Here is a 71,735-nt window from a genome sequence, read left to right on the forward strand (position 1 = left end):
TTAGCAGAGTGCTTCTAGTTCCCACTGACCCATGTGGACAGTGACTGTGGAGAGCTGCCCTGGCAAACTGAAAAAGGGAAATAAAATTTAAAAAGCCAAACAGGATTTCCGTAAAGACCATCTTGGAATCAGTAATCAAAGATGGATCACAAACTTATAGAAAATCAAATTTAAATATTTGTTACTATTTAATGATCATAATCTCATTTGAACATAGGTTTGATTTAGTGGAGTCAGTTGTTCCCATGCATCATTCTGTAAGTGTGAGAATGAACTAAGATTAGAAAATGTCAAAATATAAAGTGTCATTTATTTTTATTCATCACAGCATCCTAAACTTTGCTGAACTTTTTGAAATATAAAAGGAACTCGATGAGTGTTGACTGTCATAACTGAAGAAAAGTTAAACTGGGCTGACCCAGTTAAAACTAATTTTAACAGTTTAAACCAGTTAAACCAGGTTGCCTGGGTCAGACTTGTTACTGCATGTTGTAACCAAACATACCACACCCTGCATCATGTGATTGGCTCTTGGTCGCTCTGTAAGAATATTTCTTTAGTGCCTCCCTTCACAGATGTGTCTGTATCAGGATGGGTCTAAACAACATGGTGTAAATGCAGTTGCTGGTGAGCCTCATTTCCTGTAGGAGGTGAACAAGAGCAGAGATCTGTTTCCCTTCAGAGCACAGAGGTTGTTTCTGTTCAGAGGAAGTGAAACTGTCTGACAGTCACTGAGAGACGGTGAAACGGCACAGCACATGAATCAAATGGATCAAACAAAATTCTGCTGTTCAGTCTGTTTGGATCTACTGAAGGATCCGGTGGCTATTCCCTGTGGACACAGCTACTGCATGAACTGTATTAAAAGCTTCTGGGATGAAGAGGAAAAGAAGAAAATCTACAGCTGCCCTCAGTGCAGACAGACTTTCACAGCGAGGCCTGTCCTGGTGAAAAACACCATGTTAGCAGATTTAGTGGAGGAGCTGAAGAAGACTGGACTCCAAGCTGCTCCTGCTGATCGCTGCTATGCTGGACCTGAAGATGTGGCCTGTGATTTCTGCACTGGAAGAAAAATGAAAGCCTTCAAGTCCTGTCTGGTGTGTTTGGTCTCTTACTGTGAGAAACACCTTCAGCCTCATTTTATATCCTCTGCATTTGAAACACACAAGCTGGTGGAGCCCTCCAAGAAGCTCCAGGAGAACATCTGCTCTCGTCATGATGAGGTGATGAAGATGTTCTGCCGTACTGATCAGCAGAGTATCTGTTATCTCTGCTCTGTGGATGAACATAAAGGCCACGACACAGTCTCAGCTGCAGCAGAAAGGACTGAGAGGCAGAGAGAGCTGGAGGTGAGTCGACAAAACATCCAGCAGAGAATCCAGGACAGAGAGAAAGATGTGAAGCTGCTTCAACAGGAGGTGGAGGCCATCAATCAGTCTGCTGATCAAACAGTGGAGCACAGTGAGAAGATCTTCACTGAGCTGATCCATCTCATCCAGAAAAGAAGCTCTGATGTGAAGCAGCAGATCAGATCCCAGCAGGAAACTGAAGTGAGTCGAGTCAAAGAGCTTGAGGAGAAGCTGGAGCAGGAGATCACTGAGCTGAAGAGGAAAGATGCTGAGCTGAAGCAGCTCTCACACACAGAGGATCACATCCAGTTTCTACACAACTACCCCTCACTGTCAGCACTCAGTGAGTCTACAGACTCATCCAGCATCAATATCCGTCCTCTGAGCTACTTTGAGGATGTGACAGCAGCTGTGTCAGAGGTCAGAGATAAACTACAGGACATTCTGAGAGAGGAACGGACAAACATCTCACTGACAGTCACTGAAGTGGATGTTTTACTGTCAGATCCACCAGAGCCAAAGACCAGAGCTGGATTCTTAAAATATTCATGTGAAATCACACTGGATCCAAACACAGCAAACACATGGCTGTTATTATCAGAGGGGAACAGAAAAGTAACAATAATGATTCAACAACAGTCTTATTCTGATCATCCAGACAGATTCACTGACAGGTCTCAGGTTCTGAGTAGAGAGAGTCTGACTGGACGTTGTTACTGGGAGGTGGAGTGGAGAGGGGAAGGAGGTTATGTAGCAGTCGCTTACAAGAATATCAGCAGAAAAGGAAGGGGTAATGAACGTTGGCTTGGACATAATGACAAATCTTGGTCATTAGAGTGTTACAACAACAGTTATACATTTTGGTACAACAACATTGAAACTCCTGTCTCAGGTCCTCATTCCTCCAGAGTAGGAGTGTACCTGGATCACAGAGCAGGTATTTTGTCCTTCTACAGCGTCTCTGAAACCATGACTCTCCTCCACAGAGTCCAGACCACATTCACTCAGCCGCTCTATGCTGGACTTTGGCTTTACTATGATTATGAAGCCACAGCTGAGTTGATTAAGCTCAAATAGACTGAAGTCTTTCATATTGTGGGTTTAAATCTGTGTTTTAGTTTCATTTTATTTTCTCTCCATCATTTCTGCACAGAAATCAGCTGTCAGTCAAACATTATGGGTGGTACCTCCACATCTTCTAGTTGTTCTCTTGATGTTTCTGAGTTTTTAAAGGAGATCTTTCCTGTGACTGTTTATGGAGGCTATCACTGCTCATCATCATTTTCATTTACTAAAATATTTCTCCACATGAAAATGCAAACTTCTCTATCCTCTAAATGTTTCTGGAATATTTGTATTGAAAAATGTCGACATTTCTCTTTATGAGTATGGCAGACCATGTGTGTGTGTTTGTGTTTGTTTTTGTCAAAATCATCAAACAAATGAGGAAAAACTGTGATTTTAATGAATGAATTCATATATTGTGTTGATGTTTTATTGTGTGAATAAACTGGAAGGTTTGACTATAAATCAAACTTTGAACAAAGTCTTTTCTTCTGTCTTCATTCCAGGATCTCACTCAAATCTGATGCAGAAAATATGAAACCAATCTGAGAGAATAACTGAAGCAGTTTTCCTCCTGAAGCATCACAAAGTTCAGAGTTCATGTTTAGAGCAGAAGATTCAGCAGTCGCTCTGTGACCTTTCAACTTTCTTCACTAAAACAGCTTCATTACAGAGAAACAAGTCACATTTTCTTCATGTTCTTAAGTCCTTTAAAATGTTTGTAATGGTCCTTGAATGCAGCATCAGTGTCGCAGGTTTAAAAGGTCACTTTCTGTTGTGTTGAAAGATTTCCTTCAGATATGGTCTTTAATCAGTAAAGCCAGTGATACAGCAGTGTCATTAGCTGTGTTATTGGCACCAGGCTGTGTTTATGTATGTGTTTAATTCTGTCTGAGGATGTCTTCAGCATGAAATGATCATTTGCTCAGCTGCTGTGTCTCAAACGACTCCTACAGTCTTTGCTTATGTGACCAACTTTTAAACAACCAAAACAAATTCCCCTTTCCTTGATAAAAGTCAACTTATCCCGATGCATTTTAGCTTTAAACTGCTTACAATTCTCTAGTAAATGATTGCTGTGTGAACAAAACAAACAACTATGCAGAACAGTGGAATTTGTTCTGCTTCCAGTTGATTGAGTTTTGAGGTATGATTACTTGTGATTCAGATGCAGAATTTGTACCAGAGTAATCTCTTTCTGCCGGAACAAATGTATCAGCACAAGGCGCTTCTTGTACGTGCCCTCTTTCAAAATAAGAGTTCATTCCATCAGAACGCTCAGAGCTACAAGCTGAGTTTATTTTTAAGACAGGAAGCTTTGCCTTAGTTGCTGCCAACTCTGTTTCCAAGGATAATTTCTCCTTTTCTTTTCTCAGTTTTTCCTCTTGCGCTTCAATAGAATGTTTTTCTTTAATGCAGCGAGTCGCTCCATGAGCGCTGCCTTGTCAGCCGCAGCTTTAATGCGTGCGGAAGATGTTGATGAAATTCGACTTTGCTGTGACAATGTTTTCGAAGGTGGCTTTACACTTGAGATATTAGAGACACTGTCTTCAGGATTTATTTCATCCAAACTTTCAACAGCTTGATCATTAAGAGCAGTATTGCTTTGTTCAGTATACGGCTCGCCTGCTTCCTGCAGCCAAACCTTTACTTTGTCCATAAAAACAGAGAATGCTGTCACCTTAGACTGAAAATGTGCGCTTTGCCTTTTCACTTCATCTTCTGGCAGTGGCAAACTTAAAAAGGATTCTTGCAAAGCGTTTGCATCTTGATAGCATTTAATAAACTTCCCAAATTCAGAAGACACTTCCTTAACGTTCTCATGTGAGGTCATTAAAGCTGAAGTTTTCCCCATGTACTTAGATGCTTGCTTACACATTGAACTCCGCTTTTCTTGGCATGTCTTTATATACAAATCCAAACCTTTTGGCGTAAATTTGATGCTTCTTTTCTCTGCTTGCATCTGAGTGTCATCCTCTTGTTGACTCTCTTGTTTACTCTTAATATCCGACATTTTTATTGTCCTCTTGGATTATTTCAAACATTATGAAGATGCACAGCACACTGAGAATCCATAGCATAAAGCGCAAACATGATTGCAGTGAACAAACATTTCCACAGAGGGCGTTGGCATGTTTCAATTAGTGATCCTATTATGCACAAATTTAGTACATCAAAACTCAGTTCATCAGTCTTTGTAGTGAAATAATGTCTTTAAACTCCAATAGCTTCACCGTTTTCCTTTACGGCTTAAACAATATTGTCACTCACCAGCTTTGATGAACGAGTGACATGTTGATCCAGGCTTCAACATCAAATCCGTCTGGAGTACTTACAGACGATCCAGTAACTTTTATTCGAGTTCGACGGTGATCCTTGAAATCCATATATCCAACATATCCATTAATGAAGGATTATTCCTTTGTCCACGGGCAGGTTTTTTACTTTTTGTAGTGGCAATTCCTTTTGTTTGACAAACCAAACATCCCACAATTAAAAGTCCACAAGCCACTGCTGCACTGAGATAATATTTCGTATGCAGGCAACAGAAGTCCACTGTCCAAACTTTAAAGTTGCATTTTTATGGTTTATTTTATCCACTTTGGCAAGCAATAACAAGATCCATTTTTAGTTACGTCCTGCTGCTTCTCCTGCTCTAGTAAAAAACCATAGGCTCACCCCAGTGCATGCTGGTCCTATACCAGTCTCTTTATTTATAGAAACAAAATGGCCCTACAGCTTTTACTGACTAATTTAACAAGGTAACATCAAACAAACAAAACATTGAAACAAATATTAACCTACAAATAAACTTGTAAATAAACCCGAAAATATAAGTAAACTAACAACAAACTTTAACTAATTTCAAAATAATAAAAAATAAGAACAAATAGCTCCAACAGAAGTTATTGCTGCAGACTGAAGGTTCTGTAAACTACTCAGTCATAGAATGATTACGATATTGAACTAAAACAAATGCCTGAATCCTAAATTATGGATATCCTATTGTGGTGATCTAAAATGTAACACTAAATGTGATTAAAACACTAAAACTCTGGACTCCGGGGCTGAACGACCGCGGGGATCACCAGCCCGAGGAAAACACAAAATACACATGACTCCGTGAGAAAGACAATTCATTCTTGAATGAAGACGTTGATCAGACACATTTAAAATGTAGCCAATTGTGTTTATTATTAAATTATTAAGGAAATAGAAAAGGGGGGAGGGGTGGGGGGTAAAGAAGAGGGTAAAGGAAAGGGATAGAAAGGAGGAAAGAGAGGAGAGAGAACCCCAACTATGCCCTCTGAGCAAGCACTGGGTGCGACAGTGGATAGGAACAACTCCCTTTAAAGGAAGAAACCTATGACAGAACCAGGCTCTAGAGGGGCCAGTCAACTGTCGGGACTGGTTGGGGGGTGAGGGTGAAAGAGAGAAGGGGGGGGGGGGCAGGTGTTAGGAGTTAAGGTGAAAATTACGATGCAACGGTGGAGGAGGAAGACAGGGTGACATCAGCAGAAGGAAAAGTAGAAAACGTAGAAAAAGCAGGAGTGCTCTTTCTCCAGAAGAAGCGGAAGCGTTTTTTCTTCTTCTCCGTGATCTTTTCCACGAGCACTCTTTTCTCTAGGATGAGGGTTCGTAACTCATCAATTGTTTGTGTGTTTTCCTTCTCAAGTTTCCTGCATGTTGTCTCCACTTCTTCTAATTTGGCTTGTTTTTCTTCGAGCCTTTCTTTCAGTTCTTTACATTTGGCCTCCTGCATAAGCTTTGCCTCGTGCATCTCTGTATAACTGTGTTGTAATTTGTTGTGTGCGTCTTGTAGCTGCTGACTTCTCTCGAGTTCTTGAAGTGTACACTGCAGGTCTTTGGTTGTTTTCTCTACTTGCTGCTTTAACATCTGCACCTCAGTGTTTTTGCACTTCAAGTTCTTGGAAAGTTTCTCCAGTTCTGTGTTTTTTCTCAGCATGTCACTGAGCTTACTCTGCATCTCTGAGCATTGTTTTTGCACTTTTTTCTTTTCCCCCTCCAGCTCAGTTGTTTTGGAGTTCAGTTTGTTATAACGGTCTTGCAGTTGTTGGTTTTTCCTCTCAAAGTCCTGGAGAATTTGTTTATCTTCTTTCTGCTTTATTTCCCATTGTTCTTTGTCTTGTAGGAAATCCTTATTTCTTTGCACTGTTTTATCAAGCTTTATTTTCAGCGCGGTGTAGTTTTCCTCCACGCCTTCAAGCTTGGAGTCCGTTTCTTTCTGTTTAATTTCTAGTTGCTTTTTTTCTTGAAGCAACTCTTTATTTTTGTTCAGTGTTTTATCAAGCTTCGCCTGCAGTGCTTTGTACTTTCCCTCCATGCCTTGCAGTTTGCGCTGCTTTATGTCCATTTGTTCTTTTTCTTGGAGGAGTTCTTGATTTCTTCGCAGAGCTTCTTCAAGCTTTATTTGCAAGGCTTCCTTGTGTTTCTCGCTGTCCTGAAGCTTGCAATCCATATCTTCCTTTTTCATGGTCTGTTGCGCTTTCTTTCGAAGAAACTCAACCCTTCCTTTCAGCACTTTTTCATTTATCTCAGTGCCTTGGAGTTTTATGACCAGTTGTTTCTTCTCTTGGAGGAGTTCTTGATTTTTTTGCAGAGCTTCATCCAGCTTTACTTGCAGCTCCTGAATCTTTTTTTCCCTCTCTTTCTCGTTTTTCTTCTGTTGGAGGATTTCTTCTGTTGGTTTTTCTTGTACTTTATTGAGCTTTGCTTGGAGCTCAAAGATCCTTCCCCGCATGTCTAGGAGTTCCATTTCTTTCTCCTTTATAATATCTTCCTTATCGAGAAGCTGTCTGAACAGTTTATCTGCTTCAGCGGTCCTTCTCTCACAGTGCTCTCTCAGTAAGATAATCTCCGTTCGTTGTTTAAAAAAACTTTCCCAGATGTAATTGGTGTACTCTGGCTGGGGCGGGTGTCGCGTATTGTGATTGTTCATGAGATTTTCCTCATGCATTTCTTCCAAGCACATCTTCTGCAGTTGAGTATCGTCTTCTCGATTGCAAAGAGGAGCGCTGGGCTTTACGTTTTCTCTTTTTTTCTGCTTTCTTGGAGACATGTTGGAATCTGTTAACAGTGACTCTGAAAAGGATCCAAAAAGGGCTTCTCTGGCGAACGTTCGTTTGAATGCTGCAAACATAAATGCTGCGAATAACGGACTAAAAGTTCTTGCGTCTCACCCCTATTTATAGGTTTTAGGATCAAAGGATCGAAGGATCACAGTGGTGGTAAGATTCTAAATGTGTGTGACATCACAGTTCCGTAAGCCAATGAGGTTGTCACATGACATTTGTGAGAGGGCATTCCTTACTTGGACAAATTATCAATAAGCTTTCAATACCAGTAACAATGGTGACAGTATAATTGACAATTATGTGTCCAGTATGTTGGCTGATTTGCTTTTACTTTTTGCATATGAAAATAAAAGCTGGGCTGATTTTAACACCATTACAAGAAGTGTTGTTAATTATTCTTTTTGAATCCTAATCAGGTTACCACAAATTGTTTTTTAATTTAGTAGAACTTGAAATGTTTGTCAGTGGATAAACAATTCATAATGCAACGTCAGAAACATCAAGTTATTCTTAGTACTGCATACTTGCAATACATAAGTTGTCCTAACAGTCATGTAGGGCATCCGTAGTTCAGGGGGTCGGGAAGCTCATCTTGTAACTGGATGTAATATTAGCAGACGGTGGGTTTGATGTTGCAGAATCTATGGAGTTGTACCATGCTGAATTGAAGAGCCCAACTTTCACCAAAGGAAAGAACTAACTGGCCCCTAGATTGCCCAATCAAATCTCTTAATGCCACCAGCCCTCCCCTACCTTCACTGTGTGCTCAGCTTGTAGAAAAGAGTTGAGTGTGGAAGAAATGGCAAAAATGTTTTTTACTTTTTGTAGTGGCAATTCCTTTTGTTTGACAAACCAAACATCCCACAATTAAAAGTCCACAAGCCACTGCTGCACTGAGATAATATTTCGTACGCAGGCAACAGAAGTCCACTGTCCAAACTTTAAAGTTGCGTTTTTATGGTTTATTTTATCCAGTTTGGCAAGCAATAACAAGATCCATTTTTAGTTACGTCCTGCTGCTTCTCCTGCTCTAGTAAAAAACCATAGGCTCACCCCCAGTGCATGCTGGTCCTATACCAGTCTCTTTATTTATAGAAACAAAATGGCCCTACAGCTTTTACTGACTAATTTAACAAGGTAACATCAAACAAACAAAACATTGAAACAAATATTAACCTACAAATAAACTTGTAAATACACCCGAAAATATAAGTAAACTAACAACAAACTTGAACTAATTTCAAAATAATAAAAAATAAGAACAAATAGCTCCAACAGAAGTTATTGCTGCAGACTGAAGGTTCTGTAAACTACTCAGTCATAGAATGATTACGATATTGAACTAAAACAAATGCCTGAATCCTAAATTATGGATATCCTATTGTGGTGATCTAAAATGTAACACTAAATGTGATTAAAACACTAAAACTCTGGACTCCGGGGCTGAACGACCGCGGGGATCACCAGCCCGAGGAAAACACAAAATACACATGACTCCGTGAGAAAGACAATTCATTCTTGAATGAAGACGTTGATCAGACACATTTAAAATGTAGCCAATTGTGTTTATTATTAAATTATTAAGGAAATAGAAAAGGGGGGAGGGGTGGGGGGTAAAGAAGAGGGTAAAGGAAAGGGATAGAAAGGAGGAAAGAGAGGAGAGAGAACCCCAACTATGCCCTCTGAGCAAGCACTGGGTGCGACAGTGGATAGGAACAACTCCCTTTAAAGGAAGAAACCTATGACAGAACCAGGCTCTAGAGGGGCCAGTCAACTGTCGGGACTGGTTGGGGGGTGAGGGTGAAAGAGAGAAGGGGGGGGGGGGCAGGTGTTAGGAGTTAAGGTGAAAATTACGATGCAACGGTGGAGGAGGAAGACAGGGTGACATCAGCAGAAGGAAAAGTAGAAAACGTAGAAAAAGCAGGAGTGCTCTTTCTCCAGAAGAAGCGGAAGCGTTTTTTCTTCTTCTCCGTGATCTTTTCCACGAGCACTCTTTTCTCTAGGATGAGGGTTCGTAACTCATCAATTGTTTGTGTGTTTTCCTTCTCAAGTTTCCTGCATGTTGTCTCCACTTCTTCTAATTTGGCTTGTTTTTCTTCGAGCCTTTCTTTCAGTTCTTTACATTTGGCCTCCTGCATAAGCTTTGCCTCGTGCATCTCTGTATAACTGTGTTGTAATTTGTTGTGTGCGTCTTGTAGCTGCTGACTTCTCTCGAGTTCTTGAAGTGTACACTGCAGGTCTTTGGTTGTTTTCTCTACTTGCTGCTTTAACATCTGCACCTCAGTGTTTTTGCACTTCAAGTTCTTGGAAAGTTTCTCCAGTTCTGTGTTTTTTCTCAGCATGTCACTGAGCTTACTCTGCATCTCTGAGCATTGTTTTTGCACTTTTTTCTTTTCCCCCTCCAGCTCAGTTGTTTTGGAGTTCAGTTTGTTATAACGGTCTTGCAGTTGTTGGTTTTTCCTCTCAAAGTCCTGGAGAATTTGTTTATCTTCTTTCTGCTTTATTTCCCATTGTTCTTTGTCTTGTAGGAAATCCTTATTTCTTTGCACTGTTTTATCAAGCTTTATTTTCAGCGCGGTGTAGTTTTCCTCCACGCCTTCAAGCTTGGAGTCCGTTTCTTTCTGTTTAATTTCTAGTTGCTTTTTTTCTTGAAGCAACTCTTTATTTTTGTTCAGTGTTTTATCAAGCTTCGCCTGCAGTGCTTTGTACTTTCCCTCCATGCCTTGCAGTTTGCGCTGCTTTATGTCCATTTGTTCTTTTTCTTGGAGGAGTTCTTGATTTCTTCGCAGAGCTTCTTCAAGCTTTATTTGCAAGGCTTCCTTGTGTTTCTCGCTGTCCTGAAGCTTGCAATCCATATCTTCCTTTTTCATGGTCTGTTGCGCTTTCTTTCGAAGAAACTCAACCCTTCCTTTCAGCACTTTTTCATTTATCTCAGTGCCTTGGAGTTTTATGACCAGTTGTTTCTTCTCTTGGAGGAGTTCTTGATTTTTTTGCAGAGCTTCATCCAGCTTTACTTGCAGCTCCTGAATCTTTTTTTCCCTCTCTTTCTCGTTTTTCTTCTGTTGGAGGATTTCTTCTGTTGGTTTTTCTTGTACTTTATTGAGCTTTGCTTGGAGCTCAAAGATCCTTCCCCGCATGTCTAGGAGTTCCATTTCTTTCTCCTTTATAATATCTTCCTTATCGAGAAGCTGTCTGAACAGTTTATCTGCTTCAGCGGTCCTTCTCTCACAGTGCTCTCTCAGTAAGATAATCTCCGTTCGTTGTTTAAAAAAACTTTCCCAGATGTAATTGGTGTACTCTGGCTGGGGCGGGTGTCGCGTATTGTGATTGTTCATGAGATTTTCCTCATGCATTTCTTCCGAGCACATCTTCTGCAGTTGAGTATCGTCTTCTCGATTGCAAAGAGGAGCGCTGGGCTTTACGTTTTCTCTTTTTTTCTGCTTTCTTGGAGACATGTTGGAATCTGTTAACAGTGACTCTGAAAAGGATCCAAAAAGGGCTTCTCTGGCGAACGTTCGTTTGAATGCTGCAAACATAAATGCTGCGAATAACGGACTAAAAGTTCTTGCGTCTCACCCCTATTTATAGGTTTTAGGATCAAAGGATCGAAGGATCACAGTGGTGGTAAGATTCTAAATGTGTGTGACATCACAGTTCCGTAAGCCAATGAGGTTGTCACATGACATTTGTGAGAGGGCATTCCTTACTTGGACAAATTATCAATAAGCTTTCAATACCAGTAACAATGGTGACAGTATAATTGACAATTATGTGTCCAGTATGTTGGCTGATTTGCTTTTACTTTTTGCATATGAAAATAAAAGCTGGGCTGATTTTAACACCATTACAAGAAGTGTTGTTAATTATTCTTTTTGAATCCTAATCAGGTTACCACAAATTGTTTTTTAATTTAGTAGAACTTGAAATGTTTGTCAGTGGGTAAACAATTCATAATGCAACGTCAGAAACATCAAGTTATTCTTAGTACTGCATACTTGCAATACATAAGTTGTCCTAACAGTCATGTAGGGCATCCGTAGTTCAGGGGGTCGGGAAGCTCATCTTGTAACTGGATGTAATATTAGCAGACGGTGGGTTTGATGTTGCAGAATCTATGGAGTTGTACCATGCTGAATTGAAGAGCCCAACTTTCACCAAAGGAAAGAACTAACTGGCCCCTAGATTGCCCAATCAAATCTCTTAATGCCACCAGCCCTCCCCTACCTTCACTGTGTGCTCAGCTTGTAGAAAAGAGTTGAGTGTGGAAGAAATGGCAAAAATGTGGGGGCTGAAAAGCTAAGAGAGAAAAAGAAATTATATATAAATCAACATGTCAAATTAATGGACATGTTAGTTATTGGAGTTCTGGCTGCATTTTATATATCTATATTGTGTCCTTTTTATAATAAATAATAAAAATAACATTATTTATCCTCACTGTATGAACATTGTTGGAGTCCTTGAAGTCTCGTCATGTTGAAGTTACTCATGTGATGTGATGTTGTTATAATGATCCAGCTGGTGTGCAGCCATCATATTAGAGTTCTCTTTCTTCTTCTGATTTTATACAATTTTTCTGTGATGGTGTCACATTTACAGTGGTCGCAACAATTGCACCTATAGGACCCTGAAAAACTGGTGCACAGACTTCAGTCTAATAAGTGTCACCACTGTAACCACTGCATAATGCAAACCATGACACGAGTTTAGTCTTGGTGTGAAACTCATTTTGGTTCATAGACACCAATCTGACCTTAAGTGGAACAGACCCATAAAACTAATGCGTAATAAATCAATCAAAATTCTCCCATCATCATTCTTTGGTAGGAAGTCATAAATAGGAGTTAAATTCAGACTCGCACAGGCTCACCTCTGCACGACTGGCTTCTCCTGTAACCCTGCATGTTTCTAAGGTTTGTTTTCTTTCTTTTTTTTCTTGTTGTTCTTGTGCTTTTTGTCCTCAGGTGAGGTTTGAAGTGTCTGTGTGGTGCAGCTGGTCTGGTCTGTCCAGGCTGCACCACACAGACACTTCCAATCACCACACATCAAAGTACAAAGCGTATGACGTCATCACATTCTGTGTTAGGAAGTCACATTTAGGAGTTAAATTCATTGTTCATCATACTCAAGAAATCTTTCTGTTATCTTGATTAACTTATCCCAACATTGTCAATCAGACTAAGTGATCACATGATGCTAGTTATCAACTCTATAAGGTAAACCAGGGTTTCCCATTTTAGCTACTAGCCTGTTTACATGAAAGGGGTGGCGTTGGGGGCATCTGACCAATCACATACAGAGCAGCAGAACAGCTGACTTTACAAAGAAAGATAAAACTATAAACATGAAAAGGTTAAACACTTGTATTAATAAAGTTCAAATAGGAACTAAAAGTTCTTTTGCTGAGCTCTGTTGATGTTTACCAGTCTGGGAGAAAATACAAGCATAAATACAAAAATGGGCGTGGATATACTGGGAAAAGCATGTCGAATGATGAGCAGTGATACAGGAGACCAAGAGGAATTGCTCAGATAAGATTAAATGCTTTCATGGACGAGGACATGCTAGGGACAAGCGTTGCAGACAAAGGAAAAAAACAAGATTAATGTTTATAGAGGAATTCAAAATGTTGTGAAATTGTTCTGCAGACAAATGGGAAAAGTCAAAGAATGAAGTTGAATTTAAGAATCTAAACTGATTAGACTACTGATGCTCATCAATGGAAAGATCCTCCCACTATCCATGGCACAGCAGTCCAAAGGGATCTTTCAGGTACTTGTTGTAAAGCAGTTTTCCAGAGAACTGATTGGTAGCTAAGTGGTGATTTCATACTTGTTGATCCGTAATCTCAAACACAACCTGCTCTGAAGCAGCTTTGCTCTACAGTTTAAGTCACTATGGTGATATACTCCAGTAAGAAGTGAGCTACCTTCATAGTACCTCTGTACTCATACCTGTGTGTTTCTTTGGCATTGCTTGTAGATGTGTTTTAAAATGCAGCTGCAGTGCATTTTAAAACCTTAAGGAAGCTGTTATTGATATGGTGTAGATTAGCCAACAGATTTCTTTTTTCTTTTTACCTGATGGACACAATGCAGTGTAGTAGCCCTGCCCCTCGTTATGGTTTGTTCTTCATCATTCACTCACTGTGCGTCGATATGCTGGATGTCTCCACAAACAGTTCTCTGCATGCAGATGCAGTTTTTCTTCATTTGGAGCTTTGTGGGAGCTGAGTTCTGTTTACAGAGATGTTAGTGGTCCTGTATGTGACCTGTCACATTTTATTTATTAAACAGACCACCTTGCAGTGTAGCTTCCACGTTAGCTGAGGTTTGTTTTATTATTTGTTTTTGCTTGTTTTTTATTATTCTTGCTGATGATTTGTATTATCTAAATGTAAGGTTCATTCATATCAGTTTGCTTATTTAATTTAATACAGTTTTTTTTTGCCTTTGTCTTTGTCTCCATAACTGATAGTCTCTTATATCAGATTCTGCTCATAAGGTTACTTTAACATTTGAGGCCACGTTATGATTGGTTTAGGTGGCAGCACAAGCAGCTTCACTTGCATAATTTTTTTTTTTAAAATAACATCTGAAGTAATTTAATGAGGAATGAGTCATCCAGTTCAGCTCTGGTATTATGATAATATAATATGTGCTTCAGTCTTAAACAAGCACAGAATTTAATGAGCTGCTTCTTCCCGACTCCCTGATTTCTGCACAGCTGGATTATTGTACCAAAGAAACTGTTTCTGTAATATTTCTGTGAAATAAAGTAATCCACTAAAACCCAGTGAGTGTTGGTTAGCTAAGATTTGTTTTTGTTCTTGATGGAATCGAAACACTCAGAAACGTCATTAATATTCGCTTGTCCTGCTGCAGACTTTTCTATCCAATCTAACAGTGAGAGCGAGCATGTGGTGCCCCACCCACTGGCTACAGGCCACATATTTCTGCAGATAAAGGCACCACCGTATTTGCCTTTATTCCGATGAAATGTCCTCTAAAGGACGCCCACACAATTGATGAGAAGTCAGAGATCAGATGCCGATATTGTAATTCCATTAGAAAAAAGGCTGCACTTAAGTAGGGAAGATATGTGTAGGGTTTTTAAGGCCATTGCAGTCCCAAATGGAGGCAGATGGGGTATGTGAAGTTCAATATCTGTGGGCTGAGCACCCTGATACCACAACTCAAGAGTTCTGTTTCTGCGTTATCAAAGGTAGCCGGTCAGAATATTCTGGATAATCCTTCATAATTGATCAGAATTTGTCAAATAGACTTAACATGGTGTTAAGTCTGTCACATCGTTTATGAAAGTCAAAGGTTAAAGTGTGATTTTCATCAAGAAGAACTTGAAAAGAGAAACTACATGACTATGACTCGACATTAGGCACAGACAGGAATGCTCAAGCGGTATTAGCTGTTTGAAGGTACATTAGGAAAATGTTGAACGTAATGCACAACAAGCACCTTATTTCCTCCACAGAAGGTTGATAATTAACCTTTAACCTCCGTCACTGTGATGTGTGAATACTTCTGCTACTTTACGAACTATTGTAATCATAAAACACTTTTAAAATCTGTATACTCCAATGATTTAAAAACAATAATACAGCAAACATTTAAAACAAATCTCATGACCAAGGGCGCTGCTGGCTTCAGGACCATGCAATAATCCATGTGTGGTTTGTATTTGTATTATAATACAGTCTGTAAGAAAGCCTTTTGTTATATTATTGAGAATATTGATCAACTAATTGTGATGGTGATGGTGCTCATCCGTCTTTTATCACTCACTGCATTTTAACACAGTTTGCTCACCGTACATTCCAGTTTCTGGTCGCTGAAACCAGTCAGACCTGAGCTCCTGGGGGCCTCCCTCAGGTGAATGTTGTTTTTTAAACTTCGTACCACTTACAAAACTTCCCCAGCAGAACAGTTGGTTTCAGGTTTATTCCTGTAAAGAGTTTGTACATGATAGATAGTTGTTGTTTTTTTAAATATCAGACACATAATCGGGAAAACACAAAAGGGAAACATTTGTCTTCTTTCTTTTTCATTTTCCCAGCACTAGTTTATTACATCACAGCTTAAAACACTGATTCCAGTATTCAACTAGTTATACATCATTTCCATCCCTTCTTCTTACTGTGTTGAGCCATCAGAGATGCTTCATATTTCCATGTTTTACAGGATTGTCTGCCTGGAGTCTGTCGTCATTGTGCTTAAATAGTAGTTTTGACTTATCATGTAAATGTCAGGATAGGCAGCATCTTCTTTACAGTTTTTCTCAGTCGCTTTGGTGCGTTTCTCAGATCAGAATTGAAATTCTCATAACTATTAGTTCAACCTCCACAACACTCAGTCATTTGTGCACATCATAGTAGCAATTTCTCCTCTCTCTGAACAAACTGCAAATGATTTTGGACATGAATCAGTTGCTTCCATACATTTCCCTGCTGCTTTCTGACATTTGCATTTGTTTATGTCATGTCAGTCAAAAGTAATCATACCTATGGATGCTGAATAGTCGTTCCCAATAAAACTAATAGTCATACATCCATTGCTTGAGTCATCACACACAAAATTGTTGAACTAGTTATCACATGCCAAATATTGGCCATCTGTCAAGCAAATCCTATACCTTTCTGTATCATTTTTCTTGGAAATGTCTCCGAAATTGAACAATTGATCTCAGGTGAATTACAGCTGTCACTCATGAGGAGGCTCTACCAAATGGGTGATTTTATGTTTACATGTATTCTACAGTGAACAAGTGACTGTAGCATATTTTTCTTTTGCACAATTCTGTAGGATTACAAACACTTCTACACAATGGAAATGTGAAACGTACGTATTCAGTGTCTCAGTTACTCCCAAGACTCCCATAACATCTACAGTGACTTTACTGCACATTTCAGATGGCTGTACAGGTAGGCCATAGTGCTGTCGTCAGCATTTTCAGGTGTCACCAATTGTTTTTGCAATGGGAAACACTGAAATTATAAACTGTCATAGTGGAAACATGACAATGCCATTTGACTATCTTGTTCATAAAGATGGTGTCAAGACTTTTCATTTTGATGGCACTGACAGTTTCATTGACATGGATACTTGCTTTTGAGGTATGGATAATCAATTCTGTGCATGTGACGTGCTTTTGCAGGCTATCCACTAGGTTTTGCAGTTTGCACTAATTGTTTTGGGAAATGCACTAACTGCTGTGCAAATGTTAATGGTGTTCTGAGGAACGCACCAAAGCGACTGAGAAAAACTGTAACTAGTTCAAGCTGCCAAAATAAATCCAGAATTAAATTTTAATCCTTATAAAAGGCTGAAAATAATTGTTCTGAATCCAAAACAGTTAGATGTAGTTTGTTAATTTCCCTCGTTTTGTTATTACCCTAGAGTAGCTTTGGTGTATCTTTTCTCTCTCAGTTAATATTTATTATAAACCCCAGTGGCGGACTCCCTCAGGTGTCGGTGTGTTGGTGGTTCTTTGTGGGCGTCCGGGTACACACCGGCTCACTCCTTGGCGGCCGCTTATCGGGGCCTGGAACCTGGGGCTCGCTCGGGCCACTTCGGAGGTGGGGTGCCCTCGGCCTCTCGGCCTGGGGCTCGGTCACTCAGGCACAGCTGGCTGCCAGCGGAGCTCACGGGCGCGTCACTGCAACTCGCCCTGGCTTCTGCTCCACGGCTGCTGAGTGAGCCCTCACCTGGGACTCTCCTCAGCTCTTACTGGGACAGTGGCGCGGCTGCCCCTCTGTTGGTCTTCCTTGGTCTCTTGTGTTCTGGGGGCCTCTGGATGTCTGGAGTTTTCATCTCCTCCATACCTGCTTCATACCCTGGAGGACGGGGCTGTGGCTCCCCACACTCCCTAGCAGATCGTTACATGGAGAAACCTTTGGAATGCAAGCATGCTGATCCACACAGGTATGCACACAGGTGTACACACGGGTATTCACAGACGCGGACTACAGCTTTCTTGGCTGCTGCCTCAAAGCACATTGTGCGCTGTCTATCTTGCGTGCTGCACAATATCGTTTATTATTTAGTATCTACTGATATCTACTGCTTAATTAATGGATTAATGAAGTATTCTGAGTTTGATTTACCCATTAAGATTTTAAATGAAACGATAAACAAAGGCCAAGAAAACTGAGTTAAACTCCTGAGTCTACTATATATTTGCACCATGAAGAAATGAATTCTTTGCACCAGTAATAAATAATCAAATATATCAAATTATCATCAATATTTAAATAAATGAACCATCGCACCAAACAAAACAACAATTCAACAGACAGTTCTATAAAACTGTGGATGATTCAAAGTGCTGCTATAACTGCACAACAAAACTGCAGTGAGAAAAGCTTTGGATGTTCAGTTTAGTTATAATGACAGTTAAACAACTAAAATACTCGATTAAGTAGGTGAGAAAAAGTTACATTTACTGGATCAGTTTAAGACCAAAATACATTTGAATGAATTACTGACATGGACACTTTGTGAAAGATAGATGGATGGATGGATGGATGGATGGATGGATGGATGGATGGATGGATAGATAGATAGATAGATAGATAGATAGATAGATAGATAGATAGATAGATAGATAGATAGATAGATAGATAGATAGATAGATAGATAGATAGATAGATAGATAGATAGTTAGTCACGGCGGGGTGCGCCGATGTGTGTGGAAACAGGACCCAAAAGCAGATGATGACGAGGAATTGTAATGATTAACAGAAAAGTGAACCTTTATTGCGATGACGGCAGGGAATGAACCAAGAGACCAAAACAAACAGGCAAAACACTAAGAAACAAAATACTAAATAGTACTGAGACCAAAACCTAAACTATGACTGTGGTGGAGAATAACAAACAAAGACCATGACTAAGACTAATAATACATAACAGACGAAAACTAGAACTATGACTGAGGTGAGGTAAACAGACTAAGACCATGACTATAACTGTGACCCTGGTGAGATAAACAGACGAACCAACAATGGCATGAAGAAAACAAAAGGCTTAAATACAGACATGAGGTGATCAGGGGAAGTGGGGACACATGGGGGAACAGCTGACAGACATAAACCTAATGACAGGACCAGGAGAGGAAAGCTAAATACAATGAACAAAGAACACATGACATAGTCAAAATAAAACAGGAAATACTAAAACTAAACATGACAACACAACTTAACAGACCTAATATGTGAGGAATAAATACAAAACCCCAAAACATAGAAAACCCAGGAACAATAACTGCCTAAACTAAAGGCAGATAGGAAATAACACAAACTAAATCACATAACAAAATGAGACAAATACAAACATGAACTCAGAGCGCTGGGTCAGCAGACCCAGCCTGTGACATAGATAGATAGATAGATAGATAGATAGATAGATAGATAGATAGATAGATAGATAGATAGATAGATAGATAGATAGATAGATAGATAGAATTTTATTTCGAACATGCAAATATATAAAACAAAAACTTAAAAATCATCAAGATTTCATTTAAATATCTTTGTCTACAGAATGCTTGTGCTGGAAAAGGAGTAGGATAAAGTTTACACTTTTCTTGTTCCTACCCCCTTATTTCAAATTTCATTGCTTACAAATCCATATCCAGGATTCAACATTACTTGATCATATATGGTTAACTATGTACAAGTCTAACACATTGAACATACACAAATAAAAACCATTTTCAGCACGTAAACCAGAACAACAACAAACTACATTTTTACATAAACTAATCACCCTGTCTATAACACTCGCTTAATCTCTGAGCTTGTTTAATATCTATGTGACCAGCACCTTAATTAACACTTAAGGTTGGGTTACTCAGGCCTTGATCTATTGAAAAAAAAAAAAAAAAAAAAAAAAAAGATGAGGACACAATGAGACAACTTAGTCACTGAGAGGAAGATTTCCTATATTCATGGAATTTATTATTTTTGAACAATCGTGTGAATTTTTTGTATTGATGTACTTGTCTTGATTTCATCTGTACAGGTGTTCCACACACTAACTCCTCTGACTGTAATGCTCTGATATTTTACATTTGTCCTTACTACTGGCTTGCTGAACACAAGGATTCCTGTCAGGCCATGAGTATTTGGCCTTATTTGGAACAAGTTCTGAATGTTGTGGGGCAAAGATTTATTTGCTGCTTTGTACATTGTTTGCGCAGTTCTGAGGTCAACCAAATCTTTAAATTTGAGAATATTTAATTTGATAAAAAGTGGATTTGATGGTTCTCTTGAAGTAGCTTTATTTGTTATCCTTATTGCTCTTTTTTGCAGAATGTATATTGGATAAGTGTGTGTCTTATACCTGTTTCCCCACACTTCCACACAGTATGTCATGTACGGCAGTATAATAGAACAATAGAGAGTATATAATGATGTTTGATTTATGAGATACTTGACCTTATAGAGAATTGCCAGAGACTTCGATATTTTGCCTTTGGTATGAGTAATGTGGGGAATCCAGGATAGTTTGTGATGTATTATCACAATTACTAAACAGTTCAGGCAAACTTTTACTAAAACCTTGAATTAAACTTGAAAGTTTGCATTTCAAGCACATCTTGATGTTTTCATTGAAAATCCACAGTGACTGTGTACACAGGAAAGACTACAAAATAATGTTTGTTTGTTTGTTTTTGTAAACACTGTGGACCGATCTGCATTTGTTGTTGCTAAATTTAATTATTTGTTACTATTTAATGATCATAATCTCATTTGAACATAGGTTTGATTTAGTGGAGTCAGTTGTTCCCATGCATCATTCTGTAAGTGTGAGAATGAACTAAGATTAGAAAATGTCAAAATATAAAGTGTCATTTATTTTTATTCATCACAGCATCCTAAACTTTGCTGAACTTTTTGAAGATATGAAATGAACTCACTGAGAGTTGACTGTCATAATTCAAGAAAAGTTGGGCTGTCCCAGTTGAAACTACTTTTAAACCAGTTAAACCAGTTTACCTGGGTCAGACAAACATACCACACCCTGCATCATGTGATTGGCTCTTGGTCGCTCTGTAAGAATATTTCTTTAGTGCCTCCCTTCACAGATGTGTCTGTATCAGGATGGGTCTAAACAACATGGTGTAAATGCAGTTGCTGGTGAGCCTCATTTCCTGTAGGAGGTGAACAAGAGCAGAGATCTGTTTCCCTTCAGAGCACAGAGGTAGTTTCTGTTCAGAGGAAGTGAAACTGTCTGACAGTCACTGAGAGACGGAGAAACGGCACAGCACATGAATCAAATGGACCAAACAAAATTCTGCTGTTCAGTCTGTTTGGATCTACTGAAGGATCCGGTGACTATTCCCTGTGGACACAGCTACTGCATGAACTGTATTAAAAGCTTCTGGGATGAAGAGGAAAAGGAGAAAATCTACAGCTGCCCTCAGTGCAGACAGACTTTCACAGCGAGGCCTGTCCTGGTGAAAAACACCATGTTAGCAGATTTAGTGGAGGAGCTGAAGAAGACTGGACTCCAAGCTGCTCCTGCTGATCACTGCTATGCTGGACCTGAAGATGTGGCCTGTGATGTCTGCACTGGGAGAAAAATGAAAGCCTTCAAGTCCTGTTTTGTGTGTTTGGTCTCTTACTGTGAGAAACACCTTCAGCCTCATTATGATGTTGCTCAGTTAAAGAAACACAAGCTGGTGGAGCCCTCCAAGAAGCTCCAGGAGAACATCTATTCTCGTCATGATGAGGTGATGAAGATGTTCTGCCGTACTGATCAGCAGAGTATCTGTTATCTCTGCTCTGTGGATGAACATAAAGGCCACGACACAGTCTCAGCTGCAGCAGAAAGGACTGAGAGGCAGAGAGAGCTGGAGGTGAGTCGACAAAACATCCAGCAGAGAATCCAGGACAGAGAGAAAGATGTGAAGCTGCTTCAACAGGAGGTGGAGGCCATCAATCAGTCTGCTGATCAAACAGTGGAGCACAGTGAGAAGATCTTCACTGAGCTGATCCATCTCATCCAGAAAAGAAGCTCTGATGTGAAGCAGCAGATCAGATCCCAGCAGGAAACTGAAGTGAGTCGAGTCAAAGAGCTTGAGGAGAAGCTGGAGCAGGAGATCACTGAGCTGAAGAGGAAAGATGCTGAGCTGAAGCAGCTCTCACACACAGAGGATCACATCCAGTTTCTACACAACTACCCCTCACTGTCAGCACTCAGTGAGTCTACAGACTCATCCAGCATCAATATCCGTCCTCTGAGCTACTTTGAGGATGTGACAGCAGCTGTGTCAGAGGTCAGAGATAAACTACAGGACATTCTGAGAGAGGAATGGACAAACATCTCACTGACAGTCACTGAAGTGGATGTTTTACTGTCAGATCCACCAGAGCCAAAGACCAGAGATAGATTCTTAAAATATTCATGTGAAATCACACTGGATCCAAACACAGCACACAAAAAGCTGTTATTATCAGAGAGGAACAGAAAAGTAACAGCAGTGTATCAACAACAGTCTTATTCTCATCATCCAGACAGATTCACTGGATGGCGGCAGGTCCTGAGTAGAGAGAGTCTGACTGGTCGTTGTTACTGGGAGGTGGAGTGGAGAGGGGGAGGAGTTTATGTAGCAGTCGCATACAAGAATATCAGCAGAAAAGGAGATGAATGTAGATTAGGATATAATGACAAATCTTGGTCATTACATTGTGACAACAACAGTTATACATTTTTGTACAACAACATCCAAACTCGTGTCTCAGGTCCTCGTTCCTCCAGAGTAGGAGTGTACCTGGATCACAGAGCAGGTATTTTGTCCTTCTACAGCGTCTCTGAAACCATGACTCTCCTCCACAGAGTCCAGACCACATTCACTCAGCCGCTCTATGCTGGACTGATGGTTTACTATAATCTTGATGATTATGGAGCCACTGCTGAGTTGATTAAGCTCAAATAGACTGAAGTCTTTCATATTGTGGGTTTAAATCTGTATTTTAGTTTCATTTTATTTTCTCTCCATCATTTCTGCACAGAGATCAGCTGTCAGTCAAACATTATGGGTGGTACCTCCACATCTTCTAGTTGTTCTCTTGATGTTTCTGAGTTTTTAAAGGAGATCTTTCCTGTGACTGTTTATGGAGGCTATCACTGCTCATCATCATTTTGATTTACTAAAATATTTCTCCACATGAAAATGTAAACTTCTCTATCCTCTAAATGTTTCTGGAATATTTGTATTGAAAAATGTCGACATTTCTCTTCATGAGTATGGCAGACCATGTGTGTTTGTGTTTGTTTTTGTCTAAATCATCAAACAAATGAGGAAAAACTGTGATTTTAATGAATGAATTCATATATTGTGTTGATGTTTTATTGTGTGAATAAACTGGAAGGTTTGACTATAAATCAAACTTTGAACAAAGTCTTTTCTTCTGTCTTCATTCCAGGATCTCACTCAAATCTGATGTAGAAAATATGAAACTAATCTGAGAGAATAACTGAAGCAGTTTTCCTCCTGAAGCATCACAAAGTTCAGAGTTCATGTTTAGAGCAGAAGATTCAGCAGTCGCTCTGTGACCTTTCAACTTTCTTCACTAAAACAGCTTCATTACAGAGAAACAAGTCACATTTTCTTCATGTTCTTAAGTCCTTTCAGATGTTTTTAATGGTCCTTGAATGCAGCATCAGTGTCGCAGGTTTAAAAGGTCACTTTCTGTTGTGTTCAAAGATTTCCTTCAGATATGGTCTTTAATCAGTAAAGCCAGTGATACAGCAGTGTCATTAGCTGTGTTATTGGCACCAGGCTGTGTTTATGTATGTGTTTAATTCTGTCTGAGGATGTCTTCAGCATGAAATGATCATTTGCTCAGCTGCTGTGTCTCATCTCTTATCAGACATTGGTTGGAATGTCATTGGTCATAGCAGATGGCCCCGCCCCTCCCTAAGCCTGGTTCTGCCGGAGGTTTCTTCGTATTAAAAGGGAGTTTTTCCTTCCCACTGTTCCCTAAGTGCTTGCTCATAGGACGTCATATGATTGTTGGGTTTTTTTCGCTGTATGTATTATTGTAGGGTTTGCCTTACAATATAAAGCACCTTGAGGCGACTTTTGTTGTGATTTGACGCTATATAAATAAAGTTTAATTGAATGGATACAGTCAAACTGCACGATGCAAATAAAATGACTAAAATCATCTTTCTTGTGGTTTATTGACTTCAGACCAGCAGACAAAGCCGACAGATTCTAAAGTTGGGGAGAAATCTAGATTGTGTACTAAAAAGTTTTCTTGTTATCAATAGACATTTGGAATGACAGTGTTATGACGTGGACCGAAAACGCAGACAAAGGAGAAAATCAAAGTAAAAAAAAAAAATGTAAAAAAGGTGAACCGTTTCTTTTGGGCTGAAGTCAAAAATGGAAAACAATTAAGGCAAAACGTCCTGGGACAAACTAAACTACAAACTAAACTGGGAGCAGCTAAATTACTATGATGACTGAAACATGAAACTGAACAGGAACATGAAGAAAAAAAACATGAGCATGAACCTGAGAAGTAGAAATAAAACGCTGTGACCAGACGTGACTTGACATGGAGAAAACACACAACCTGACAAAGAACAGGGGAAGGCAGAGGACATGAATACACAGAAGGGTAATGAGGGAAGTGGAAACACAGCTGACACAAATGTACCTGAACGCCACAGGATAAGTACAACTAAACACACTGATTATGGAACAGAATCCACAATAAAACAGGAAACATTGAGACATGAACTGGGACACGCAAGCTTGACACGAGACAGAGGGAGCGAGACACAAAGGGAACCTATAGACGAGGAGATAACACATGGAAAAAAACAGAAAGAGACTCAAACAAGGAGACGGAGGAGAAACATAAACTAGGTGAAATCTCAACTAAACCCTAACTAATACTAAACACCAGAACCTAACATATTTACAATGTAACATAAAGCAAACTCAACTCAGTTGTTGGTTGTTCTAAAGTAAAGCTCACAGTCTTAAGTGTTGATATTCAACACAAAGAAAAGCTCACGTGTTTGAATTTACTTACAATTAGTTTTTATAAATTCTGACCGTAAACAATTTTTACAGGTTTGATATTCTTGGACACTCGATATCAGGTGAAGCGATTTAATAAAAATTTTAAAATTTGTAATTTTATATGTCCCAATGAGTCATTTGCACTAAACAGTGACAGTATAACAGATTTGTCATTTAGATCCCAAATTTCTGAGAGAAATAGCTGAATTTAAAATATGGCAGACCTCAAATCAGACTTAATTGATAGAGATATATGCAAATGTGGTGGCACAAAGGTGGAAAACAGGTAAAGGCAACTAGATGGTGTTGACAGCGCCACCTGGAGAGGAAGTTACACCCCAGGAGAGGTTACAAGAGCCAGTGCAAACGTAACAGTTACAAAAGGCACACGGGCTCGTTATTAATCCTTTCATGGATGATGGGGGCGATCGTGGCCCCCAGTTCGCCTTGTAATCGGAAGGTTGCCGGTTCGAGCAAACCTTCCGATTCCGTTCAGTCGTTGTGTCCTTGGGCAAGACACTTCACCCGTTGCCTACTGGTGGTGGTCAGAGGGCCCGGTGGCGGCAGTGTCCGGCAGCCTCGCCTCTGTCAGTGCGCCCCAGGGTGGCTGTGGCTACAATGTAGATGCCATCACCAGTGTGTGAATGTGTGTGTGAATGGGTGGATGACTGAATGTAGTGTAAAGCGCGTTGGGGTCCTTAGGAACTAGTAAAGCGCTATACAAATACAGGCCATTTACCATGGATGAATTATGACAACCTCACTCAGGATTGTTTTCTTAAGTATTTTTATTCATCTTTAGTCATGAAAAAAAGATTTTTGAACTTGAGTTTTTTAAACGTCGTTTTCAAAGAGTTTTTTACATGTCCACTTAGGTGGACAACATATGTTTCAACTTGTGAATTTGACACTGTGTGTTGTGTTTATGTGCAAGTATATCATCAACACTGACACAAATACAAGAAAACAGCCTTTGAATAGCTGTCCACTGTAGTGACCACTATGTGTGAAAGGTCAGAGGTGAGGAAGGTCAGTTTCATAAAACAAAGTTTAGACAAAATAACTGCAAATGTAGAGCTGCAGAAAAGAAACTCCTTAGACAGCAGGGCTGTCAACACAGAACCGTGAATGAAAACACTTTATTAGCAAACATTAATTAAATGAACAGGCTTCACTGCAGTGATGGTGGAGACCGGCCACTTGAGGAGGCAACCTACAGCAAGTGAGAGCAGCTAAACAGATTCAGCACAAAGATGTAAACACAAAGCGTGGATCGTTCACCCGATGGCACGTACACAGACACATTGTCGGGGCTGAATGCTGACATCTCACATTTTCTGAAGCTGCAGGTTTTGTCACTCTCTGACCAAAATTCACTGAACGAGGAGCAAAGAAGATCAAAACTGCTTCACATTTGATGAACATCATCATAAAATCCCTCCTACCTTTGCTGTTTTGGTTCCACCAGGGTAAAATCTCACTTCCTGCACAGCTCTCTCTCTCTCAGTGTACTTCAAGAACAGTTTCCCATCTCAAATCTGTTCTCTGCATTATTCACTTGCTTATTATGCACCAGTCTACCGTTGTGTACAGCGCTGTCAGGTGCTGTTTTTATGAAATAACCTCTGACAAAAAAGCCTCATTTCGGTTGTTCAATACTGAAGAAATCTAAACTTTTTAAAATGATGCCAAATTGCAAAACGCTTAGCTGTGTCTCTAGTAAAACCTCTGTACCTTTGCTCTGCTTCACTTCAGCAGCATCACGTAATCTTCATATGCTGAGTCAAAATTGGATCGAAATGGTGATTGAATCGAATCGGGACCTTGTGAATTGGAATCAAAATGATCGTAGAAATCAAAATCGATACCCAGCCCAAGATATAACCCCACATACAGCTGAGCCACAAAGTGAACCAACTCATCTAATTACAACAACAGAGGACCAAATGCACCTAACCAGCCTGCACCAACCTGACATTTCTTCCCCCTAAGTTAAATGAATAGATGGAAGTTAAATGACTGCAAACATAAAAGCCACTAGTTCCCACACAACAGTTCCCCGACACTGTGTTAATTTGTTTAGTTTTTATCAACAGTTGTAACAGACTAAGCTACCTGAGACATTGCATTGAATTACTGTTTATATCTTAATTATTTCACCTGACTGATTTCACCTCAGATATCTTGTTTTTTCCTTTTGGTAGATCAAAGCAGCTCGTGCTGTTTCTTCTTTCTTTTTCATGCCAAAAAGAAGAAGAATGCTTCAAAGAAGTGGAGTTCATGGTCTCAGTGGATTGTTGTTTGGAGATGTGTAATATTAGTGCATGCTACAGTTTGTTATTCAAAATTGTTCACTTGTTATCTGTTTTGCTGACAAAGCATTCAAACTGAGCAGAATACAGAAAGAGCAGAGATTACAAAACAAATCAGGAAATGACTTCAAACTTACTGAGAGCAAGGCCTCTGTTACAAATCTGTCTCATACAAAAACATGCTGTACAGGTACAATATGGTAAGTGTTCACGGGAATCAACAGCTGGCTCTACCTGAACCACTTAAATATTTTATAAAGTCACTGAATCAACAGTTTCTAACGTTTGTTTTCTTAATTGCAGTTAAAGTGTGGCTGGTAAAGATGAAAACACATACAGAATGTAAACTGTCTGAGTTTGTGAACTTTATTAATAACAAATGACACAAAAACAAAGATAAACAACACAAACAGGTTCTTAATATTCATTAATAATTAGAAAACATCTAAACATCCTGGTCGTGGATTTTTACAGTCTTAGTTGTGCTCACTGTCATCTTCATAATCATCATGATCAACATATGACAGGGGGAGGTCCTGAGGTGGGCGGGGCTGTTTCTGGTGACGTCACCATGAATGGCAGGAACAGCGTTTGCCACATGTTGCTGAAACATCACAGTACACTGGTGTAGTTTCATTTCCAGCTGTTTAACATTTGACACGTCAACACTGAGGCGAACAAGAAGAAACAGTGTTGGGTCTAAAATAACTGGCAGGAAGTAACCAGTAACCAGTAGTTAGAAAGTGGATGGCATGTGTTTATAGTGACTGCGTTATGATAACTACAGTTAGGTAACTATAGTTACCAAAAGCAGAAGCACACAGACCAACAGGGATCAGATGATGAATGTTACAGGAACTCGCTCATCTGTGATCACTGAGTGCTGCTGCGTTCTTTTATTGGAGTTGGCTGGTTGGACAGTCGAATAGTGAAAATGACTTAAAGAGGTCTAGAATATTACCACTATTAAACATTAGAGCTCAAGTTTGGATCATTTAGATCTAAATTGATCAAACTAGCTCTTAATTTCAGCAATCCAGTGAACAGACAGGAGATTAGAGGACAGGTTGGTGTTATATATCAAAATTACAGCCAATGAGATGTTGCATGGTGGAGCATCTTCTGATATCATATATCATATCATGTCAATTCAGGTGTCAAAGTAATTTGACAAACTTGAAATTGCCAAAAGTTTCAAAAAGTGATAATTATAGTGAAGAAAATCTCTTTTTCATCCGTTTAACCAAACATTTTAAACCTCAGCTGTCTCAGTCCTTCTATAGCGTTCTGCAACTACGACTAACCTGAGGAGGCTTGGATTTGGTTGCAAGCGTCCCTGAACATCCTCCTCAGCAGCACACATGTGGGTACCATATAATATCACACTTCTTTCTGAGCTTTGCTTCCTCTAGACTAAAGATGGCATCCTGTGTCACACAGTCGTATCATCATCCACCTGGAGAAGAAACATTTACAGTAATCCTGGTTTTGTTTTCTGATCCTCTAAAAAGATTGAGGTCAGCAAAGCCCAGAGAACACAAGATACACAAGGTCAAACATTCAGACTCAAACAGCTTTCATCAATGAAGAGCACAAGGTTGGTCCAATTATACTAGATATCATCATACATCACATTACTGTGTATGAATAATAACCAAGAAACAAACTCAGAGACGCTGAGGATGTGGTCCCATCATCAGACTGTAAACAAACATCTACCAGACTTCTTTGTTGGAACAGGTAATGCCTAAAATAGGGCTGATTCTCCCATCAGGGATCTGTACAGTGTATTCACCTGTGGTATAAGCAGCAGTCACTGAAATAAGAATAAGAATAAGAATAACTTTATTTATCCCGAGGGAAATTCTTTTGTCATGTACATGCTCAAAGCAGCAAGAGAGACAGAGGAACAGATGAATAAGATATACAATATATACAATAAGAATAGTAGTGTACAGTAATATACAGTAGGATAGTGCAAGACATAGTATCAAATAACTCTAACGAAGTAATATATATAACTATATCCTGGAGAATAAATAACTGAACTATCAGTGCAGGCGATTCTATAAAGTGACATATTATTGTGCAATTGAATAAAGGGAGTAGCAGCGTATGATGGAGGGATGAAACAAATATTCAATAAGGTACTGTTGGGTAATATTGCACGGTCTGGAAGGGAACAGAATAACATTGGTAATAGTCTGAGGAGACGTCTCCAGTCTGACACACAGGACAGAACCAGCCTTTTTAACCACTTTGTTCAGCCTGTTGGCATCAGCTGTCTTCACCCCACTGCCCCAGCACACAGCTGCAAAGAACACAGCGCTCTCTACCACAGAGTGATAGAACATGGTCAGCATTTTCCTACAAGCATTAAAGGACCTGAGCCGCCTCAGTAGGAAAAGCCGAATCTGCCCTTTTTAAAGACAGCATTGGTGTTCTTGGTCCAGTCCAGTTTACAGTCCAAGTGTACCCCCAGGTACAGTACAGTAGTCCTCCACGATCTCTACATCAGCCCCCTCTGATGGTGACTGCGGTAGGAGGAGGAGGAGCATGCTTCCTGAAGTCCATGATCAGTTCTTTTGTCTTTGTGATGCTAAGTTGTAGGTGGTTTAGCTCACACCACTCGACAAAGCTGTCCACCACACTCCTGCACTCCTCCTCCTGACCATCCCTGATACAACCCACAATGGCAGAGTCATCCGAGAATTTCTGCAGATGACATGACTGAGACTTGTACCTGAAGTCAGGTGTGTAGAGCAGGCCCGGCCCTAACCAATCTGGCGCCCTAGGCAAGATTTTAGGTGGCGCCCCCCTACATCGGCAGTGTAGTGTATGTACTCACAAGAAACCGAATAGCTTTGTCTTTGACCTTTTTTTTTTTACTTAAAGAAAGCAAATTCACAATCAGAATAATTAACAAGATAAAAAAATATATGAATAAATAAATGAATACAAAAAATAAAAAATGAATATATGAAATACAATAAATTTTACATACACAAACACAATAAAACGTGTCAACAAGTTGGATAAAATAAATTAAAAATACAATATAAATAAGGCACTGCACAAAACAAGATATTAAATAAACCAGTATGACTTTAACAACTATATTACAAAAAAAGGGATCCTACAGAGTTCTCTAGTTGTGCTTTTTAATACTGCATTAACTAGAATGACTTACAAATTACTGTACACCACCCCCTCATCAACCTCACATCACCTGCTACAGCCTTACTCTCCTAGTCTTTCTTGCAGCAAAGTCATCTACAACATCATCATATGACAACTGATTTGAGACCACATGATTTATGCTTATGATGGAAAGTCCACTGAGACGTTCTTGCATCATAGTAGATCTCAGGTAGGTTTTAATGAGTTTGAGCTTAGAGAAGCTTCTTTCAGCAGCAGCCACTGTAACAGGAAGAGTGGCAAAGATTCTCAGAGCAACCCACATGTTGGGGTAAATTTCTGCCAGCTTCTTCTCATGCAGGAAGGTCAAGAGTTCCATGTTTGTCATGTTCTTTGATGGCAATGGTGGGAAATTCTGCATTTCCATTGCAAGTTCTGTGCCATTAATGTCCGGCTGGCTGTCATGGGTCAGAGTAGTACTCAGTGTTTGGCACTGCTGTAGCAGCTCTTCTTTTTGTAAGTTGTGGAAATTGAGGAGTACTCCAAACTTGTCATTCACCTCTCCAAGGTTCTGAAATCTCTCATCAAGTGAAGAGATGGCTGTATCCACTACCACATTAAAAAATGTAGTTTCCATTTTTTTAAGTGCATCTTAAAAAAAAAAAGTGCTCATATTAAAAAACAGCATTCCCTCTCATGTGATATTGCTTAATTAACATTAATGATGTGCACTTTAACAACTAGGCTTACAACTATAATATATACAGGGGTGGAAAAGTGACTATTACCTGCAGGGTAAACGTTGGCTAACCAGAAGGCAATAACAATGTAAACAAAAAACACCTGCTTAAAAGATGAATACAAATGAGGAATGGTGGGAAAGGTGGGAGTACTGGAATTACCTAACGTTACATTATTATTTTCCATAACAATTTAGCCCCCTCCACAATATTAACTGACGTTAAAACAGTTAACTAGCTATTTATTGATTAGAAATTAGCGAATCATGTAACATTAGCTTAATGCTAAAAATTTAGGTTACTATCACATTCAGACAAATAATTTCATGTAGGCTAACGTTACCTACCTCTGTCTTTTTCTCGTTTCTCCTCCTCTTCTTTTCTCTTTTTTCTTCCCTGGGCACCTGACAGTTTTGGCCGTTTTGACCTCTTGTGTTGATTTTTTGATGTGGTGACGTCCAAAAGGAACCATGATACGGGAAGGGAGGGGGCGCACCGTGCGGGGAGGGGGGGCGTATGTTGTAACAAATAATATTTATATTAAATAAGCTTTACTTTGCATTTTAATTAACGTGGGATTATTTTTTGTATTTAGAAATAATAGTACCAACTTTTTTTTTTTTTTTCAACATTTGTGGCACTGGCGTGGCGCCCCCTGATGGACGGCGCCCTTAGCATTTGCCTATACGGCCTATGCCACGGGCCGGCCCTGGTGTAGAGGGTGAAGAGGAAGAGAAATATTATTGTTTCACATAATAAGATCTACTTCATAAAAACCAGGGTGGGAGGATTTTAAATGACCTCTGAAAACTGACTCACCTCTGCGAGTGTGAGGCTGTTCCTCCAACCTCAAAAAAAATCTGACTCTCCAGTCACAAACAAAAAAAAATATCCAGCAGGGCGATGGTAAACGCTGACTGGGAGGATGCTGAAGGTTGCTGGTCACACACATTAGCAGAGTGCTTCTAGTTCCCACTGACCCATGTGGACAGTGACTGTGGAGAGCTGCCCTGGCAAACTGAAAAAGGGAAATAAAATTTAAAAAGCCAAACAGGATTTCCGTAAAGACCATCTTGGAATCAGTAATCAAAGATGGATCACAAACTTATAGAAAATCAAATTTAAATATTTGTTACTTTTTAATGATCATAATCTCATTTGAACATAGGTTTGATTTAGTGGAGTCAGTTGTTCCCATGCATCATTCTGTAAGTGTGAGAATGAACTAAGATTAGAAAATGTCAAAATATAAAGTTTGATTTATTTTTATTCATCACAGCATCCTAAACTTTGCTGAACTTTTTGAAATATAAAATGAACTCACTGAGTGTTGACTGTCACATTTCAAAGCACCAAGTAAAGATAAACTATTAAACTTTAAAGGGGTCAGACTTGTTACTGCATGCTGTAACCAAACATACCACACCCTGCATCATGTGATTGGCTCTTGGTCGCTCTGTAAGAATATTTCTTTAGTGCCTCCCTTCACAGATGTGTCTGTATCAGGATGGGTCTAAACAACATGGTGTAAATGCAGTTGCTGGTGAGCCTCATTTCCTGTAGGAGGTGAACAAGAGCAGAGATCTGTTTCCCTTCAGAGCACAGAGGTTGTTTCTGTTCAGAGGAAGTGAAACTGTCTGACAGTCACTGAGAGACGGTGAAACGGCACAGCACATGAAGCAAATGGATCAAACAAAATTCTGCTGTTCAGTCTGTTTGGATCTACTGAAGGATCCGGTGACTATTCCCTGTGGACACAGCTACTGCATGAACTGTATTAAAAGCTTCTGGGATGAAGAGGAAAATAAGAAAATCTACAGCTGCCCTCAGTGCAGACAGACTTTCACAGCGAGGCCTGTCCTGGTGAAAAGCACCATGTTAGCAGATTTAGTGGAGAAGCTGAAGAAGACTGGACTCCAAGCTGCTCCTGCTGATCACTGCTATGCTGGACCTGAAGATGTGGCCTGTGATTTCTGCACTGGCATGAAGCTAAAGGTTGTGAAATCCTGTCTGGGGTGTTTGGTCTCTTACTGTGAGAAACACCTTCAGCCTCATTATGATGTGGTTCAATTAAAGAAACACAAGCTGGTGGAGCCCTCCAAGAAGCTCCAGGAGAACATCTGCTCTCGTCACGATGAGGTGATGAAGATGTTCTGCCGTACTGATCAGCAGAGTATCTGTTATCTCTGCTCTGTGGATGAACATAAAGGCCACGACACAGTCTCAGCTGCAGCAGAAAGGACTGAGAGGCAGAGAGAGCTGGAGGTGAGTCGACAAAACATCCAGCAGAGAATCCAGGACAGAGAGAAAGATGTGAAGCTGCTTCAACAGGAGGTGGAGGCCATCAATCAGTCTGCTGATCAAACAGTGGAGCACAGTGAGAAGATCTTCACTGAGCTGATCCATCTCATCCAGAACAGAAGCTCTGATGTGAAGCAGCAGATCAGATCCCAGCAGGAAACTGAAGTGAGTCGAGTCAAAGAGCTTGAGGAGAAGCTGGAGCAGGAGATCACTGAGCTGAAGAGGAAAGATGCTGAGCTGAAGCAGCTCTCACACACAGAGGATCACATCCAGTTTCTACACAACTACCCCTCACTGTCAGCACTCAGTGAGTCTACAGACTCATCCAGCATCAATATCCGTCCTCTGAGCTACTTTGAGGATGTGACAGCAGCTGTGTCAGAGGTCAGAGATAAACTACAGGACATTCTGAGAGAGGAATGGACAAACATCTCACTGACAGTCACTGAAGTGGATGTTTTACTGTCAGATCCAGCAGAGCCAAAGACCAGAGCTGGATTCTTAAAATATTCATGTGAAATCACACTGGATCCAAACACAGCAAACACATGGCTGTTATTATCAGAGGGGAACAGAAAAGTAACAGTAATGAATCAACAACAGTCTTATTCTGATCATCCAGACAGATTCACTGGATTGTGGCAGGTCCTGAGTAGAGAGAGTCTGACTGGACGTTGTTACTGGGAGGTGGAGTGGAGAGGGGAAGAAGGTTATGTAGCAGTCGCATACAAGAATATCAGCAGAACAGGGAATAGTAATGAATGTAAATTTGGACGTAATGACAAATCTTGGGCATTAAATTGTGACAACAACAGTTTTACATTTTGGTACAACAACATCCAAACTCGTGTCTCAGGTCCTCGTTCCTCCAGAGTAGGAGTGTACCTGGATCACAGAGCAGGTATTTTGTCCTTCTACAGCGTCTCTGAAACCATGACTCTCCTCCACAGAGTCCAGACCACATTCACTCAGCCGCTCTATGCTGGACTTTGGCTTTGGCGAATTGGAGACACAGCTGAGTTGACTAAAGTGAAATAGACTGAAGTCTTTCATATTGTGGGTTTAAATCTGTGTTTTAGTTTCATTTTATTTTCTCTCCATCATTTCTGCACAGAGATCAGCTGTCAGTCAAACATTATGGGTGGTACCTCCACATCTTCTAGTTGTTCTCTTGATGTTTCTGAGTTTTTAAAGGAGATCTTTCCTGTGACTGTTTATGGAGGCTATCACTGCTCATCATCATTTTCATTTACTAAAATATTTCTCCACATGAAAATGTAAACTTCTCTATCCTCTAAATGTTTCTGGAATATTTGTATTGAAAAATGTCGACATTTCTCTTTATGAGTATGGCAGACCATGTGTGTGTGTTTGTGTTTGTTTTTGTCAAAATCATCAAACAAATGAGGAAAAACTGTGATTTTAATGAATGAATTCATATATTGTGTTGATGTTTTATTGTGTGAATAAACTGGAAGGTTTGACTATAAATCAAACTTTGAACAAAGTCTTTTCTTCTGTCTTCATTCCAGGATCTCACTCAAATCTGATGCAGAAAATATGAAACTAATCTGAGAGAATAACTGAAGCAGTTTTCCTCCTGAAGCATCACAAAGTTCAGAGTTCATGTTTAGAGCAGAAGATTCAGCAGTCGCTCTGTGACCTTTCAACTTTCTTCACTAAAACAGCTTCATTACAGAGAAACAAGTCACATTTTCTTCATGTTCTTAAGTCCTTTCAGATGTTTGTAATGGTCCTTGAATGCAGCATCAGTGTCGCAGGTTTAAAAGGTCACTTTCTGTTGTGTTCAAAGATTTCCTTCAGATATGGTCTTTAATCAGTAAAGCCAGTGATACAGCAGTGTCATTAGCTGTGTTATTGGCACCAGGCTGTGTTTATGTATGTATTTAATTCTGTCTGAGGATGTCTTCAGCATGAAATGATCATTTGCTCAGCTGCTGTGTCTCATCTCTTATCAGACATTGGTTGGAACAGAGTTTTGTTGCTGACCATCTGACAAGAGGGTGAAGAAAAGCTTCAGGCTTCATTTGGACACTACGTTGGACAGAAGTCTCCACAAAAATGACTCAGAAACACAAATATTATTAATGAAAGTCCAAATGTCAAAAAGGGGTCATACATGATCCTGAGAAATGTCCTTGAACATTTGAACATGAGTCAGAGGGTTGTCAGGTTTCTACACTGCATCGTGGCATCAAGCCTGAGATGTCTGTGGAAACAAGTATGGAGGACACAAATGCACAGACGCAGTCGAGCTGTTTACTGCTGATGAGGAAGGAAAATAGTCTGTTGGATATTAAAGCAGCATTTATTAGAGTAAGAACAGATACTTGTGTCCTTCATTTGATCCCCGTCAATTTACAGAAGACTTAAGGACCCTTTGACTTCTAACATACAGCTGCATGTTTACAATTTTATTATTTATTTATTTCTAGCAAAGCGAGACTTTACTGATTAAAGACATATAATCAGACATATTACTGTTACTTTCTGAAAAAGACTCACATAAAGCAGATTTATCACAAGCAAACATCAAGACACATCCTTCATGGCTTAAAGTTGCAGTGGGACTCTTTCGCCATCTGGTGGTTGTACAATTTTCTCTCGTCTCTTATTTGTTGTGTGATCAGGACACTTCTGGAGAAGATGAGCCTGCAGGGGAAAGTCACCCCCTGCAGGCCAGACGGAAATGAGATATCTTAAAAATACAAAGTATGTATGTGTGATATCAAGAAGATAATTCTTAAGAACACAAGTTAATAAATGCAATTACTAAGAGTTGTTGTGTTGTATTGATTTGCTTCCTGTCCCAATTCCCTCTCTCCCTGAGGACACTCCAGGGCCATCTATGCACACAAATCAGTTACAGGATCAAATGAATAATAGAAAATAAACAGAAATAGAAAATGTTCTTCTATAAGTTTCACAGAGATTTGGTTTACATATTTTATATAATATAGTAAATGTGCACGAATGACCAGCAATCATTCAGTCACTGCGACATTTCTGGGTCCATTTTAAAGTTGTCACGCTTTCCGGAAAAACACAGAAGTGAGTGCAGACTTTACTGAAGGCTAGAAGACTGTCCAATTTCACAGCAGCTCACTTCCGGCCTACCCGGCCTTCGAAGGACCCGCCCTATGTGGACCGGGTAGGTCGGGTCCTTCGGAGCATGATACCCCTGAATTTGGACACAGCCCCAGAGAACATGACTGGGGAAACATGGATAACATGACAGGAAGAGGAACAGAAGGAAACATGAGGGAAGCAAGAACTCACAACAAAGACAATCACAGCCACACAGAGGGAGACACAGAGGGCAAAGACACAAGGGGGGAAATACTAACTAATACACATCTAAACAGGGACAACCTCGGCACTAGAGAATCCACTTAACCAAAGACGACTTAAACATGAAACATAATACAAAATGACATCAAAACACAAGAAAACTGAAAACGCTGGGTCAATGATCCAGGATCGTGACAGGTTTGAGGCCTCAGTGTTGTCACTGCAGTAGATCAAGCAGTCAATATAATAATCCTGACATGTTTGTATAGTTGCATGTAGATCAAGTGTAAGCATACCACAGGTTATTATTTATTTATTATTTGCTACTACATATGTCATATTAGGTAAACTGACATAAGATTTGTTGCCAAGAAGCATTTTTACAAAAAAGAAATAAATGACCAGACACAACTTTCCTTACATTTCATACAAAGTTTAGATGGTTTTCCACGTTTTTGTTTGTTTGTTTCAGAAATACTAGAACATGGATTCTCCTTTATTGAGCTATTTCACTGCTAACTTCTAAATCCTCTCACCTCCAGAAACCCTGGATGGATGGATGTTAAGACATTATTACTTTATTGCAACAGCAGAGAGTCCAGCCAAACTGATCATTTCATCAGAGCACATTTTTAACTTTTCAGTGGTTGTTTGTTTTGGGGAACGGAGCAGCAGTTAGCCTGGGAAATAGCTAGCAACACTAGATTTAAGGAGATAGCAGCATAACTAAAGGCTGGTTTAGCATCACTGCCCTTTTTATTTAAAAATAAAGTTTTATACCCTATATCTTAAAAGTGGCGTTTGGCCTCAATTATGATCTCTGGACCTGAACTCCACGTAAGACTGAATGATGAATAAATCAACATAACACTGGATGAGAGAAATTAAGGCATGCACCCTGGCAAAATAAAAACACAATGAAAGTGAAAAAAAGTGAAAATGAAAAGTGTTGGTTGTTTGTAAACGGTGTGGTACTTGCATAGGTCCTGTCTACTCACAGCACTTTCTGCTACATGTCTCATGTACCCAGTCACACACGTTCATGCAGCACTTCTATCTGTGCCTGAGGGCTTTAGCCAACATTCACACACGCTGATGGACTTGGGGTTCAGTGTCTTGTCCAAGGATACTTTGGCATGTGGACTGGAGGAAACTGTGGACCAATCCACTGACCCTGTGACTGGTACCAATTGTACCACCTGAACCACAGCTGGGACAAGATCAAACCTGCTTAAAAGAAAACAGCAAGAGCAAAGAAATAAAGAACACTTGGGAAAGTCCGAATAGAGATAACATGTGTTCACTGCTTGAGCCGCAATCTACTAGCTAACCTGAGTGAAGGAAAAGATTTGTCACGATTAACCTCTAAAGTTGGCAGCTCCTTGTAATGAATCATTTGACATTTCCATTTACTGCCAGTCTTTAGTGACTGAAACACTAACATGTGAAATTGGCTGTCAGAATTCACAGTTATGTTCTGCAGCAGATTTTAATCAAACTTTATGCAGCCTGGCGGGTGTTCATCGGCCTTCCTGGTGATTTAATTGGCCAGCACCTTAGCGTGCAAGGTGAATACAGCATGAATCACACAGGCTGCCATAAACAAAGTTACGCCCAAGACACATATTTGAAATTAAAATCAGCTGAGGACCTCGGCGCTGCTGCATACACACCTCCACACCACGTTATACACCTGAACACCACAGGGCTAGTGATGGAAATTCCAGCTGTTTTTAGAGAACCGGCTCTTTTGGCTCCTAACCGGCGCATCAGGTTGTTTTGTTGCTTTAATTAATTTCTTATCAACAAAAATATGAAATTATGCACAAAAGGAATTACTAATGTAAAAAAGATTGTGGTTTTATTTATATATGTTTACATATAAATATATACGGTGGCCCCTAGAGACAAATCACGTACAAAGCTCAGCATTGTCCCTAGCATCCTGCAGCACTTCCGTTGTGTTTTGTACGTGTTTTGGAGTTTGTACGTACTGCTTTGTCTCTAGGGGCCACAAGGTGTAGGTCTATTAGGTGTTGATGCTGGAGTGAAAAATTCCTGATGGACAAAAATGGACAAGAAAAGGTCAAAGCCATCAGGTCCTCGGTTTAGAAAAAAACAGAAAAGGAGAAACAAGCAAAAGATACAGGTAAGCAGATGTGTCTTTAGATAACGGCAGATATTATGTATCCTGAAACAAGATAACATTCATTAGTAGGAATTGGGAAAATTTCCAAAAGATTAAAAGATTATTGAATCTTTTGGACTGTTCAGCATAATATTTATTCGATTTCACAGTCCTGTGGTCTCAGCCTCAGATACTTATCAAATCAAACAAAGCTCATAAAAAAACAAACAGATGGACGCTGAATGAATTATTAGATTAATTGGAAGAGGTGTTTTATTGATTTGTCTGCTACTCTCAGTGTATGATGAATTATAATGGCTGTTTGCCATTTACTCTCTTTCTCTCACTATATCAAATATTTATCTGGTTAAATTCAGTTAACCCTAACCCCAGTTTCCACAATAACATATGTTAATGTACAATCCTTAATTTGGTGTGTGTGTGTGTGTGTGTGTGTGTGTGTGTGTGTGTGTGTGTGTGTGTGTGTGTGTGTGTGTGTGAGATTTACATTGCTGTGCTTGAGAGTCACCATCTACCGCACATATACATGGCCAATAAACACAATTCTGATTCTGATTCTTATATTTCTGTTTTGCCTACGTCGTTGGGTTCAAAGGATCTCTTCACGTGTGTCTTGCTGGTGTCTGCTTACATCTGCTATTTGTCTGTTTGACTTGCTCCAGTCGCCACAGATGGCCCCATGCTGCATTGTGTTCTAGCACAAAGTGTGTTTGTGCTAGGATCAGTTATAACAACCATCATTCACCTGTGGAGTGTAAATTACTATTTGACTTGTGTATTTTTTATTTTCTTTGTTTTAAAAGCATGTGTGATGTTTTAAAATGCTTGGAGTAGATTTTAGTAGTTCTTCTTGTATGACTGTGAGCAATGAGCCTGGTGGTAAGTGTCCTATTACAGGTTTAAAAGTAGGATAAGCTAGTAGCCGTGGGGCCTTCATGCCAGTGGGTTGTTTTCCACATTCCTTTTGTTTTACACCACCTTGTGTATATAGGTGGTTGGTTTGTACGTGTGCCTTTTTTCTCCCCATGGTCCTCAGCTACTGGTAAGTCCAGCTCAATATTTGGTTGTTTTACTTCACATTCAAACTTTATACTGATTCATGCTGCACTTGTTTTAACTTCTGTTTTATTTGTATTTGTTTGTTTGTTTTTAACAAATATATTGAATAAAAGTATTTTGATATTGAAACCAGTCTGCATCAGTAGTGTATTCGAGCCTGCGTTATCATTTGTTTGGCTTGTTTGAAACTACAATCTTTATATTTCATAGCGGTGAAATTCCCCTAGGTTGCGGTGTTGCATTTTAATCATAACCCCCCCTGAAAAACCTCACCAGACATTATGTTTTTGAGACCTGGGTGGAGATTCAGTTCAATTCAGTTTTCACTTCCATCATACAATGTGAAATCCTTTGGTTCCTAACATAGCACTCAGTTCATATCAGCTCAGATATCCAGCATGAGTTTTTTTCCCTTTTCAGATCTGAAGTGTGTTCAAATGAAAGCCTTCAAGTCCGGTTATGATGAGGTGATAAAGATGTTCTGCTATAGGAAAATATCTGCAGATGTGTTTACATTTTTATGTTGAATATTCTTTTTAAGATTTGCTACAAAAACTGAGACAGGATTTAAATGGCTAGTTTTGATCTTTTTATCTATAATTTGTTAAATTTTTAATTCCTTCAAGTTTTTTGTAAACTTGAGTGTCCATTATGAATAATTGAATTATTTGCACTGGTAATAAATACAGTAAAATACATTCACGAATAACAAAAAGTTTTTCGTTTTCAATTTTTTTAAAAATATAACCCAACAATACAACAATGCACCAAAATTTTCAGGACTGTGGATGATACAAAGTGCTGCTGTAACTGTGACAGGGTGGAAAACTACCCTTATAGCCCCTTAGCAGTACCAAAAGACTCCATACAGGTGTTATTCATAAGTTGATTTTGTACTAAAAGAGTTGACAGTAAAAAAAAAAGGCACAAATTCTTAAGCCTGAAAACAATGTAAATACACTGCGAAATTGTTTTAAATTGGTTATTTTTCATGTTGCATTAATGGTTGTCATTTGATTCAAGAGAACTGCGATCTGTACATCAGTAATCGGCTAGTAAGTCTTTTCTGGGATCGATTGGTAATGGCTTCTTTCTCTACCAGGGGGCTTTCGCGCGCTCTCTCCTCATTACAAAACTACTGCAGAAGAGAAGCATCTCAAAATCACCCTCGTCATTCTTTCCTCCGTGTTTTAAGGTAATGGTGATCAAAACATGATATTTTATACTCTGTACGTTGTTGAGATATTTTATAGGTAGTCTTTCGTTATTTTGTGAGCTTCAGAAACATCTTATTATAGATTTTTAGTGGGTAGACCGCGGTTTTGAGCCTCAGTTGCACAATGGCCATTAAGCTAACGGCAGGAGCTACAAACGTTTCTATTGTTATCTATTTTGTACAGAAACATGTTCAGATACAAATAGTAAGCACTCAATTGTAATTTTTGGGTTATTAATTAGCTCTTTCTTCCACTGTGTGACATTGAGCAGTACGCAATGTGAATTACTTATGTTCATTTTTCATTGCATTAAACTACTGCATGAGAGAATCACTTGAAAATCACTCGTAATTTCCCCTCTGCTTTCAGGGGTGTAACATAACTGCGCAATACAGCTGCAGTGAGCAAAGCTGTGGATGTACAGTTAGGAAATTAAAATACTAAAACTAAGTAGGTGAAGCAAGCATGCAGTTAATGACTTTTTTACACCACAGTATACTTGGCATTAGGGCTGCCAAGATTAGTCGACTAGTCATTATTACGTCGTTTATCAAAATCGTAAACCACTAATTTAATAGTCGACGCGTCGTTTGAAGCTTTGTAAGATCCTGAAAGACAGGAATAAGCAGTAGGATTTAAGAGTGTCATAACGGACTGAAACAGAAGATGGAAGCAATGCATGTTCAAGGATGCCAGCTGCCGTTAAAGGCAAAAGAAGAAGCAGTCTCCGGCATCGTAGCTCTGTCCAAATTCAGGGGCGGCATTCTTCGGAGGCCGCATTTGTAGGCCGATTGCGTTACAGCGACGACGGCTGTCCATTTCGAAGACTCCGACAAATGCGTCGTCCTTTTCCCCGGATTTGGAGGATGGGTCATGCTAGTGCAGTAAGCTGTGCGTCCAATGGATGCATGATCTGATCAGTCAACTAATCGCAGAAATAATCGGTGACTAGTCGACGATCAAAATCATCATTTGTGGCAGCCCTACTTGGCACTGGTCATTTGTATAACAATTCTTACATAATGAGTGAAACATATGTTTGATTTATTGTAGACAGTTGTTCCCATGCTTATTTTGAGGAAAAAGTCAACACGTGAGATTAGTTGTTTCAAGAAAAACTGCCATGGCTGCTGTACCCTCTACAAAATGCCTTGTTTAGATGAGTTAAGAGGGTAACAAATTCATTCTGTTTAATCCACAAGGGCAGGGGTGTCAAAGTCCTGAAACTTTTACATGTGTCCCTGCTGCAACACACCTGAATAAAATGAGTAGGTCATTAGCAAGAGTCTTGACTACATGCTGAGGTGGGAACCCCTAAACCTCAACATTTTTAACTTAACATTCAGCAATTATTTCAACTCAAAACGTTCAGTTATCAGCATTCACACTGCAGTTTCTTCAGAAAATGCATTTTCTGGTTTTAAATAAATGAAAGTGTTTGGAGAAAAAAAATGTACTTCAACAATAAAAATGCTTTGATTGTGCCACGTTCATTCGTTCATGAGCTGCTATAACATAAATCTAATGGCTGAATTGTCACCTCAGTATGCAGTCAGGGCTCTTGCTAATTGATCTAATTTTATTAAGGTGTGTTGGAGCAGCGACACATGTAAAAGTTTCAGGACCTCAAGGACTGGAGTTTTGACACCTGTGCACAAGGGTGTAACCAGCGTTATCATGGAGCGCTTTATTATCTCAAAAGGTACTATACCAATAAAGTTTTACCTTACTTAAATCATCGCCACAAGCCATTTCATATAGACTAAGTTACTAGTTAACAAGGTTAGCTAGGTCAGTTTTAACTGCATATTGTAAATCAAACATAACAAACCCTAGCACTGATGAAATAAGCATTTATGACTTGTTGTTGCCTCCCTTCACAGATGTGTCTGTATCAGGATGGGTCTAAACAACATGGTGTAAATGCAGTTGCTGGTGAGCCTCATTTCCTGTAGGAGGTGAACAAGAGCAGAGATCTGTTTCCCTTCAGAGCACAGAGGTTGTTTCTGTTCAGAGAAAGTCAAACTGTCTGACAGTCACTGAGAGACGGTGAAACGGCACAGCACATGAATCAAATGGACCAAACAAAATTCTGCTGTTCAGTCTGTTTGGATCTACTACAGGATCCGGTGACTATTCCCTGTGGACACAGCTACTGCATGAACTGTATTAAAACCCACTGGGATGGAGAGGAAAACAGGAAAATCTACAGCTGCCCTCAGTGCCGGAGGACTTTCACAGCGAGGCCTGTCCTGATGAAAAACACCATGTTAGCAGATTTAGTGGAGGAGCTGAAGAAGACTGGACTCCAAGCTGCTCCTGCTGATCACTGCTATGCTGGACCTGAAGATGTGGCCTGTGATGTCTGCACTGGAAGAAAAATGAAAGCCTTCAAGTCCTGTTTATTCTGTCTGGCATCTTACTGTAAGGAACATCTTCAGCCTCATTATGATGTGGCTCCATTAAAGAAACACAAGCTGGTGGAGCCCTCCAAGAAGCTCCAGGAGAACATCTGCTCTCGTCATGATGAGGTGATGAAGATGTTCTGCCGTACTGATCAGCAGAGTATCTGTTATCTCTGCTCTGTGGATGAACATAAAGGCCACGACACAGTCTCAGCTGCAGCAGAAAGGACTGAGAGGCAGAGAGAGCTGGAGGTGAGTCGACAAAACATCCAGCAGAGAATCCAGGACAGAGAGAAAGATGTGAAGCTGCTTCAACATGATGTGGAGGCCATCAATCAGTCTGCTGATCAAACAGTGGAGCACAGTGAGAAGATCTTCACTGAGCTGATCCATCTCATCCAGAAAAGAAGCTCTGATGTGAAGCAGCAGATCAGATCCCAGCAGGAAACTGAAGTGAGTCGAGTCAAAGAGCTTCAGGAGAAGCTGGAGCAGGAGATCACTGAGCTGAAGAGGAAAGATGCTGAGCTGAAGCAGCTCTCACACACAGAGGATCACATCCAGTTTCTACACAACTACCCCTCACTGTCAGCACTCAGTGAGTCTACAGACTCATTCAGCATCAATATCCGTCCTCTGAGCTACTTTGAGGATGTGACAGCAGCTGTGTCAGAGGTCAGAGATAAACTACAGGACATTCTGAGAGAGCAATGGACAAACATCTCACTGACAGTCACTGAAGTGGATGTTTTACTGTCACAACCAGAGCCAAAGACCAGAGCTGGATTCTTAAAATATTCACGTGAAATCACACTGGATCCAAACACAGCAAACACATGGCTGTTATTATCAGAGGGGAACAGAAAAGCAACATTTATGAATCAACAACAGTCTTATTCTGCTCATCCAGAGAGATTCACTGGATGTTGTCAGGTCCTGAGTAGAGAGAGTCTGACTGGACGTTGTTACTGGGAGGTGGAGTGGAGAGGGAGAGGAGCTTATGTAGCAGTCGCATACAAGAATATCAGCAGAGCAGGGAATAGTAATGAATGTAAATTTGGACATAATGACAAATCTTGGTCATTAGATTGTGACAACAACAGTTATACATTTCGGTACAACAACATCCAAACTCCTGTCTCAGGTCCTCGTTCCTCCAGAGTAGGAGTGTACCTGGATCACAGAGCAGGTATTTTGTCCTTCTACAGCGTCTCTGAAACCATGACTCTCCTCCACAGAGTCCAGACCACATTCACTCAGCCGCTCTATGCTGGACTGTTGCCTTATTATTATGGAGACACTGCTGAGTTGATTAAGCTCAAATAGACTGAAGTCTTTCATATTGTGGGTTTAAATCTGTATTTTAGTTTCATTTTATTTTCTCTCCATCATTTCTGCACAGAGATCAGCTGTCAGTCAAACATTATGGGTGGTACCTCCACATCTTCTAGTTGTTCTCTTGATGTTTCTGAGTTTTTAAAGGAGATCTTTCCTGTGACTGTTTATGGAGGCTATCACTGCTCATCATCATTTTCATTTACTAAAATATTTCTCCACATGAAAATGTAAACTTCTCTATCCTCTAAATGTTTCTGGAATATTTGTATTGAAAAATGTCGACATTTCTCTTCATGAGTATGGCAGACCATGTGTGTGTGTTTGTGTTTGTTTTTGTCAAAATCATCAAACAAATGAGTAAAAACTGTGATTTTAATGAATGAATTCATATATTGTGTTGATGTTTTATTGTGTGAATAAACTGGAAGGTTTGACTATAAATCAAACTTTGAACAAAGTCTTTTCTTCTGTCTTCATTCCAGGATCTCACTCAAATCTGATGCAGAAAATATGAAACTAATCTGAGAGAATAACTGAAGCAGTTTTCCTCCTGAAGCATCACAAAGTTCAGAGTTCATGTTTAGAGCAGAAGATTCAGCAGTCGCTCTGTGACCTTTCAACTTTCTTCACTAAAACAGCTTCATTACAGAGAAACAAGTCACATTTTCTTCATGTTCTTAAGTCCTTTCAGATGTTTGTAATGGTCCTTGAATGCAGCATCAGTGTCGCAGGTTTAAAAGGTCACTTTCTGTTGTGTTCAAAGATTTCCTTCAGATATGGTCTTTAATCAGTAAAGCCAGTGATACAGCAGTGTCATTAGCTGTGTTATTGGCACCAGGCTGTGTTTATGTATGTATTTAATTCTGTCTGAGGATGTCTTCAGCATGAAATGATCATTTGCTCAGCTGCTGTGTCTCATCTCTTATCAGACATTGGTTGGAACAGAGTTTTGTTGCTGACCATCTGACAAGAGGGTGAAGAAAAGCTTCAGGCTTCATTTGGACACTACGTTGGACAGAAGTCTCCACAAAAATGACTCAGAAACACAAATATTATTAATGAAAGTCCAAATGTCAAAAAGGGGTCATACATGATCCTGAGAAATGTCCTTGAACATTTGAACATGAGTCAGAGGGTTGTCAGGTTTCTACACTGCATCGTGGCATCAAGCCTGAGATGTCTGTGGAAACAAGTATGGAGGACACAAATGCACAGACGCAGTCGAGCTGTTTACTGCTGATGAGGAAGGAAAATAGTCTGTTGGATATTAAAGCAGCATTTATTAGAGTAAGAACAGATACTTGTGTCCTTCATTTGATCCCCGTCAATTTACAGAAGACTTAAGGACCCTTTGACTTCTAACATACAGCTGCATGTTTACAATTTTATTATTTATTTATTTCTAGCAAAGCGAGACTTTACTGATTAAAGACATATAATCAGACATATTACTGTTACTCTCTGAAAAAGACTCACATAAAGCAGATTTATCACAAGCAAACATCAAGACACATCCTTCATGGCTTAAAGTTGCAGTGGGACTCTTTCGCCATCTGGTGGTTGTAACAGTTATGACAACTGTTCCTGCATATATGTCCCTCCTCAGTGTGAAGAAGACTGGACTCCAAGCTGCTCCTGCTGATCACTGCGTGTTCCTCCTGTGTCTAAAATCTATTTCCATTATGAATCAGGAAACTGTTTGCACCAATCATAAAGCCAATAAAATACGTCACACACTAAGAAATAACAAAAAGGAATTGTGCATTTCAAGGAGATTTTTCCCTCGTTTTTTGAAATCATAAGAATACAAACTAATGCAAGACTGTCATGTTTTCATAAGTTTGTAGAGACACTGTTCTGTTGTATTCTAGGACATCAGTCACTTTTTAAATGCATGCTACTCCTCTTCATCATCATCATCATCATCATCATCAGCACCCATGACCTCCTTTTAGTCTTTGTTTTGTTATTTTTCAGAGTTCAGGAGACGTTCTTATGGGATTTCCACAGTGTACAAGTACTGTTTAGAGCCTTTACCTAAAAGAAAAGAGTAAAGTACAAAGTAGATTTACTCACTGCAGGAAAATAATGCCTCAATCTGATATATTGTCTTATATGACAAACTGAAAGTGATGCATCAAAGTGTAAGCAGCATTTTCCTGTTACAGCTGGTCTAGATGGAACTGATCTGATCTCCTTTATGTACAGGTAGATATCCAGTGGGTTTGCTAAGGGTCACAGATGAGGGGCTGTGTGAGATGTTTAATGGGAAAGGAAATAAAACCATTGTTCCAGACCTGCAGCTAAGATACTCGAGTATCTTCAAATATGAAGCTGAGTATTACTTCCATACTTTCCTCCACTGCTGATGACCTTGTTACCTGCTGCTCCCTGTTAATGATCAGCCTCAGTTCTGATAGTAAACTGCTGGCTCTCGTTCTGTCAGGTTGTTGCTCAGTGACGTCTTGTTTTCATTTTCCTTCTTCTTCAAATGTGTCTTCCTTTAACTCTTTGCTTTTGTTTCTGCTTCAAACACCAAATGATACACGTGCTGCACCTCTGATGGTTTGTCAGAGAGCAGAACAATTTACATTACAGAGAATATTTTACAGTTGAACATAAACTTTAAATGCATCATGTGTTTCCCATTACTGGCTGACTTGTCCGTGTCTTTTGAAAGGTGATAGTTGTGTATCTTTAATCAGTTAATGCAATATGCTTGACTGAAAGAGCATCCAGCGGGTCAGATGGAGAATTTTTCATGCCGAATCTGACCCACGAGCCTTATGTTTGACACCCCTCATTTATACCTTTTCTCTAAAAGAACAGATTCAATTACAGTGTGGATTTGCTCACCACAGGAAAAATCATGCCTGGATGTGATAAATTGTGTCATATCTGACCTCTAAGCATCATTTTAACTGTCACAACTGGTGAAGATGGAGCTGAACTCACCAGCAGCATGTATAGTTAGATTTTTACTGGTTAGCAAATGTTGACAGATGAATATCAGCGGCTGTGAGATTTTTAATGGGAGTGAAAATAAATGTTACAGTTTCTGGAAACTTGACTTTGAGTTTCTAAAAATTCATTTACATCTGAAGTGACGCTGAGCAACAGCTGCTTTTTGTGAGAGGGGAAAAGAAGTTGTTGTTTTTTTATTTAAAACTTAACCTGAAGGTTGTGCCACAATTTCAGCTGCAAGAAGTGCAAAACAGCACATAAGTAGAAAAAATATTATTGATTAAAGTCCCTGAAAGCATAAAGGACAGTTTTACATGTACTTGGATACTTTCAGCTACTCTGCGTGACTTTTGTACCCTGCTGCTCCCTGTTAATGATCAAACTCTGACTGACAGTAAACTGTTGACTCTCGTTCTGTCACGTTGTTGATCAGTGACGTCTTGTTTTCAGATGTCTGCCTTTAACTTTTTGGTTTTGTTTACTGAGTAATATACCAGGTGTTGAAGCTCTGATGGTTTTTCAGAGAGTAAAAACTTTTATTGCAGAGAACATTTTAAAACTCAACATAAACTTAAAATGAATTATATGTAACACATTATTGGCTACTTTAACTGTGTTTTTAGGATCTCTATCTTCCTGTATTATCTGTACCTGAAGGACTGTGTATAAAGGACTTTGACTCTGTGATCAACCGTGGATGTGAAAGCCTTCAATTTCAGTCCGAAAGTCAGAAATTGTTTAATTCCAATGAAATATACATTTTATAAGTTGAGTCTTTTTTGTGCTATGCAACACAGTGCATGTACATATGTGTACAATTTGTGATGTCATCAGTCCTCTGTCAGTGTGTTTAGAATGACTGTTTTCTTTTCTAAATCACAGAGATGTTTCCTGATGCTGTGTGATGGCTGTGACTGACTGTGAGGATGGAAATAAACAGAAACACTGAGACAGTTTCTTGGTCAGTATATAAACAAACATATGGCAGATGAGACTGCTACATACATTTTTAATATGTGTTGTCATTTTTCAGTTGCGTTGTCCATTGTGATGACCATCTCACGCAGGTCCAGAGAGCAGATGTTGCTGCATTGCAGCAGCTTTTTGCAGATGTGTTCTCCCCCTGCCCGACCGTACAGCTCTCGCAGAGCACCATTTTATAACCCGCCCTGGTGTGACGCTGCGTTCACGGCCCTACTGGTTACCTGAACTTAAAAGACAAATTATTTAGAGAGAATTGGCTGAAATACTGATGCTGGGAGTAATAAAAGAGCCGCACAGTGAGTGGTATAGCCCCATAGTTCTTATAAGTGAAGACAGATGGGTCTGTTTGTTTCTGTCAACTACCACAAGGTGAATGAGTGTGTCTCAGTTTGATGCTTACCCAATGCCCCGACTCAAGAAACTCCTGGAACGGTTAGGCACTGCTCGCTTTCTCAAGACACTGGATTTAACCGAGGGCTACTGACAGATGCCTTTGTCTCCAGAGTCTAAGGAGAAAAGATCTTTCTCCACTCTGAATGGTTTGTACCAATTTATCACACTTTTGCTTGGCTTGCTGGGAGCCTAAGCCACTTTCCAATGACTCATGGACTGGGTGCTGAGTCCACGCATCTTTTATCGAAGATGGGGTTTTTATTTTGCATGGTTTTATTGGCAATCCTGACAGTTGTTTGGTGTCATTGACACTCACAAACAATTACGTACTCACGGGAGTTTCTTTTGAACCTTCTGTGGAACTGCCCATCTCTGGATTCTTTTTACCCTTCAGTGTTTTCCAGCCCCGGATCATCCTCTAATCACAGGAACACTTTTGAGGACTGAGGAAGCAAATATGATACAATCGTATTCCTTTGCCATCAACAATCCTGGCTAATGTGCAGTCTCTGAGGAGTAAATTGGATGAACTGAATTTGAATGTCGCACATTTACGTGACTACAGGGACACATGTCTGATGGCATTCACAGAGACTTGGCTCAGGGATTCTGATCCTAATTTAGCAATTTGAATCAGCTGAGTTGGATCAAGAACACATCTAAAACCTGTAGGACACCGGCACTCGAGGCCTGGAGTAGCCTACCCCTGCACTAAACCATAAACGTTGTTGCCATTGCACATTGCACTTTTTTGATGATAGAATTTGGACTGTTTCTTTGGGCTTTTGTGTGTGTATGTGTTGTGTTTGCTTGTTTTGTGTTGGCTTGTTTTGGTCTCTCTGTATGGACAGACTGCAAATCAGTTTCCCACTGGAGACAAAAAAGTTCCCGTTGACTAATGCCTTAAAAGATGGATTGCATCTTGGTGCAGTGATGCTGCAAGCTGAAGGTGAGCACTGGAAACTTATAGCCTACGCATCCAGATTCATGACAGAGAGTGAGTGTCATTTACACTCAAACTGAGAAGGAATGATTGGTATTTGGGTGCAGTTTGTTGTGTTATTTTTTCCTGCTCTTCTGTGCTGACTCAGTTTTAATTATGTATTAGCTGCCCTGGTGTATGATCGCCTGGCTTTGCTATCCATCCGATCCTCTATGATGCCTCACGATGTCTCGTCGTCCTCCGGCATTTTCCACCCTCCTCCATTAGCTGGATCCTCGTCAGGCGATTTCGGTGGTTCCTCTAGACCACGGAGAAGGAGAGGGAGAAGAGGAGGTATTCAGGTAAAGCTCAGGCTTTACTGGCGACGGGGTTTGGCTGGTAAGCGACGTCTCCTGTGCGTTGTCTCCTGTGTCCAGAAAAGCTCCATGGAAGGGGTCTTGTTTTCCACAGCCTTGTTTGGATACGCTGGGCTCGGCTCTTTGAGACCGTGCCACCTTAGGAGGGTTTATCCAGACTCTTCTTCGGGCTGGCATTTTCTTCCCTCGGTGAGTTGATTCTAGGAGCGTGACGGCTTGAACCCTTTGTATTTATGTCCCTTAACTCGAGCCTCTGCAAATAATGAGGCTTCTAGCTCACTGAATATGGCGCTTTTTAACGCTCGATCTCTGTCTAATAAATCATTCTTGTTGAATGGTTTTATATTATCTAAAAAACTGGATTTTTTATTCCTGACTGAGACCTGGCAGCGGGATGTAGACTACTCGTCACTTGTTGAACTCTGCCCGGATGGCTATACTTTTATTACCCGGCCTCGGTTATCTGGTCGGGGTGGTGGGCTTGCCGTGGCTTTCCAGGACCATTTCTCCTGCCACTCCGTTAAAATTGGACTTTTTCGCTCGTTTGAGCTGCAGCTGCTTAAAATTGGTAACAAGGATCCTTTCTACTGTGCTGTGGTGTATCGTCCACCTAATAGGTTCTAATAGATCTAACAGGTTATTTTTATCAGAGCTCAGTGACTTCTTATCCGCTACTATGAAGCTGTCTAGGGTGCTCATAGTTGGAGACTTGAACATACACGTTGATGATGACTCCGATCCATTCACCAGAGACTTTATGAACATTATGGATTCTTTTCATTTTGCTCAGCATGTGTTCGGTCCTACACACAGCAAAGGTCACACACTGGACCTTGTTTTTACTTTGGATTTAATATTGATTTCATTTGCTCTGAGAACATTTTTATTTCTGATCATTATTGTTTTTAACTTGTCTTTTAATGAGCCTTTGTCCCCCGTCAGACGGATGGTTAGCTCTCGCATCTTAAACTCCTCCACAGTGGAGAAATTTGTGGATGCTTTTAACTTACAGCTATCTCCTCAAAATGGTTTTGATTTCTCAACCAGTCTTTTTAATAATTATTGTCTTTCTATTTTAGATGAAATTTGTCCGGTTTAAGACGAGTGTTTCTGCCTCCAAATCTCCTCCTTGGCCAAATGACAGTATTCATTGTCTAAAACGTGATTGTCGTAAAGCGGAGCACAGGTGGAGGAAAACTCATCTAAATGTTCAACTCCTGTATCTAAAGGACCTTTTAGCTTCTTTTAATAATGCGATCAGAGATGCGAGAGCTGCCCATTTCTCACACTTGGTTACAAAGAGCAGAGGCAATCCTAAGGTGCTATTCAACACCATTAGTGACATTGTTTAGTGAAATTAGTGAAATTTTCTTTCTTGCTTGCAAAAGTTCATAACGTGAGAATGAATTTGATATTCAGTTGTACGTTTCTTTTATGCCCCAGGATTTATCTAAGCTTCAGCGTCTGAATAATTGTTTAGATTTGATCAAACGTTGGATGGCTGCAAATTTCCTCCAACTCAACGAGGGGAAAACCGAAGTCCTCGTATGCGCCCCTGATAGATTTTTATGGCAGATACTGAAAGCCCTTGGTCCTCTCTCACTCTATGTTAAATCTTCTATCAGGAATTTAGGTGTCACTTTTGACTCGACTCTCACATTGGATGGGCGTGTGAAATCTCTGGTTCGGTCTTGTTTTTATCACTTAAGAAATGTGGCTAAGCTAAGCCCGATTTTATCTCGCTCTGAACTGGAGATTGCTATACATGCAAGCAAAACGCTGCAGCTAGGATTTTGACAAAATCCTCCAAGTACTCACATGTGACACCGTTGTTATCTCAGCTTCCTGTTGAATTTAGAGTCCATTTTAAGATCCTGGTCTTGACTTACAGAGCTGTGCACGGACTGGCACCAGCCTACATCTCTGATCTGCTACAGCCCGATGTCCCCAGCAGGTCCCTGAGGTCATCTGATCAGGGCTTACTTGCTATAAAACAGACTAAGATGAGAACTAAGGGTGACAGAGCTTTTGCCACTGTGGCCCCGAGACTGTGGAACTCTCCCCCAAACATTAAGAACTGTGGACTCAGTAGCTGTTTTTAAAAAACAGCTCAAAACTCACCTTTTTAAAACTGCTTTTGGTTAATTTATTGCCTGTTTTATTTAGTTGTTTTTAAATCTTTTTATGACTTGTAATCTTATGTGCAGCACTTTGTGATTCTGCCATGAAAGATGCTATATAAATTATTTATTTTGGCTTAGAGAGGTTCCACAGCTTTGTATGTGGCTTACCCTCTTTCACTGCAGAAACAGATCATTGCCCACTAGTATCTATCATCAAGAAGAACTTGAATGAAATGACGCCAAGAATTTAGCGTCTGATAATGAGAATGCAGAGATATGACTTTCAGCTAGTTTACATGCCAGGAAAGCGCCTGATAATTGCAGATGCACTCTTACGAGCACCCGCAGGGGGCATGGTGAGTACAACAGAAGAAGACATTCAGACTCACATAAACATGGTCTCTGCCAAACTTCCTGTGCCAGACATGAAATCTAAGCAAATAACTGATGAGACTGCACAAGACACAGAACTGCAACATGTTATGGAAAGCACGTCAAATGGATGTTTGTTGGCTCGTGTCCACTCTTCTACCATATTAGAGGAGAACTGAGTGTAGTCAATGGACTGCTATTGAAGCAGGACAAAATCGTCATTCCACAGACAATGAAGCAAGAGATGCTGACCAGAATACATGAAGGCCATCTCGGAATTGAGAAATGCAAAAGAAGGGCAAGAGATACAGTCTTTTGGCCTGGAATGAACAGAGAGATAAAGAATATGATAAGAAGGTGTGAGACATGTCAGAAGTAACGCAATAAACAGACCAAAGGATCTATGGTTGTTGATGAAACACCAACAGCGCCAGGATGGATTTGTTTCATGTTAAAAACAACTAAATTTACAATATTTACAATGAACTTTTGACCTACTCAAAATTTAAAAAATATAAATAAATAAGACTATAAATAACCTTTCTGAGAATGTCCCAACACCAAGTGCAGCTATCAAACTTTAAGTAGGTTGCAGTTTTTACTGAACGTTGTAAATCGAACATAACAAACCCTGTTAGTGCCTCCCTTCACAGATGTGTCTGTATCAGGATGGGTCTAAACAACATGGTGTAAATGCAGTTGCTGGTGAGCCTCATTTCCTGTAGGAGGTGAGACACAGAGAAATGGACCTTCCCTGTCGAGCGCTGGGAGAAAAACTCCTGCTCATCCCTCACTTGGCGCTTCCCCGTTAACCCACTAGATGGCAGGTTTGCCATTAGAAGATCAGGAATAGACCCATTCATTGAAACGTTGATCCCATTACTTACAGAACAAACGACTCTGACCTGTCATATAACAAACTTATAAAAAACATGCCTCAGAAATACCCGTGAGACAGAATACGTACTATCAGACACTTGTATGGAGAAACCTTATGAATACCAGCGCTCACACACTCACGTGTGCACGCAGCTACTTACTGACTCACACTATCTTGGGTGGCTGCTGCCTCAACATATCAAGCATTATCGATTCTGTGTACTGCTTAAAAAGATTCAGCATTTATTATTTACTGTTACCCAGTGTTGGGAAAGTTACTTTGAAAAAATAATTAATTGTAGTTACTAGTTACTTCTTCAAAAAAGTAACTGAGTTAGTAACGGAGTTACAATATTCTAAAAATAATTAATTACTTGAAAAGTAACTATTGTGTTACTTTAAAAAAAAAGTTTAACCCTCTGGGGTCCAGGGTTTAATTGGCCATTTTTTACTACTTTTGATTTTCCCTCCACATTTTACCTTTAAAAACTTTTTGCTTTGCCTTGTTTGGTTTCATTCTTTTCAGCACAACCTCACATGTCTGAATTTACAGTTATGTTTTCGTTTTGACAAACCGTATGAGCACAATTGATCTAAAATCAGACAGAAAAGATAAAATCTGAGTAGAAAAGGTTTTATTTTTTTACTGTAACAACATGTTTATTGAATCATATTTCACAATTCATAACTTTCATGACATTAAATGCAATTGTCAATTTTAAAATCTTATGCACAAGTTTTGCAAACGACAAAGTTATTTGCAGCCATTTACATTTTACCTTTTTTTTAAAAATAACCATTTCAGACTATTTACAGAACAATCAGCTGTTCTGCATTCAGTAAGATGCCACACAAATTATTTGTGCCACTCCAAAAAAATCATTTCTGTCCACTATAAAGGAAACATCACAGCCTGATACCTGCAGGTCTGACAGCAGCAGGTGTATCACTCCTGTTTCTACCTGGAGACAGCAGTCGCCTCATTGTTCTGACACACAACACAAAACTATCCACAACACTACACACTACAACATTACTACAATCCAAACACGCTACACGTCACAAATCTCTCACATCTCAAAACTCTATCTCTCTCTCACTCCCTCTCACCGTCACTCTTAAATCTTCCCCCTCTTCCTAAACAACCAAACGTCATGTTGCCATATCATTTTTGATTGGTCGACATGATGCAATTTTACAGCAACACGACCAGGCTGTTTTTTGTTTGCTCATAAGCAGAGAGTGCTCGCTGCGCTGTCCTTAGACAGTAAACGTGACAAAACTATTCAGGAAAAAACAGGCGTATCTATTGTTTATCATGATTCTGGTTTTACGCGGCCTATCAACACAATTTAAAAACTGGTATGTATCACCTTGTTGCTTTGTCTTAAAGTGGTCATGTGATTGGCTTACCACAACTACTTTATTCTTCCTCAGTCAAACAGCAGCACCCATGTGATTGTTTTACCCCTTAGCTCCAGGTGTTTTTCTTTCCCTCTCCTTCTGTTAACTTTCTTTCTAACTTTTCTTCTTGTTTTCTTTCCCGTCCCTGAGTCCAGTCTGGCCTGATTACAATAATTTAGAATAAAAATAACTAATAAAGATCAAACAAACTATGACAATCAAGTGGACCAGTATAGCAAAAGGCCCACTTGGGAAAGTAAATCTGTTCGGCATTTTTCTCGTCCTTCAGACAATAATTCTGATTGCTACAGTGCCAGACAGGACAAAACAAAGTATTGATCATTTTGCGTGAACGTGAACCCAGATGCAGACACAATGCGAAGCACTCTCTTGATTTTCACAAACTTTATTTGCAAACAGGAAATACTTGGTCTGTGGCAAACAGGTCATCAACAATGAGACAGACTTGGGGAACGAGGGAGTTGCAGGGCGAAGGCACTGTGACACTGTGACCCTCTACAAAATGCCAGGTTTAGATAAGTTAGTGAAACAAACTGATCAGCCGTCTTATCCTGTCTTGTGATACAAAATACATCCTCTGTAATCCACAAGGGTGTAACCATGGTTATCCTTGAATCTGTGCATTGTCAGCCAAGATTGTTTTGTTTTTTTTCCTTTTGACCAGATGCAACTGGTTTCCTGTGCCAACAGCGTGTGGTGCTGTGGTAAAGAATAGAGAAGGCACACAGATAGAGCTGCTGTTATCTTCACAACAGGAAGGTTTATTCTTCCTCTGTGTCCCAAAACACTGCTCGATACCACCAGTGCGCTGTATGCCCTCTAGTGTTCGCATGTGTAATAGCATTACCTCAAACTGCTATAATTCAACAAGAATGTTTAAATGACAGGTTAACAAATACAAACATAATGAAAAATTTCTTGAAGGTGACTGTTTTTCTCTGATTATTTTCAATATTGTATTTTGAAAGAAGCTATTTTAAACTCTTCACATGTTCATCTGGCGAAAGAAAAATGATTTTCTTATAACTAAAATAGATCGTGAAGTACTCTTTCATTAACTCATCTATACAAAGCATTTTGTTGAGGGTACAGAAGCTGTGGTAGTTTATCTTGAACCAACAACTGTAATCTCCATATTTTTCAACGATTTCCTGGAAAAAAGATGTGAACTTTAACCTGAAAATAAGTAGTTTTATCTTAAGGAGGCTCTAATACTTTGTAATAAACAGACCACACCCTCACTCTTGTCACTGCCAGGATATTTCTTTAGCGCCTCCCTTCACAGATGTGTCTGTATCAGGATGGGTCTAAACAACATGGTGTAAATGCAGTTGCTGGTGAGCCTCATTTCCTGTAGGAGGTGAACAAGAGCAGAGATCTGTTTCCCTTCAGAGCACAGAGGTTGTTTCTGTTCAGAGGAAGTGAAACTGTCTGACAGTCACTGAGAGACGGTGAAACGGCACAGCACATGAATCAAATGGACCAAACAAAATTCTGCTGTTCAGTCTGTTTGGATCTACTGAAGGATCCGGTGACTATTCCCTGTGGACACAGCTACTGCATGAACTGTATTAAAAGCTTCTGGGATGAAGAGGAAAAGAAGAAAACCTACAGCTGCCCTCAGTGCAGACAGACTTTCACAGCGAGGCCTGTCCTGGTGAAAAACACCATGTTAGCAGATTTAGTGGAGGAGCTGAAGAAGACTGGACTCCAAGCTGCTCCTGCTGATCACTGCTATGCTGGACCTGAAGATGTGGCCTGTGATGTCTGCACTGGAAGAAAAATGAAAGCATTCAAGTCCTGTTTATTCTGTCTGGCATCTTATTGTGAGAAACACCTTCAGACTCATTATGATATACCTACATTTAAGAAACACAAGCTGGTGGAGCCCTCCAAGAAGCTCCAGGAGAACATCTGCTCTCGTCATGATGAGGTGATGAAGATGTTCTGCCGTACTGATCAGCAGAGTATCTGTTATCTCTGCCCTGTGGATGAACATAAAGGCCACGACACAGTCTCAGCTGCAGCAGAAAGGACTGAGAGGCAGAGAGAGCTGGAGGTGAGTCGACAAAACATCCAGCAGAGAATCCAGGACAGAGAGAAAGATGTGAAGCTGCTTCAACAGGAGGTGGAGGCCATCAATCAGTCTGCTGATCAAACAGTGGAGCACAGTGAGAAGATCTTCACTGAGCTGATCCATCTCATCCAGAAAAGAAGCTCTGATGTGAAGCAGCAGATCAGATCCCAGCAGGAAACTGAAGTGAGTCGAGTCAAAGAGCTTGAGGAGAAGCTGGAGCAGGAGATCACTGAGCTGAAGAGGAAAGATGCTGAGCTGAAGCAGCTCTCACACACAGAGGATCACATCCAGTTTCTACACAACTACCCCTCACTGTCAGCACTCAGTGAGTCTACAGACTCATCCAGCATCAATATCCGTCCTCTGAGCTACTTTGAGGATGTGACAGCAGCTGTGTCAGAGGTCAGAGATAAACTACAGGACATTCTGAGAGAGGAATGGACAAACATCTCACTGACAGTCACTGAAGTGGATGTTTTACTGTCAGATCCACCAGAGCCAAAGACCAGAGCTGGATTCTTAAAATATTCATGTGAAATCACACTGGATCCAAACACAGCAAACAAACTGCTGTTATTATCAGAGGGGAACAGAAAAGCTACAGTAATGAGTCAACAACAGTCTTATTCTGATCATCCAGACAGATTCACTGGACCGTGGCAGGTCCTGAGTAGAGAGAGTCTGACTGGACGTTGTTACTGGGAGGTGGAGTGGAGAGGGGGAGTTTATGTAGCAGTCGCATACAAGAATATCAGCAGAAAAGGAGATGGTAATGAATGTGTTTTTGGACGTAATGACAAATCTTGGGCATTAAATTGTAACAACAATAAGTTTACATTTCAGTACAACAACAGTTTTACATTTTGGTACAACAACATCCAAACTCGTGTCTCAGGTCCTCGTTCCTCCAGAGTAGGAGTGTACCTGGATCACAGAGCAGGTATTTTGTCCTTCTACAGCGTCTCTGAAACCATGACTCTCCTCCACAGAGTCCAGACCACATTCACTCAGCCGCTCTATGCTGGACTTTGGCTTTATAATTATGAAACCACTGCTGAGTTGATTAAAGTGAAATAGACTGAAGTCTTTCATATTGTGGGTTTAAATCTGTGTTTTAGTTTCATTTTATTTTCTCTCCATCATTTCTGCACAGAGATCAGCTGTCAGTCAAACATTATGGGTGGTACCTCCACATCTTCTAGTTGTTCTCTTGATGTTTCTGAGTTTTTAAAGGAGATCTTTCCTGTGACTGTTTATGGAGGCTATCACTGCTCATCATCATTTTGATTTACTAAAATATTTCTCCACATGAAAATGTAAACTTCTCTATCCTCTAAATGTTTCTGGAATATTTGTATTGAAAAATGTCGACATTTCTCTTCATGAGTATGGCCGACCATGTGTGTGTGTTTGTGTTTGTTTTTGTCAAAATCATCAAACAAATGAGGAAAAACTGTGATTTTAATGAATGAATTCATATATTGTGTTGATGTTTTATTGTGTGAATAAACTGGAAGGTTTGACTATAAATCAAACTTTGAACAAAGTCTTTTCTTCTGTCTTCATTCCAGGATCTCACTCAAATCTGATGCAGAAAATATGAAACTAATCTGAGAGAATAACTGAAGCAGTTTTCCTCCTGAAGCATCACAAAGTTCAGAGTTCATGTTTAGAGCAGAAGATTCAGCAGTCGCTCTGTGACCTTTCAACTTTCTTCACTAAAACAGCTTCGTTACAGAGAAACAAGTCACATTTTCTTCATGTTCTTAAGTCCTTTAAAATGTTTTTAATGGTCCTTGAATGCAGCATCAGTGTCGCAGGTTTAAAAGGTCACTTTCTGTTGTGTTCAAAGATTTCCTTCAGATATGGTCTTTAATCAGTAAAGCCAGTGATACAGCAGTGTCATTAGCTGTGTTATTGGCACCAGGCTGTGTTTATGTATGTGTTTAATTCTGTCTGAGGATGTCTTCAGCATGAAATGATCATTTGCTCAGCTGCTGTGTCTCAAACGACTCCTACAGTCTTTGCTTATGTGACCAACTTTTAAACAACCAAAACAAATTCCCCTTTCCTTGATAAAAGTCAACTTATCTCGATGCATTTTAGCTTTAAACTGCTTACAATTCTCTAGTAAATGATTGCTGTGTGAACAAAACAAACAACTATGCAGAACAGTGGAATTTGTTCTGCTTCCAGTTGATTGAGTTTTGACTCCTGGAACCGTACTGACATTAGTGGCAAAACTACTTCCCTTTTTTCTTTGCTTGGTGGAACTTGAAACTTTAAAGCTGCTTCCAGATTGTGAGTCTTGGATGTTGCCAAACACTGGATCTTATGCTACTTTCACCTGTTTTATTATGAAGGCAACCAGATCAGTGAACACTGCTCTGTGACCATTTTGTTCCTGCAGTTCATAGGCAACAACTCTCCATTTTCCCTCAATTTGTATGAAAGTTTCATAACAATCATTCTCTTGAAGTGTCTGTGTGGTGCAGCTGGTCTGGTCTGTCCAGGCTGCACCACACAGACACTTCCAATCACCACACATCAAAGTACAAAGCGTATGACGTCATCACATTCTGTGTTAGGAAGTCACATTTAGGAGTTAAATTCATTGTTCATCATACTGAAGATATCTTTCTGTTATCTTGATTAACTTATCCCAACATTGTCAATCAGACTAAGTGATCACATGACGCTAGTTATCAACTCTATAAGGTAAACCAGGGTTTCCCATTTTAGCTACTAGCCTGTTTACATGAAAGGGGTGGCGTTGGGGGCATCTGACCAATCACATACAGAGCAGCAGAACAGCTGACTTTACAAAGAAAGATAAAACTATAAACATGAAAAGGTTAAACACTTGTATTAATAAAGTTGAAATAGGAACTAAAAGTTCTTTTGCTGAGCTCTGTTGATGTTTACCAGTCTGGGAGAAAATACAAGCATAAATACAAAAATGGGCGTGGATATACTGGGAAAAGCATGTCGAATGATGAGCAGTGATACAGGAGACCAAGAGGAATTGCTCAGATAAGATTAAATGCTTTCATGGACGAGGACATGCTAGGGACAAGCGTTGCAGACAAAAGAAAAAAACGAGATTAATGTTTATAGAGGAATTCAAAATGTTGTGAAATTGTTCTGCAGACAAATGGGAAAAGTCAAAGAATGAAGTTGAATTTAAGAATGTAAACTGATTAGACTACTGATGCTCATCAATGGAAAGATCCTCCCACTATCCATGGCACAGCAGTCCAAAGGGATCTTTCAGGTACTTGTTGTAAAGCAGTTTTCCAGAGAACTGATTGGTAGCTAAGTGGTGATTTCATACTTGTTGATCCGTAATCTCAAACACAACCTGCTCTGAAGCAGCTTTGCTCTACAGTTTAAGTCACTATGGTGATATACTCCAGTAAGAAGTGAGCTACCTTCATAGTACCTCTGTACTCATACCTGTGTGTTTCTTTGGCATTGCTTGTAGATATGTTTTAAAATGCAGCTGCAGTGCATTTTAAAACCTTAAGGAAGCTGTTATTGATATGGTGTAGATTAGCCAACAGGTTTCTTTTTTTTTTACCTGATGGACACAATGCAGTGTAGTAGCCCTGCCCCTCGTTATGGTTTGTTCTTCATCATTCACTCAAGATTCGCAGAGTTTACATAAAAAGCCCTTTTTTGTCATGTACATCGTTATCAGGATGAGAAATGTCTTACATGAGGATATGAGATTTTGGTCATCGCACAGCCCTAACCCCAAATGTTTAATGGAATCCTACAACTTCTCATGTTTTTGTGTTGTATTAAAACTTGTGATTGTTATTTTAGATGGAATAAACTTACATAAAATATTCCTCTAGTAACAAAGAATATAACTGCCTCACTCAGGTCATTTTAGCCTCAGTCGTGTCAGGGTTAACTTTAACATTCAGAGTATTTGTCATGATGAGCTGTTTGTGTTTGTCAGGTGAACGGCGGCATTCAGAATCGGCTGGAACAAGAAGTCCTGCACTACGACTACCACGCCTCCTTCTTCGACATCTTTGTAAGGTTCTTTCTTTTGCTTTAAATGATCAACTTTATATCTTTTATTTTATGTGGGGGTTTTTTTTTCACTATTTTTTCCTTCCTTTTTGTTTCCCTCCTCCTTCTGTGCCACCTTCACCTTCCTCCCCTCCCTCAGCTGCTGGCAGTTTTCAGGTTTGCCGTCCTCATCCTGGCCTACGCTGTCTGCAAGCTTCGTCACTGGTGGGCCATCGCGGTAGGTTTTAAGGCTGTACGCCACAACAGTGCTTCTGTAATTACGCCAGCAGAGGGCGCTGCCCAGCAAGAGCTCACATTGTTGGGTGCACAGTGAAGTGTCTGGCAGGAGGATGCACTAATTCTTGTTTCTGTGCATTAAATATGTCATCAGGGGGCATCAGTGTTTGTTACAGGCTGATTCTGTGATTTTCCATTTCACTTCATTATATTCAGTATATTCAGAGAGTTAAAGACCATTAACATGAGGATGTTTTCAGGTCAAAGGGGTTCTGTTTAAAATATTAGCAAAAATAACAGCATGAGCATTTCTGATGTTTTCTGTCTTTGTGCAGATCACCACTGCAGTCAGCTGTGCTTTCCTGATTGCTAAAGTCATTTTGTCGAAGGTAAGAAAAAGCTTTACAATTCCTAACTGTCTGCACTCCTGGGTGTACACACACACACACACACACACACACACACACACACACACACACACACACACACACACACACACACACCTTAACAGCACCTCAGAAAACAGGGTGGTACTTAAAGCTTTGATCTAAGAAACCTGACAACATCTAATATTTTCATTATTTGTAACAAAAATGTTGCACTGACTTTAGTTTTTTACTTCTAATAATATCTTTATTTATTTTAGTATTGGTGTCAATGTCCACACACAAAAACCTCTTAGAGGACAGTTTGTTGTTGGAGTTAATTTTCCTCTGCAGTCTTTGCTCCATATTCCCCGATGGCGATGCAAACATGTATGAGGATTTAAGGAAGTGAAGCAAACTTCCTGTACAGGAAAACCTGTAATTGCTGCTGCTTAACAATAATAAATATTTGTTTTCGCAGCTTCTAAATTTTAAATGGTCAGATTTTGTATGCTTTGTGTAGAATTACGTATTCATATTGGGACGTGTGTGTTTCTTGTGTAGCTGCTGAGTCAGGGGGCCTTTGGGTACCTGCTGCCCATCATCTCCTTCGTTCTGGCCTGGATAGAAACGTGGCTGCTCGACTTCAAGGTCCTGCCTCAGGAGATCGAAGACGAAAACAGTGAGTCTCAATTGAGCTAATAATAAAAAAGGCACCTTCATTACTGTTGCAGTACTGCTGCTGTCACTGCTGTGATCTCTGTCAACAGATCGTTTACCTTACAGGCTCCTTTTAAAACCTTCCTTTAAGTTAGCAAAAGAATGTGAAAAAACAAGTACTATGACTCAAGAGCCTCTGAGTGGAGAATGAAAAAGAAACAAGAAAACGATAAAGAGCAGCAGCAGGCGCTCTGGTGATACACTGCCACCTGCTGGTGAACATTCAAAGCTACATACTGAGTAATTTTATTCAGTTGTTTTATTTAAAATAAAAGATCATGGGATAAGAAGTTAATATTATAATTATTTATTATACTGTTAGAGTAAAAAGTGTAATGCATCAGCTTCCTGTTGCTATTTCACAGGTAATTATTAATAATTATATGCTATGAACAAAATCTGCAAATGTGTTTACTCACCTGATAAATGAAAGTTATTTCACCACTGTTATGTTATTCTAACCTCATTGATGTCCTGCTGATGCAGTTATTCCTGCTTCCTTCATCCTTCTGTGTTTCAGGACATCAGTCCATCATAGATACAAGTAGGGCTCCTCTCCTGGGTCCAGGTCCTTTATCTGATGGGCAGTTCTACTCTCCGCCAGAGTCTTTGGCAGGTCTGTTTCCTCCCACTGACATCAGACAAACCCAAACACACCCGACACACTCGCTTCAGCTGTCGCTCCTTCAGACTGCTCAGTCTGATGATTCTGACTCTTCATTCCCATTTAAATGAGCGCACAGACACAAAATATGAAGATATACAGTTCATGTTATTGTCATTATTATTATTATTATTATTATTATTATTATTATTATTATTATTATTGTCATTATTATTATTATTATTATTATTGTGATTATTATTATTATTATTATAGTTTTTAGATTTCCAGCTTTGCACTTCACACCCAGCAATGAGTGGCGTAGCTCCTTCAGTATTTGTTTCACTGCACAGTGAAAGGAGCTTTTTCATCTGCAGACATCTTATTGCTTAGAAAATAATTCAATTACTCAGCTGCCTCTGCAGTGAGCCTTCCCTACAATGGGTGGGCCCATCCTTTGCAGACACAGACACTCTCCAGAGCAGAAGCAGAGCTGCAGTCGATAACACAAAATACAAAAATAATTCCCGTTTCTGTAAAATGTGAAGAATTAAAAGTGAAGGTTTATTCTCACACCAGCCTCCTGCAGCTGCTTTGAACCTGCAGCCTCCTGCAGACGATTAAGACAAGCGCGCCTCAGATGTTTCACACAGGTCAATAAACAAGAAAATTTAAAAATGATGAAACCTGACAAGACGGGAATTGTCAGGCTGGTTATCAGTGGCTGGATTTTCAAAATAAGAGCGAAGGGCATCATCTGCTATTAAGCAGTTGTAGATGCCATTAATGTCTTTAAGGATAATACATTTAGTTGGCATGAATACCTGAGCCGTCCGGGTTCAGAGGGGTCGTCTTCTAATCTGAAGGTTGGCAGTTAAAATCCTGGCTCCACCGTTCTTTTATCATCCTACATTTTCTGTGGTGTTTCTATAAAAACGCTGACCGATTTCCCTTTCGTGTTCAGACTCTGACGAGGAGCTGGATGATAAACACGAAGCTGAAAAAGGGCTCATTACACAAGTGACTTAACAGGTAAGAATACGTAATGACCGACGTCAGTCAGGATTCGTATCCACAGTATTAGTCTGATGTGCTGTTTTTTTCTCCACAGGATCTCCGATCCTGAACATGGAGGGATTTTTGGGTCCTCCAGCGTTGTGCTACTGAGGGGGAAACTTCTGCCTTACACCTTCAGCCATTTTAGTTTGTATTTGTTCATATCCACAAATGCAGCTCACGTTCTGATATCAGCCTTCTGCACGTACACCGCGACCGGGAAAGTGCCACTTAAAAGTTTCAGTGTCATGAACTCTGGTTACTGTATGAGTTTTGTTTCTCCACCTTTAAGGAACTCGAGACCTTACAAGAGATTTATCAGAAATAAATCATTACATCCTTATCAGTATCCATCCATCATTCAAAGCATTACATTCATTTTAAAACTTAAAAAATATATATTTACACTTTCAATTAAAAAACAGAGTGTTAATGTCTTATTTCCAGCATAATGTTTACTTATAATTCTGTGATCATTTTCTTGTGCTTCGGTTGAGTCACTGCAAAGGAAAATAAGCTCATGGATGCCACAGAAAGGATTGTTCAGCCAGTATTGAGCCTGCAGACCAGACTGTAGCAGGAAGAGAAAGTCAAACTCTTAGAGATGTTTATGATTACTTCAATGTCTTAAAAATGTGCATGAAAGAATATTAAGGTAACATATAGAGATGTGAACGATACTGTTTGTTTTGAAACGAGAGTGAAGGATTGTGTGTTAAAGAAAACGAGCCATAAACGTGCAGCATGTACACTCGGAGATTTGGGTTTAGTGCACTGAACAGAAGGGACGCTGCTCTCGAAAGCTGCTGTGACGGGCGGGGAAACGTTCTAATGCAAATGTACATATCTTCATGCATGCTTTGCAAGCTCAGTGGATGTTTATTCTTTTTTTCTTTTTTAAAGAAAAGCCCGTCTGTATAACAGAATCATTAAAATGTTAAAGGTTATGTGGTTTTGTTTAATTGTTTATGTCAAACGTCGACCTTAAAGAGATCAACAGAATAAGAACTTGGACATAAATTAGCCTTATGAATAAATAAAATGTGAAAATATCAGTTTGTTTCAGGTAATGTCAGCTGTTTATTAAAAAAATATTCCTTTAAAAAACCTTTTTCATCTCTATTTTTTCTTAAACCTAATTACTAGTCTTAATTAAGGTGAACAGACTCTGAATGGGGGACTTTTATTTTAATTGTGTGTAATATATTAATTACATTTATTGAATTAAATAAAGATTAACCCTTATTTTTAAAGAAGACATGCTACTGAATACATGGACTGTAGATAAAAGATGGAGGTGACCTTTTACTAGAGTTATTAGTTTTGAATTTTCTAGTTTTTATTTTTCATTCCATTTTGACTTTTTAAGGTCAGTTTAGTGTCAGTTAGTCTCCAGAGTGAATTTTCTTCTTTCAGTGTAGTTTTTAGTAGTTTCAGTTACTTTTAGGCTTTTAAATTATTATTGTTATATGGAGGCCAAATGTCAGAGGGAACATTTATGAAAATCAGCAGAGAGATCACTAAAAATAAAGATTTACCCCCTATTTTTAGTTTAGTTTTCCAAGTTCAAAGTCTTGAAATGTTTTATTTTTATCTCAGTTTGGGTTTAGATTAGATTAAATTTTAGTTTGTTTTTTGTTGCTAAGCATGCTGCATCCATAAATACAGCTCAACCTTTGTTTAATTTAATGTAGTTTTTATTCATTAAATAAGATCAAACTAATTTTTGGGGGAGGGACTTTTTATTTAGTAATTTTTGTGTCAATAACCAAACAAACAAGCAACATATTAACATTCTCTGACATAAGACCATTTAAGAGAGAGAGGGGGAAAAAAACAGACCACGATTAATCTAATGATATGTCGTAGGGGAGATTTATAGCTTTATATTACAATGTTCCAAAGTTCGTGTTCATTCACCCAAGTATCTGGCCACACATCCATCTCTAGTGGAAGATCTCCACCTTCAGTTGCAGGCTTGCTGTCATTCTTTCCATTGTATGAACTCTTTTCAGTCTCTGTTTCCATTGAGTTATGGATGGTGAGTTTGTTTGTTTCCATTTCACAGTTATCCTTTTCTTAGCTATCAGTATATATTTTTCATCTATGGTGTACCTCTCTCTAGGTATAACTCCCAAGAGAAATATGGTGGGTTCAGTGCAGGATTTACTTGTAGGATTTTCTCTGTTTCTTCTTTGATTCTTATCCAGAAGCCTTGAATTATTGGACAGTCCCAAAAGATATGTGAATCGTCTCCTATTCCCCCACATTTTCTCCAACATAGTTCTGCATTGGGTTCCTTACAATATGAGGAGATAACAAGAGGTGTATTAAAAAATCTAAATTTTAAATTTCCAGTCAAACTCTCCATAATTGACTACTTGTTCCCTTGTTTTACACATCTCTTCCCATACATTATCAGTGATAATAATATTTAGTTCTAGTTTCCATTTCTCTTTAATATGGCCTGTATTTTAAGATCAAACTAATTTCAATATTAGATAAAAATAACCCAAGTAAGTAAAAAAGTGTTTTATAAATGATGATTTCGTTAGAAATCCAGAAATGACTCAAACAGAACCTGTCTGTCAAAGTGAAGCAGGCTAAAAGCTCAGAAAAACAAACATCACACCACGATGTAAAGACGCTCAAGAACACTTATGAGAAAAATTACAAAGTTATTGGCATCTATTAGTCTGCAGATGTTTGTAAGGCTTTGGGGCTCCAGTGAACAACGGAGAGGTGAACTTTCCAAGAAGCTACCAGTGACTCATCCAGGTCACATAAGAACCCAGAATAACATCTAAAGAACTGCAAACCACAGAAATCTAACATCTAAGAAATGTATAAAACCACATGTGCTCAATGGGTTGTTTTTAATTGTTATTCTTCTGTGTTTCAATTCCTGTTAAGATAAACCAGCTGGAGGGAACGCGGCAGATAAACGACTGCAGACAGAAGAAGAAACACAAAGCAGCAGTTTCTGTAATTCTCTTTTATTAATTTTTTCTTCACATTTTTATTGACAGAAGTCAAGTAACCAAGGCATCTGTAAACAGTGCATCCACAAATCTACATGTTGCCTCTCATCAGTGCGATCGTTCAGTCATTCAAAAACACTGTTTGGAAATAAATACAATACTGATTGTTTTTTTTTCTTTAAAAAAAGAAGAAGAAGAAGAAGGTAAAACCTACATCTGCCTGAAGGAGCTCGTAAAGATTCAGTCTTTGTCTGTAGTCACAGTCTGGAAATGATGCCACATATGAAGCAACACACGGAGGTAAACGACTCGATGTGGTAAAATCCTGAAGCCGGAGGATAAAATACTGACACCACCTGCACGGCTGGTTATGTGCGGCTAAAATGAGAAGTGAGAATTTCTGGACCTTTGAACCCCTTAAAAAGCTTTCAGCTTCATTATAAAGATTACAGTATATCTATCAGTGCATCAGGTGGTCCAGGTGTGTGATTAGGAGGCTTCCTGTGTGCCTCATTACGAGGTTTATTAAGCTGTACGACACCCAGAAAGCCACAAACTTCCTCCTAACAGCACTGCACCGCTGTCCAAAGACGACTGAAATGTTCCTTTATTACCATGAACACAGACCCACTCCCACATGCATCACTGTGCTGCCCCTAAAGTAACAGGTTGACTAATCCGCCATGAAAAATAGTCCCCAATAAACGCACCTTTTCCTCCTGTTAAACAAAAACTTCCCATTTTCTTTTTGTGTGGTATCAAAAAGGGGGAAAAAAGCCAGCCATCAAGAAATACTGGTGTCAGCAGTTCATCCCCCCAGTGTCGTTTGAGACGTGAAACAGCGCCGCCTGCAGCTAAACCGCAGCGCTGCATGGACAAACTGAAACAGCAGATGTTCTGGTTGTTAAATGTTAAACGGATGGACGAGCATCTCTAACACGACACAGACGGACACGGTGAGATTTGTATTAGTTGTTCTCGCTGTACATGAAAATGGAATGATGTGCTGAAATTTGATTCTACTCTACTTTCTCTACTGGAATCGTGCGTCAAGTTTTCCTTCCATTTACTGAGAAGTGGTGCGATTTTTTTTTTGTCCCAACGACGTTTCTTGTGTGTGATTATTGTCCACCTGTCCTTAATTTTATCACCTCAAAAGTCACTCTAACATTACAGAAACATGTTATTGCATCAGACATGAGCTCTAACCTGTTCAACCATGATAATCACTTTAATTAAAACAAGAATCTTTTTTAACATCACTGAACCCTTAAAGCTCACCAGTCAGTCATCAGCTCCAGCACGCGCCTCATCTTGAAATATTCCAGCTTGAATTTTATTTTTTATCCTATTGCTGCACAAGATGCACCGCGACTCTCTGAGGGGAACAAAATAGGAAGCACGTGTAAACAATATAATATGATAATATAATAATAATAATAATATTAATGCAGTAACTGTAAACAAAAACAAGGGTCGACTGATCGATTGTTTGTTGGCTGTTATGAGTTTCATGATAACCGTGTATTGACGATTACAATGAAGTGACAATACTGTGTCAATAATGCAGGTATAACGTAAACGTATGAATAACTGTTCTCTTTTTACAGGTATGCCTAGACTTGCTCAAACCTTTGAGTTTAACTATTTTGAATTTTAAATTCTTTAAATCTAACCAAGGAAAAAGGGCAGATTAGCTTGGGTAAAAGAATGAAAGTTTAGGCACACAACGATGTGTGCCGCTGGTCAAGTTTCTGGGCTGCTTTTCCTCATAACAGCCATCCCTCAAGATTTTCTCCATTTAAAGCAATGCATTGTCAGGGACTGTAACATCGAGTCCTTTTACTGAATCTTTGATGAATGCATAAAAATACAGCCCAAGTCGACCTGTTGGTATCTGTCTGAAGTCTTACTGCTTAAACAGCTGCTTTTATTACGTTTTTATTAGTTTGGTGAAAGAGGTTAAACGCCAGAAAACGGTTTTAAAAATTGTCCTTCACCTGCTGGAGCTCAAAACCGTGCAGCAAATGAAACAGGTGGCTTTAAATGAGTGTAAACTTTCTGGGGTTCAGGAGTGATGGTCAGGCATCTCATTTTAAAGTTTGCCCAGTTTGAATGCTCAGCATTAAATATCAGAGCTGCTTTTTACCAGAGCTGGTATTAACATCTTCGTTAGGACCAAAACTTGGTAGTTTTCTATACTCGTGGGGACAAACAGGCCTCACAGGGACCAAAATCCCAGTCCCCACATGTTTGAAGGCATTTTTGAGACTCAAAATTTGGTTTTAGTGTCAGGGTTACAATTAGGTTATGGTTAGGTTTAGGGTAAGGGTCAGGGTTAGGCATTCATTTTTGATCGTGTGAGTGCCTTACTCCATGTGCACCTAGAAGCAGTTGAGTCTTCCAGCCAAGTGGTTCACAAAACGTTCATTTCTCAAAGCTTCACACAGTGTGTGTGTGTGGTGTGTGTGTGTGTGTGTGTGTGTATGTGTGTGTGGTGTGTGTGTGTGTGTGTGTGTGTGTGTGCGTGCGTGTGTGTGGTGTGTGTGTGTGTGTGTGTGTGTGTGTGTGTGTGTGTGTGAGAGGGTATATGAAGGTCGTCTTCATTACTTAACCATATAAACAGACTGGGTGGTTTTAATATTGATATTTAACTCATACAAAAGTTTGTTATGTTTTATTGAATGTTTGTTTATAATCCTCAGATTTACCCGTTCTTATATTTTGCTTGTTCTTATGTTTTGTATTTTGCTTGCAGACAAGAATTTTGGATACGATTGTCTTACCTGTGATTTCTCTTGATTGTGTGTGAAATGTGTGTGTAGCTTAGTTCAGTATGTAACCCCAGATAGTGGTTTGGCTTCAGGGTAAAGTAGCAGCAGTCTATAAAGGGCTGCCAGTTAACATCAGACGGCCTCTGATGTCCAAATGAAGCTTTCTGAAGCTTGGATTGAAAAACGGTTCATTACTCGAAGCTTTTCAACACAGTCCTGTTTGGTGACATCTGGTGGACAAAACTATGAAGCGCAGCTTGAATCTACAGCTTGTAATGAACTGCTTCATTATGATTGCCCACTCTGCAGAGATGAACTGACAGCTTCTCTTTAATGTCACGTGACAGTTGTGTCTGATATCGGGCTGATATGGTGCTTTGAACATGTATTTGTTTTACGTGAAAAAAATTCTGTTATGTCGATTTTAGTAATAAATAATTTAGATGAATAAAACGTTCTTGTGTAAACATGTGCCATGGTGTGTTCTCCTGCTGCTTGTGACTTCTTGTAGTTTGTTAGTAATAAAAATACACTAAATATAACAATGTAAAGCACAATATTATAATAGCTGTGAGTATTGTGCTGTGAGGTCACTGCCTCCACCTGATTATGTAATTAACCAGCAGACTGGTACGTTTATATATAATATACTATAAGTTATATCATTATAATTATGTGTACATCATATTTCTTATGTACATTTTAGACCTGGGAGCAGAAATGCTGATGAACTGGTTTTTATTCAGGAACAGGCAGAGCGTCCTCTCTTCCTGGCTCCATGTCTATAATTATGTCACACACTGATTCGCTCTCACAAAATCACCAAAACACGGCACAAATCCCACCAATGGTTCATTTCCTTATAAATCATTGAACCAGGTACTGAAGCAGTGACGTGCTGAATGAAGCTTCAGGCGTCATTGATCACGTGACTCTGTTCAGTCAAACCAAGCCTCAGCACAGCGTTTCTGAAGCAGTGTGTTGATTTTTTGACTCATGTGCCGGAGCTTCAGCTTCAAACGGGCCGTCACCATCAGAGTTGCTGGAACCATGTCCCACTACTGGCTACTCTGTTTTATTCTGTGTTAAGTTTTTGAATGTGAATTTTCTGTGTTAAGAATAACAAAGAAAATGTAATGAAGTGATTTTAAAGTTTAAACTTTGTGTTAAATCTTGTGAGTCAGAGAGAGATGAGGTGTGGGTGGACATCAGATGATCAAATGTCAACAACCTGATTGGCCCAAGTGTGCAGATGTGACGTCCAGAGAGGGAAGGGGGGAGAAAGGGTGAGCAGGTATAAAAGTGAGGTGAAGAAGAGATTCGGGGTTCTTCCCTTTTGTCCTCTGTGAGATGAGCAGTTCAGAAGTTTGGATCTAAGAGGTTCACAGTTCAAATTCCAGCAGAGACGCTAAAAGGAGAACCACAGTCCAACCTGTGAATGTTTTTAACCCTTTGTGAAACAACAAAGGCATAAATATGATCATATCAATATTATCTACTGGGTCAGACTCATAGGATCAGGGATTAGAACTCCTTTTATCAGAGAGATGAAATCTACTTCCTGTACAGGGTTTTTTTGTGGGCCTACCGATCGACAGAAACTAGAGTCAATAAAAAAACTGGACATTGGCTCAATGTGTGTGTGGCACAGGGAAACAAGGACTGAGCGCTGTGTAGTCCCACATAAAGTCAGACACCTGCTCACCCTAGGTGGACCATGGCATGGTCTATATGGAGGATACAGACACTGCTGAAAACATGACTCTGTCTGGTTTAGATGATCAAATGTCTTTACTTTAGGAGGCTGTGGCTCAGAGTACATTCACATAATGCCTTTGAATAAATGTAAAAAGCTTGTTTTGCTCCTGCTTTGATTTCTTTGTCCAGGTAGAAATTCTGCTTTTTGCCTCTAAAATCTGA

At 39.7% G+C, this 71,735-nt stretch overlaps 5 protein-coding genes, 1 long non-coding RNA gene and 1 pseudogene across 6 annotated transcripts; 6 read left to right on the plus strand and 1 right to left on the minus strand.

Annotated features, from left to right (window-relative positions):
* Window positions 1–245: 245 nt before the first annotated feature.
* On the plus strand, window positions 246–2,531 carry LOC120744872 (tripartite motif-containing protein 16-like). Its single transcript, XM_040049464.1, has 2 exons — window positions 246–257; window positions 729–2,531. Exons 1-2 carry the CDS (start codon window positions 246–248, stop codon window positions 2,424–2,426), a joined length of 1,710 nt encoding a protein of 569 aa, XP_039905398.1. The 3' UTR covers window positions 2,427–2,531.
* A 15,953-nt stretch (window positions 2,532–18,484) lies between these two features.
* LOC120744873 (tripartite motif-containing protein 16-like) lies at window positions 18,485–22,593 on the plus strand. Its single transcript, XM_040049465.1, has 2 exons — window positions 18,485–18,505; window positions 20,768–22,593. The coding sequence occupies exons 1-2, from the start codon at window positions 18,485–18,487 to the stop codon at window positions 22,466–22,468; spliced, it is 1,722 nt and encodes a 573-aa protein (XP_039905399.1). The 3' UTR covers window positions 22,469–22,593.
* Window positions 22,594–30,538: 7,945 nt separating this feature from the next.
* Window positions 30,539–31,475, minus strand: LOC120744753. The gene is made up of 2 exons (XR_005698455.1): window positions 31,109–31,475; window positions 30,539–30,672 (listed from the first exon to the last, which is right to left on the minus strand). It is a non-coding gene; the product is annotated as an uncharacterized LOC120744753 (long non-coding RNA).
* A 699-nt stretch (window positions 31,476–32,174) lies between these two features.
* On the plus strand, window positions 32,175–34,221 carry LOC120744759 (tripartite motif-containing protein 16-like). The gene has a single exon (XM_040049299.1). It carries the CDS (start codon window positions 32,436–32,438, stop codon window positions 34,098–34,100), a length of 1,665 nt encoding a protein of 554 aa, XP_039905233.1. The 5' UTR covers window positions 32,175–32,435; the 3' UTR covers window positions 34,101–34,221.
* Window positions 34,222–42,874: 8,653 nt separating this feature from the next.
* LOC120744763 lies at window positions 42,875–43,826 on the plus strand (annotated as a pseudogene).
* A 12,629-nt stretch (window positions 43,827–56,455) lies between these two features.
* LOC120744758 (tripartite motif-containing protein 16-like) lies at window positions 56,456–58,253 on the plus strand. The gene has a single exon (XM_040049298.1). It carries the CDS (start codon window positions 56,456–56,458, stop codon window positions 58,130–58,132), a length of 1,677 nt encoding a protein of 558 aa, XP_039905232.1. The 3' UTR covers window positions 58,133–58,253.
* A 2,201-nt stretch (window positions 58,254–60,454) lies between these two features.
* Window positions 60,455–65,115, plus strand: LOC120744874 (STARD3 N-terminal-like protein). The gene is made up of 8 exons (XM_040049466.1): window positions 60,455–60,470; window positions 61,006–61,100; window positions 61,239–61,316; window positions 61,651–61,704; window positions 62,245–62,362; window positions 62,921–63,016; window positions 63,969–64,036; window positions 64,116–65,115. Exons 1-7 carry the CDS (start codon window positions 60,455–60,457, stop codon window positions 64,031–64,033), a joined length of 522 nt encoding a protein of 173 aa, XP_039905400.1. The 3' UTR covers window positions 64,034–64,036; window positions 64,116–65,115.
* The last annotated feature ends 6,620 nt before the right edge of the window (window positions 65,116–71,735 follow it).

This window comes from Simochromis diagramma, unplaced genomic scaffold, assembly GCF_900408965.1.
Source record: "Simochromis diagramma unplaced genomic scaffold, fSimDia1.1 OVJJ01000355.1, whole genome shotgun sequence".
NCBI classification, from domain to species: Eukaryota; Metazoa; Chordata; class Actinopteri; order Cichliformes; family Cichlidae; genus Simochromis; species Simochromis diagramma.

What these genes read in the sequence shown, in the direction of transcription:
- LOC120744758 (XM_040049298.1), top strand. Translation starts at nt 56,456, where the DNA reads ATGGACCAAACAAAATTCTGCTGTTCAGTCTGTTTGGATCTACTGAAG.
- LOC120744874 (XM_040049466.1), top strand. An exon ending in CCTCCTTCTTCGACATCTTT is followed by an intron (nt 61,101 to 61,238) that starts GTAAGGTTCTTT and finishes CCCCTCCCTCAG; the next exon opens with CTGCTGGCAGTTTTCAGGTT. An exon ending in TCCGCCAGAGTCTTTGGCAG is followed by an intron (nt 63,017 to 63,968) that starts GTCTGTTTCCTC and finishes TTTCGTGTTCAG; the next exon opens with ACTCTGACGAGGAGCTGGAT.
- LOC120744759 (XM_040049299.1), top strand. Translation starts at nt 32,436, where the DNA reads ATGAAGCAAATGGATCAAACAAAATTCTGCTGTTCAGTCTGTTTGGAT.
- LOC120744873 (XM_040049465.1), top strand. Translation starts at nt 18,485, where the DNA reads ATGACTATAACTGTGACCCTG. An exon ending in TGACTATAACTGTGACCCTG is followed by an intron (nt 18,506 to 20,767) that starts GTGAGATAAACA and finishes ACTGTCTGACAG; the next exon opens with TCACTGAGAGACGGAGAAAC.